This window comes from Triticum urartu, chromosome 4A (genome assembly GCF_056163025.1).
Source record: "Triticum urartu cultivar PI428250 chromosome 4A, HENAU_Tu73, whole genome shotgun sequence".
Classification (NCBI taxonomy): Eukaryota; Viridiplantae; Streptophyta; class Magnoliopsida; order Poales; family Poaceae; genus Triticum; species Triticum urartu.
In genome coordinates, this window is record NC_141876.1 from 47,834,412 (window position 1) to 47,906,500 (window position 72,089).

Here is a 72,089-nt window from a genome sequence, read left to right on the forward strand (position 1 = left end):
AACTGGATGTGGGTTTTCATAAACTATTATTGTTGACATTACCCTTGAGGTTAAAGGTTGGGAGGCAAAACTATAAGCAACAATCATTCTCTGTGTCCGACTAAAGCTTCATACTCATAAGTATTGCGTGAGTGTTAGCAATTGTGAAAGACTAAATGATAGTTGAGTATGTGAACTTGCTGAAAAGCTCTTATATTGACTCTTCCCGATGTTCTGATAAATTTCAATTGCTTCAATGACTGAGAATATAGTTTGTTAGTTTTCAATGAAGTTTCTGATTCATACTTGAAATTGTGAATGAATTTTTACTTTAGCATAAAAATCATATGACAATATATATATATATGTTGCTGTTATAAGAATGATCATGATGCCCTCATGTCCGTATTTTATTTTATCGACACATCTATCTCGAAACATGTGGACATATTTTTCGTTATCGGCTTCCGCTTGAGGACAAGCGAGGTCTAAGCTTGGGGGAGCTGATACGCCCATTTCGCATCATGCTTTTATATCGATATTTATTGCATTATGGGCTATTATTACACATTATTTCACAATACTTATGCCTATTCTCTCTTATTTTACAAGGTTTGCACGAAGAGGGAGAATGCCGGCAGCTCGAATTCTAGGCTGGAAAAGGAGCAAATACTAGAGACCAATTCTGCACAACTCCAAAAGTCCTGAAACTCCACGGAAGTCAGTTTTGGAATATATAAAAAATATTGGGCAAGGAAAGCACCAGAGGGAGGCCACCCACCATCCACGAGGGTGGGGGCGCACCCTACCCCCTGGGTGTGCCCCCCTGTCTCGTGGGCCCCCTGGCACGCCACCGGTGCTCATCTTTGCCTATATGAAGTCTTTCGCCCTGAAAAAAATCATAAGCAAGTTCTCGGAACGAAACTCCGCCGCCACGAGGCGGAACCTTGGCGGAACCAATCTAGGGCTCCGACGGAGCTGTTCTGCCGAGGAAACATCCCTCTGGGAGGGGGGAATCATCACCATCGTCATCACCATCGATCCGCTCAATGGGAGGGGGTCAATATCCATCAACATCTTCACCAGCACCATCTCATCTCGAACCCTAGTTCATCTCTTGTATCTGATCTTTGTCTCAAAACCTCATATTGGTACCTGTGGTTGCTAGTAGTGTTGATTACTCCTTATAGTTGATGCTAGTTGGTTTATTTGGTGGAAGATCATATGTCCAGATCCTTTATGCATATTAATACCCCTCTGATTATGAACATGAATATGCTTTATGTGTAGTTACGTTTGTTCCTGAGGACATGGGAGAAGTCTTGCTATAGGTACTCATGTGAATTTGATATTCATTCGATATTTTGATGAGATGTATCTTGTCTTTCCTCCAGTGGTGTCATGTGAATGTCGACTACATGACACTTCACCACTGTTTGGGCCTAGGGGAAGGCATTGGGAAGTAATAAGTAGATAATGGGTTGCTAGAGTGACAGAAGCTTAAACCCTAGTTTATGCGTTGCTTCGTAAGGGGCTGATTTGGATCCATATGTTTCATGCTATGGTTAGGTTTACCTTAATATTTATTTTGTACTTGCAGATGCTTGCAAGAGGAGTTAATCATAAGTGGGATGCTTGTCCAAGTAAGGGAAGTACCCAAGCACCGGTCCGCCCACATATCAAATTATCAAAGTATCGAACGCGAATCATATGAACATGATGAAAACTAGCTTGACGATAATTCACATGTGTCCTCCGAAGCGCTCTCCTTTATATAAGAGTTTGTCCAGGCTTGTCCTTTGCTACAAAAAGGATTGGGCCATCTTGCTGCACCTTATTTACTTTTATTACTTTTTACCTGTTACAAATTACCTTATCACAAAACTATCTGTTACCGATAATTTCGGTGCTTGCAGAGAATACCTTATTGAAAATTGCTTATCATTTCCTTCTACTCCTCATTGGGTTCGACGCTCTTACTTATCGAAAGGACTACGATAGATCCCCTATACTTGTGGGTCATCACATTCCTCTCATGAACAAAAATCAATTTTGCTCCCCCAGAGAAGACATTCAGAGGAGTGAGTGTTACTGGTCAGGTCAATACCCACTCTTCTTCAGAGCGAGCGCCTCTTCAATTATTGCCTTCCTTTGGATCAACCAAAGTGTTTAAGAGACTCAGCCGTGCATGGGGTTATGTTCTAGATCCAATCCAAGGTCTTATGTAAATCTCGAGGAGAAATAAATGTCGACATAATTTAGTCTTTATTTCTATTATATGATTCTCCTGAATCAATATACATAGTGGAGTTTTCATCAATACCATTTGATGCTTTGTGATTTCCCACAACAGTTGAGTCAAGATCTTTTGATGTCCCAGCATAAAAAATTGTGTGCACACTCGTGTTGGGTCCTAGATGTGTCCAACATCCTTCAGGTGTCCTTCTACTACAAAAAAAGACACATCCGTGTAATTTTGGGCCGAATGATTTTTTTTCATGCTCATGACACTTCTATGACGATAATAGTGACAAAACCCGGTATCATCATAGATGTGGTGGGCTCCTACTTCTATGACAAAAAATCATGACAGAAAATGGGCTTTTCGTCCTGGGCAGGCCAGACACGCAGCTGCATGACATTCTTTGGGCCATCCATGATGGAAAAAACTGTGGTAGAAGTGATGACGAGGAAAATATTAGGGAGTTCCCGGTTACGATGGGTGGTCGGAGTCGCCGACATGCTAGGAGTCGACCACCCAGTCTACGCCACTCCACTCGAGAACCTGCGTGCCGCCCAGGCGGCCGTAGACGAGCTAGACGGATTGGGGGCCGAAGAACTCCCCCACATGACCAAACACATCCAGCAGCTAATCGATGCGGCCGCACAGCGGCACGAAGCCGACACCCGCGCGGAAAGCCCTCCCCCGCGCCGAGATCACGGCACGACATCCCGGACGTCGACTGCGGGTAAAACCCGCGCGCAGCGCGAGAAAGAGCCGGCTGCCAGCCGAAGCCGAACCCGAATCTCCATCGAGCGAGACGCAGAAGGCCACCCCCGGGCCGTGGAGTGGCGGGGCAACCCGCCTCCGCCTCGGCCCCATGGGGAGAGATATCCCACCCCACCGCCTGTTGCGCATCCGACTCTCAGCGGCCGACTAGGTCGCCGCAAAGGAGTCGGCGAGAATGACGCCCGCCATCGCATCGACCGCCTAGCGCGATCCTTGGCGCTGGAAGAAGAAGATGATGTTGGTCCGCCTTGCTTCAGCCCCCGCATCCGCGACGAGCCTTTCCCCAAAGGGTTCTCGCTCCCAAGAGACACGCCCAAGTACAACAGCTCCGTGAAGCCGGAAGATTGGTTGATCGACTTCTCCATGGTGGTTAGCATAGCAAACGGCAACATGCGCGTTGCCGTGAAGTACGTGCCCCTCATGCTGCAAGGCATGGCGCGGACCTGGCTCAACAGCCTCAAGTCGTACAGCATCAACAGCTGGCTAGACTTCACAGAAGCCTTCGTCCACAACTTCACCAGCACCTACAAGCGGGCTCCCAAGCCCAGACAGCTCTCCTTGTGTGTACAAGGCCCCGCCGAGTCCACTTGCGACTACCTCACGCGTTGGGCCAAGCTCCGCAACTCTTGCGAAGGGGTGCACGAGGTGCAAGCCATAGAATACTTCACTGCCGGGTGCCGAGAAGGCACCCTCCTCAAGCACAAGCTTCTCTGCGATGAGCCGACTACCCTCGACGAGCTTCTGGACATAGCGGATAAGTACGCCACCGCCGACTCCTCAATGAAGACCGAGCTCCGGGTAGACGCGTCCGGGAAAGTACTCAACCCGGCGCCCAAGACGCGGGCTGGGGATTCCGGCCGACGCCCACACCAGAACGACCACAAGCGCAAAGGCCCCGTGCCGCCCTCCACCAGTCGGCAGGTGGCCACAGTCGAAGACGAGCAGCCCGAAGGGCAGCCCGCACCCAAGTAGAGGGGCGGCAAGCCTGCTTGGCAGCCGGCCTTCTCCTACGAGCAAACTCTCGACGCCCCATGCAAGTTCCACAGCGGCGCGAAGCCGTCGAACCACACAACCCGGAAGTGCCACTGGCTCACCCAAATCTCCAAAGGCGAAGGGCTCGCGCTGCCGCCGCCTCTGGCTCCGCAGCCGCCGACCGCTCGGCCTGCAGTCAGAACCGTGCACGATGAGTCCCCGACGAGCATGCCGCCTAGGTCGTCTTTACAAGCCAGCCCGAAGACCGGCGTGGCAGACGCCGAGAGCACCAGGAGGTTAGCATGGTCACTGCCAACCCTGCCGAGCATATGCACTGGTCAAAAAAACCTATCAGCTGGAGCCGGGCCGACCACCCAGAGGTGATGGAATCTCCCGGCTCTTATGCGTTGGTTCTGGATGCCACCCTTGCAACGGACAGACACGCCGCCCGTTTCTCCCGCGTGCTGATAGACGGCGGGAGCAGCATCAACATCCTGTACCGTGACACCCTGGAGAAGCTGAACGTCAAGACGAAGCAACTCATGCCTACTCGGACTGTGTTCCATGGCATCGTACCCGGCCTGTCCTGCGCCCCCATTGGCAAGATCAAGATTGATGTACTCTTCGGGGACAAGGAGCATTTCCGCCGGGAGGCGATCTGGTTTGAAGTGGTGGACCTGGAGAGCCCCTACCATGCATTGCTTGGCCGACCTGCCTTGGCCAGGTTCATGGCTGTTCCCCACTATGCTTACCTCAAGATGAAGATGCCGAGCACCAAAGGCATCATCACCATAGCCGGCGATTACAAGAAATCTTCTGAGTGCGCAGCAGCCAGCAGCCGGCTGGCCGAGTCCCTTGTGATTGCCGAAGAAAAGAAGATGTTGGACCAAGTCGTGGCCATGGCCGGCAAACAGTCGGCCTTGTCCCCCGATCCCAAGGAGTATGATGCCCAAGGATCCTTCCAGCCAGCCAAGGAGACAAAGAAGATACCTCTTGACCCTGAGCACCAAGAGAGGTTTGCCGTCATCGGGGCAAACCTAAACAGCAAATAGGAAAGCAAGCTCGCCGATTTCCTCCGTGAGAATCGGGACATCTTTGCATGGTCCCCCAAGGACATGCCAGGTGTTCCGAAGGAATTCGCCGAGCACAAGCTACACGTCCGAGAAGATGCAAAACCAGTCAAACAACCCCTTCGCCGACTGTCGGAGGAGAAAAGGAGGATTGTAGGAGAAGAGATAGCCCGGCATCTGGCAGCCGGCTTCATTATGGAAGTTTTCTTTCCAGAATGGCTCGCCAACCCGGTCCTCGTGCTAAAGAAGAACAACAAGTGGCGCATGTGCATAGACTACACGAGCCTCAACAAGGCCTGCCCCAAAGATCCCTTTGCCCTGCCAAGGATTGATCAAGTGATAGACTCCACGGCCGGATGCGAGCTGTTGAGTTTCTTGGATGCGTACTCAGGATACCACCAGATAAAGTTAGATCCGGCAGACCGCCTAAAGACCGCCTTCATCACGCCATTCGGAGCCTTCTGCTACCTGACTATGACATTCGGCTTGAGAAATGCCGGTGCCACTTTTCAGCGTTGCATGCAGAAGTGCCTCCTCAAGCAGCTCGGCAGAAATGCCCACATCTACGTAGACGACATTGTGGTGAAGACGGAGAAGCGCAGCACCTTGCTAGAAAACCTCAAGGAAACATTTGAGAACCTACGCCGGTTCCAAATCAAGCTCAACCCCGAGAAATGCGTGTTCGGAGTGCCAGCCGGCCAACTCCTAGGCTTCCTGGTTTCCGAACGCGACATCGAATGCAACCCAGTAAAGATCAAGGCCATTGAGAGAATGGCGATTCCCACCAAACTTCGAGACATCCAGAAGTTCACCGGATGCTTGGCCTCCCTGAACCACTTCATCAGCCGGCTCGGAGAGAAAGCTCTCCCCCTCTACCGCCTCATGAAGAAGACCACTCACTTCGAGTGGAATGACCAAGCCGACCAAGCTTTTCACGAGCTCAAGAAGATGCTGGCCACACCGCCTGTCCTAGCGGCGCCGACTGAGAAAGAGCCCATGCTCCTCTGCATTGCCGCAACCAGCCGGGTGGTCAGCACCGTCATCATAGTCCAACGCCCAGAAGAGGGCCGAGCCCAGCCGGTCCAGAGGCTAGTGTACTATTTGAGCGAGGTGCTATCTACCTCAAAACAGAACTACCCTCACTACCAGAAGATGTGCTACGGCGTGTACTTCGCTGCCACGAAGCTGAAGCCCTACTTCCAAGAGCATCCCATGACGGTCGTATGCACGGCCCCGCTGGCCGAGATCATAGGCAGCCGGGATGCATCCGGCCGGGTGGAGAAATGGGCCATCGAGCTGGCCCCTTACACGATCTTCTACCAGCCTCGCACCGCCATCAAGTCCCAAGCATTGGCCGACTTCCTCGTCGACTGGGCCGAGACCCAGTACCTGCCGCCAGCTCCCGACTCCACTCATTGGCGCATGCACTTCGATGGGTCCAAGATGCGCACCGGCTTGGGAGCCCGCGTCATCCTCACCTCTCCCAAAGGCGACAAGCTCAGATACACGCTGCAAATTCACTTTGCCGCCTCCAACAACGTGGCCGAGTACGAGGCGCTCATACACGGGCTTCGGCTTGCCAAAGAGCTCGGCATTTGCCGGATCCTATGTTATGGCGACTCGGACTTGGTGGTCCAGCAATCATCTGGCGACTGGGATGCCAAGGACGCAAATATGGCAAGCTACCGCTTCCTCGTTCAGCAGATCAGTGGGTATTTTGAAGGACGCGAGTTCCTCCACGTACCGCGAGCCAACAAAGAGCCAGCTGATGCCCTGGCTCGAATAGGCTCCACTCAGCAAGCAATACCAACCGGTGTCTCTCTACAACGCCTCCTCAAGCCATCTATCAAGCCGTCTCCAGAGTCCGATTCCATCTTCGTGCCGCCTGACCCCGATACAGCCAGGAACGGCTCGAAGTACCAAGAGGGTGACCCGGGGACTTCGATAGTCAGCCAAGGGACATCAGCAGGCGGCTTGGGGACTTCCGTAGTTACGCCCGACCCGGGGACTGCCACACCCGGCTCGGGGACTGCGGTAGTCGGCCCGGAGACTGCACCAACACAGCAGGCGACGGCCGACTCCAGCATTTCACCACCCAGTCCGCCCGCACTGGTCGCAGTAGCCGTGTTGGCAATAGAAGAAGTCGCAGCTCCATCATGGGCTCAGTCCATCCTCAACTTCCTAATAAACCAAGATCTGCCAGCTGATGAAACAGAGGCAAGACAAGTCCAACGCCGAGCCGGAGCATACACTATCGTCAACAGAGAGCTCGTCAAGTGCAGTGTCACTAGAGTCCTCCCGCGATGCGTCGAGCAAGAGAAGGGCATTGCAATCCTCAGAGATATCCACCAAGGAGAATGCGGCCACCATGCGGCCTCAAGATCACTCGTCGCCAAAGCTTTCCGCCATGGTTTCTTCTGGCCGACTGCTTTGGATGACGCCAAGGAGTTAGTTAAACATTGCAAAGGGTGCCAACTCTTCAGCTCCAAGCAACACATGCCGGCTTCAGCACTCAAGACCATTCCCCTCACTTGGCCCTTCGCCGTTTGGGGACTGGACATGGTAGGCCCATTCAAGACGGCGCGTGGCGGCATGACACATCTGCTTGTCACTGTAGACAAATTCACCAAATGGATTGAGGCAAAGCCGATCAAGAAGCTGAATGGGCCGACTGCCGTGACATTTATCGCAGAAATAACAACTCGGTACGGCGTGCCACACAGCATCATCACCGACAATGGCACGAATTTCGCCAAGGGAGCCTTGGCATGTTTCTGCGCGACGCAAGGCATCCGGTTGGACTTGGCGTCCGTTGCCCACCCGCAGTCAAACGGCCAGGTCGAGCGAGCCAACGGCCTCATCCTTTCCGGCATCAAACCCTGATTGGTCGTACCACTGGAGCGTTCGGCCGGCTGTTGGCTCGATGAGCTGCCGGCCGTCCTCTGGAGTCTGCGCACTACCCCAAACAAGTCAACCGGCTTCACTCCTTTCTTCCCCATGTATGGTGCCGAGGCGGTCATCCCAACTGACATCGAGTTCGACTCGCCTCGGGTAACCATGTACACGGAGGCGGAGGCCAAGGAAGCACGAGAAGACGGCGTCGACCTACTGGAAGAAGGCCGGCTGTTAGCCCTCAGCCGGTCCGCCATCGATCAGCAGGGCCTGCGCCGCTACCACAGCCGGAAGGTCAAGCCAAGATCCTTCCAAGAGGGTGATCTTGTGCTCCGGCTGATCCAGCGAACAGCCGGCTAGCACAAGCTCTCGGCCCCTTGGGAGGGCCCCTTCATCATCAGCAGAGCTTTAGGCAACGACTCCTACTACCTGATCAACGCGCAAAAGCCGAAGGCACGAAAGAGAGACGACTCCGGCAAGGAGTCGGAACGACCATGGAACGCCAACCTCCTCCAAAGATTTTACAGTTGAAATGCAATATGTATCATGCTAACTTTTGTACTAAGTACGAGACAATAGGCCCCCCGAGGAGAGCTCGGGGACTGCCATCTTTTATCTATGAATGAAGAATATCATGCTTATGACCTTGTCATCACATTTACTTTTTTCGTCCGGCACCGGGTTCGACTAGTCGGCCCAGGGACTGGCCGCCTAGAGTTATATTAGAAGTCCTACCCGCGGCCAGACAAGTAGTGTGCCGGCACCCAAGCCTTCTCTTGCCAAAAGTCGCAGTTCGACGAACCGGCTGTCCGGCTGGCAAGAGTTAAAGGCAGGAAAGGACGCCCACACGAAAAACGGCGAGGGACTAACGGACTAATATAACAAAAGACGGTTTTTCTCCCACCACTGACCGACTACCAGAGTAGCCGGCCGGCCGGCTTCCATTCACCTCGCTTCAATCTAAGAAAGCTCGAGTACTTGCCTTCCCAAAAGGGGAAGGCGGCAAAGGAAACAGCCTAAGGATAAAAAGCATACACGAATGGAAACCAAACACGCACACAATCATATTTACACAAAAGACCTTCAAAAGGTCAGAATTCAACATAGTTCGAATACACCCCCAGTGGGTGGAACTACGCAAGTTTAATAAAAATTGTTCAAAGGATAACAAGCAGGAAAAACAAGGACGGCAGATTAAGCCAGGGGAGCGACTGGCGAGTCGGGCAGGTCGGTGGAGACGGCAGTGCCGGCTGGAGGAGTGGCCGGCTGACGAACCTCGACATGATCACTGCCTCCCGCAGAGGGCGCGCTAGCACGCGCCTCGTTGCTGGAAGCACGGTCAGGCTGAGGCTGGCTGGCCGCTTCACCGGCCGGCTCAACGTCTTCGCCTTCCTCTCCTTCGTCGTCTTCGCCTTCATCGCTGGAGGCGATCTCCTCTGCCGAGTCCTCACCCGCTGCCGGGTCCAGCCCGAACCACTCCTCCGGCTGGGCAACGCCGTCGTCATTAATTTCAGGAGCGAGGACGCTGATGTCAGTGCACTCGGCGATCGTTGAAGCGCGCTGAGCAATAGCCGGATGCACCTCCTCCATCTCCTTGTCGGCCTCCAGCCGCCAGGTGCGCAGCTGGTCCAGGTTCAGCCCTGGATACCAGGCCCGGACGAACTCCAGCGCCCGACCAGCACCAAGCCGGGCTGCCGATGCCTTCCAGGCCTCGAAGCGGCCAACCACAACCTCCAGCCAGTCGGCAGTTCGACTCGGGGTGCGGGGAATCGTCTCACCTGGCCAGAGGGCGGCCAACACCTGCACCCCGGCGCGCTGGAGGTGGCGGAGCATACGGTGAGCCGGCTGCAGCCGGGCTTGGACCACCAAGAGTTGCTCCTCAAGCGTCCGGCTCGCGTCCGGCGCGATTTCAGCCCCCTCCTGCCGGCGCGCCTCGCGATGGGCCTTGATGGTTTGGGTGGCGAAGATGGAGTAGCCAGGAAAGTAGTCTGCATAGAGAACAAAAAGCAGCATAAGTCAGAACACAAATCAGGGATCAAGGGGAAATCAAGGAGTGAAGAAGGCGGCTTACCATCGATCAGATCCTCGATACGACCGAAGCCCTCGCTCAGCGCCTCCTTCGCCTCAGCCCAGCCCGCCGCTTCGGTCTCGAACTCGGCCTTCAGGGCGTCCTCGCTGTCCTGCGCCTTCTTCAGGGCCGCGTTGTGGATCTCCTCCTGGTCGGCCAACTTCTTGGCTAGGCGGTCACGCTCCAGGACCAAGGCGTTGTACTCTGCTTCCTTGGCGCGAAGGGCGGCCTAGGCCCCGCTGAGCTGCCCCCTCAAGTCGGCATTGGCTCCTACAAGCATGAAGACAAAGGAAAAACCAATAAGGAAGAAATCGTCAAGAAAGATCCGACCCGGCTGCTCAGCAGTCGGCCCGAATCTCGGGGACTACACCCAGTGGGTGTGCTGATGCGCCCCCACAGGAGATGAACGAAACCAAGCACACACTCCGGCTGCTGGTCAGGACTTCGGTTCTCCGGCCCAGCTCCTGAGCCTAGGAGTTGAAGGCAGCAGCGCGGAGGTTATGATACTCTTGGAAGATCAAACAGGAGGCAAGAATAAGACAGTTGTCAGGACCTAGTAAGTTCCAAGTAGCCCGCGCAGCAGCCGACTCGGAACTCGGGGACTACACCCAGTGGGTGCGCTGACGCGCCCCCACGAAAGAAATCAAAAAGAGCAAAACAACCAAGGCCAGAAGACTCACCCGGATGACGGCCCGCGTCGCGAGGAACTCTTGGGTGTATCGCTGCAGCGAGGCGGCCTGGGCTTGAAGCCGGTTCCGGACCTCCTGGGCCGCCACATTCAGCTCGCCCGTCCCCCCGCTGGGAGTCCACTTGGACGTGCTGGCGCTGCCCGCCTCCAGGGCCTCCGCCGTCTGGCTGGCGCCCGCAGCTCGGTGCGGCCCCGGTGCGGAGGTGCCTCCCCCTGCGCGCTGGCGCATTGCCGGCTGCACCTCGAGGCCGGCCGCTGCCTCCGGCTCGCCCCCGACCGGCTGCTCTGGCGCCGCGGCTGATTGGCCGCTTTGGCCCGCTCCAGTCGGCGCCGCCTGCGGTGCCCCCTCCACGAAGATCACGTGGTCCTCCCTCCTCTCCATCACTGGCGGGTCTTGGTCGACCTCCTCCGACGGGGGCACGGGGATGTCGGGGGCCACGACGCGGAGGGGAACGACGAGCAGCGGAGGCTGGTTGTGCGAGGGCTCCGCCTCCGTCTTCGCGGCCGCCGCCTCTGCCCAGGCCTTGGCCGCCGCGTCGGCCTGCTCCTTCGCCGCCTGGGCGGTCCTTCGCTCCGCCGCCTCCCGCTCCTCCCGCGCCTCCCGTGCATTCCGCTCCGTGGCCTCCCTAAGGTCGGCGCGGGGATCCACGCGGCCGGAGCCTGAAGACCCTCCAGTCGGCCCGACTACGGAGCCGCCAGGACCCCGCTCAAGGGAAAGCGGTGCCCTGTCTGGCGAGCAAAGAAAGGTTTAGAAGAGCTTCAATTGAAAAGGACAACAAAAAATATATATACACAAGATGTTCGACGACTTACGCCGAGATCGCCTGCGGCTGTTTCACCGCCTTGCGGAAGCGGGCGCCTTCACGGCCGCCTCATCCCGCTTGGTCGCCGTCGTAGAAGCCTTGGATTTCTTCGGCCGGCTGCCGAAGAAGGTCGACGTGGCCCGGCGCTTCTGCGCGCCGCCACGGGCAGCCGGCGCGGCAGACGGGCCCGTGCCTTGATGATCAAGCGCCGGCTGGCGGTGCGGGGCGGCTTCGACCTCGTCGTCGTCCGGCGAGTCCTCGAAGCCGGCCCCGAGCCCCGCGCCTCCGGCCCCGTCGCCTTCCCCCACGATGGCGTCTTCCATGGCGGCCGCTCCCAGGTCCGGATCGTCAGCGTCGTCCACCTTGCGGTCGGGGAGGAGTTGGCGCTCTACCCCTGCAGCCCCGGCTGTCGGCGGAAGAAGAGGGTTCTGCTAAAGGCAAACCAACTGATCAAAGGTCGGCTATCATGAGGCCGGCTACAAAAAGGAAGAAAAGAAGAAAAACTTACGGCAGGCGGAGGGTTGGCGCGAGAATACGGCTCCTTGCCGTACTGCCAGTCCTCGGCGAGCTTGCAGTTGGAGATGTAGTTCACCATGTAAGACACCTCTGCATGAGGCATCTCCCTGGTGCTCAGCCGGCATGGGTCGAAGCGGCCGCTCATCTAGCAAATCAAGTGAGGCCAGCCTTGGAGCGGAAGTACCCGGCGCTCCATGAAGGCGGCCACCAAGTCGGCTCCAGTCAGGCCCTCCGACTGGATCATCACCCGGAGCCGGGAGACGGCTGCGTTCCCGGCCTGAGACAGCGACCTGGCTCGGTAGCTCCACGAAGGTTGCCTCCCAGCCGGCGGGCCGGCTACGTAAGCCGGCAGGTTGACGTAGTCGCCTTGCGGGGCGACATTCCTCACATAAAAGTAGGACTTCTGCCAGAGCTTCACCGACTGGATCAGCGGGATGGGCGGGAACGGATTGTTCTCGCCCGCCCGCCTCATGGCAATGAAGGCGCCACAGGGGGCGGGCACGCCCGCGACAACGGTGCCGAGCTCGAGCGTGGGGAGAACCCCAAGAAAGCCCTCGCACAGGGTGACGAAAGCCGACAGCAGCATCACCGAGGTGGTAGAATTCAAGGAAGGCTCGAAGGAATCCGCTCGCCGGGAGGCCGAAGCCGCGCAGGCAGTGCGAGCGGAAGATCACCCACTCGCCCTCCTCCGGTGCTGGCGAAATCTCCCTCGCCGGCGCTTGACGAACCCGCATGAAGTTCTCGCCCGGCAGGCGCCGCGTCCGGCAGAGGAACTCGACGTGGTCCTCGTGGACGTTGGAGCCATCCCACGAGCTCGACAGTGCCATTGGAGCGACGCGGCGAGGAGCAAGATGATGCGACGGCGGAGACGTGCACGACCCCACTACGGCGGGACCGAGGGAGCCGAGAGGTCCGGCGGCGGAACGGCGCGGCAATGGGTTGCTGCGGTGGCGGAAGGAAGAAGAAGGAAGGCGAGAAGGGGCGTAGCGAGGGAGAGCGTGCGAGCCTCTGCCGCTCCCCCTCCTCCCCCTACTTATAGACCCGCGCGGCGGAGCCGAGGAGGCGTGGCGTGGGGGAACGTGGGGATCAACTGCGCCCACTCCCCCACGTCCCGCGATTACTGCGCCCTGATGGCGTAATAAAACCACCGCGGGAAGGCGAGCGGTCCGTGTGGGCCACAGAAGATCCGTGCTCGGGCCGATGCCTGGGAGTGGCGGGCCCGGGCCTGCGGCGGCGTCCCGTCGCACGCGTGCGTTGGCAGGATTTCCTTGCCACGTGGCCCGCATGATGGCGCGCGGTCAGCTCGTAGGCCGACCCGTGTTCCCGCCTACGAGGAACGGGGCTTTCCGAAGGCGGCGCGCACAAGCAAAGCCGGCCCCTCAGGATAGGAAGCTGACCAAGCTTCTCGTCCCTTTGTCAGCCTCGAAGCTCAACCAGCTTCGGGGACTACTGTCGGAGTAAATGGCCACGGGTAGCCTAGCCGGCTCCCCCTAGCCCTTCTGAAAAAATTACGAGCCGATCCGGCCCTCAAGAATCCAAGATGTGGGGCCGCCTTCCCCTTGCCGGCTGTCTCCCAGGCCGGCTATCGGAAGGCGACCCGACTTTAGCCCTCATGAAGAAAGCTGCGGGAGGGCCGGCTCCGAGGAGCCGGCCGCGAGAAGGCCGACTCCAAGAAGCCGGCTCCCACAAAGCGGTCAAGATCGTACCCTCGAAGTCTGCATCTACATAACGGCGATGTGACGGGGCGTGGCTACAGTAAAGCGTGTCACCCCCGAATCCCGGAGCACGCCTGGCACAGTGCGCCGTACGGGTGACCATGACCCGTCCGGCGCGGCACTGTTGCCACGTTGACCCTGATGTCATCCATGACGGGCTGCCAGTGTGGCCCACGGGCGGTGGGCCCCTTCAGGCAGAGAGACACCCGAAGGCGGCCAGGCCTCCCCTAGTCGGCCCACGACAGAGCCGGCTCTCCACAGCCGGCTTGCCACCTCCCTTGAAGGAGACGCCCCATTAAGGAGACAAGACGCGGTGAGGCTACGGCGATTACCCGCGGGACGGCGGCACTGTAGCCACGCCCACCTCGGCGAAGCCCTCGTCACCAGGATTGAGCAACAGTAACCAGCCGCCGACAAGGCCCTGGACGGTGGGGCCTGCCTGTCGACCAAGGAGCCGGCAGCCGGCGGGACCCACCAGCCGGCGCAGAAGCCGGCGAGTGTAGACACAGACAGTTGGGCCCCACGCCCAGCCGGATTACCATTGTACCCCCGGGGGGTAGGCCTATATAAACCCCCCGGGACACCCATGCAAAGGGTTGATCCAAGCTAGTTCTAGACACCACATAGAGAGAGGAGGAGGGCTAGCCGTGCTCTACTTCTTCTCCTCACAAAACAGCTCAAGGAGCATCGTGTAGCTACTTGTTCATCTAGCAATCATGCGGAGACCCCGCAGAGCAGCAGTAGGGGTGTAATCTCCACGGAGAGCCCCGAAGCTGGGTAAGATTCGCCGGCGTGCATGTCTTCACCTCATCCCGCTTCCAGGCACCGGCGACGTCGTACTGGCTCCCACAATGATAAGCCACCCGTTGGCATATGTCGCACCTACCACCCGACACATCCACATTTTAGTAGGGGTACACCTGACTAAAAAAATTTAGTCTCAAGACTAGTTTTAGCCCTACTTTAGTCAGGGGTGCTTGGAACTTTAGCCTCTTTAAGAGACTATTTTTAGTCAGACTAAAATAAGTCCCTTGGATCCAAGCACCCTCTAAGCATCCTGGAATTCTTTGACAAAACTAAGTACCCTGAAATTCTTTGACAACTAAACTGCTGGCTATATGATATTGGCCATATATATTGTACGTATATAATGTGAAGAAACGAGTGGTGGTACTATACCAACTAATAGATGAAATGTAAGAAGTACTAGTATGTACATACTAAAGAGTTAAAGTAACGAGAAGAAACATAACATAGTTCTGCTGGGGGCTCAGCACAACACACCCCTCAAATTAAATTAAGCCCACCTAAAATTAAACTTTGCAACTGTTCCGGTAGACACTACATTAGAACCACCATGAGCAACGACACTGCCACCTTACTCGGAGTCCTCGTCCACGTCCTCGACTTCGTCCTTGTCCCTCTTCCTCTTGGACGATACTTCTTTGCTTGAACCGCACACTTGGCTGTTGCTCTCCATCCAACCCTTGTAGATATGGAAGCAAAGGTAGCCATCCATTGCAGCGTACTAGATGTGGTCTATATCTAGTACATTCCACTGCCATGCATGACGATGAAACGTGTATGGAGGTTTCACCAGTTTACCGTACGAAGGATGAACCATGGCTCCTGCCAGGGTCAGCATTGAAGGCTGACGAGAGGGCACCAGCCGATTCTTCTGGAGGTCGAAGGGGTTGCCTACAACGAGGCCTATCCGACCCAGGATTTCTTTGTCGTTACCAAAGTCTACAGTAATGAATTTGACTAGGTTGCTCCCGAGGAAGTCCTTAAAATCCTAGCACTCAACGTCGGCATGGCATATGTGGTAGACCAAGCATAAGTCATGCACGCAAACCTGGATCACGGCGTGCTTCTTCCTCTCTTCGTCCTTTAGATCCTTCTCTCGTCCCAGGACTGTGGTGTACTCAACATCTAGCCCAGCGACCCACTCATCATCTGAGTTTTCAAACATGCACCTGAAGCAAGAAAGGCATCCTTTCACCGTCGCGGAAGAACGAGTGTAGATGACGTCGAACTCATCGTCGGTGATGGTTCTAACCTTGTACTCACCGCCGATCATGGAGATTTGGGATGCCATGGATTTGGTAGGAGGGTTAGGATTAGTGGAACTACCGTAATGTGAATGGACCGGACGACTAGGAGCGAACCTCCGTAGTATTGAACGACGTGCGGGGACGAGTAGGAGCGAACTGCCAGCGTGCGAACGGCAGGGTAGTGGCTTTCCATTCTCCCATGATACGGGCTTCCGAGAGCCCTTGGATCTGAGATCGAACGGTTGCATGGCGTGATTCTAGACCTATGGGTGAATATCCTATCCTGGAGGGTTATTCTGCAAATTTTCAGCAACTTAGCATGCGACCGTTTGATCTCAGATCCAAGGGCTGCCAGCAGCCCGTATCATGGTCGCGCCTACCACGACCATCGCGTCGCTCGCGCGATCGTGCCCTTGTAGATTTAACACGATGCGTTAGGCTATCTGATGTTGGCATGTCATACATAGTCATCACTTAGTCACTCATACTACAACAAGGTTGGCTATAAGTGTATTTTTTGTTACTCCTCTCTATCTCTTTCTTCGTACTCAAGGAAGAAATGGTGCTAGTAAGGGCGTGTATTTATTGCATTTGCCAAGGAGTGACCTCTTCCAATGAAATGGTGTTGCTAAGTTTGCTTCATTTAATTAGCTATAGACTCAAAATTGTCTTTTCACCTAGGTACACGCGCTTAGCACCGTTTCTTCCTTGGGTCACCAAACTAGTCTCTCTCTTCTTGATTAACTTGCCACATCAGACTTTATGCCTATGTGGCAAGCTTAAGCACCTGCAGGAGCAAGTAAAAGTAAGTACAATAGTGCGCTTTACATGGCATTTTTGCATATGTGGAGGAAAGAGAGGCAAGGAAAAAGTGGAGAAGTGGGATCTCATGCAAGAGCCAGCCTCTACTACATGGTGGAGCATTGGGAGAGGCACCTGTATGGAGGTGGTCAGGAATCTGGGAGACTCACGCTGGCCGTAGCGCCGCAGTTAAAATGATAATGGCAAGTCAAATCACGGGGCCCCACCTGGCCAGCAGTAACTGGCTGTCAAATCACACAGCCCTACATTTGCAGCAGCCTACTCCCTCATCTTCTCGCGTCTCTGTCGAACCGACTAGGCAGAGCTGCCCCGCCGCCTACCGCGCAGGAAAAGCCCCGCCCTCGACTTTTAAATAGTATATAGTATACTAATTTTGTATCCATGGATTGCGCCCGCGCCATGCAGCAAAGCGTCTAGAAAACGGAGGAGACACGGTGGTCTTGCAATAGAGAAGTGGGAGAGGCGGGACGGTGGTTTTGGAATGGAGATGATGGAGAGGAGAGGAGGTGGTTTTCCAATGGATAAGAGGGAGAGGAGCGTGCGGCAGCGATTTAGGATTGGACGAGAGGGCCGGCGCGCTCTGACTGGATCAAAATAAAAATCAATTTACCCTTCAATTAAGAAAGCGACCCCACATTAACTAGTCTCCCAATCTAAATGCAGCGCCGCTCCTCTCCTCTTCCATTTCAAAACCACCGCCCCTCCTCTCCTGTTCCAGTCCAAAACCAGCGTCGCTCCTCTCCCGTTCTAATCCAAAACTAGTACTGCTCCTCTCCTCTTCCATTCAAAAACCACCGCCGGCAAGTGAAGGTGCTGTGGAGAAGTAGATCGATGGAGGAGTACAACCGATACATGAGGATCGCAGACGACGACCCTGTAAAGCTAGCTAGGATGTTGGAGATACATTCTTGGTTTGACAACAAGGACCAACTAGCAGCGACGGCGACATCCATGGCCAAATATCTGCAACAGAGCGAAAAGGCGGCGATACTCCTGGAGGGAGTCGCGCTGGAGTACATAGAGCTGCTACTCTGGGCCATGGATCAAACAGATTCACCGAATCCGATCGTGAGGGAGCGGTGGTGGGAGTATCGATCCCAGATGCAGCATCCACCAGAGATTCAAGGATCGAGCATCTACAGGGTGCCGTTTGTGAGGGTGTCCTGCCAGAGCGAGCTGGTGGAGTCTTCGTCGACCGAACCCAACTGCAAGAGGAGAAAAGCAGTTGGCCCGACGATGCTTCCCCGCCATCATCTCCCTCGCCGTTCACATCGTCTCACGGGGCGGCTATCTACCACCGAGGAATAGGAGGGGGCTGCCCCCTCCCCCCCAGCCCAATAGTCGGGCAGGTTGTGAATTGTAAGGAGGAGCTTAGGGTTGTTAGTATTTGCAGGTTGTGAATTGTGTTTTGTGTTGTGTATTTTGAGAGTACTTTCAGATATGAATGTCTTTTGAATTTCAGATTTGCAGTATTGAGCATATGAAGTATTTTATGAATTGTAGAGATCTATTTTTAGCACTTAAAATGTAGTTTCATAGGAGTATAAAAGTGCAGACAATGTGATTCTCAGAGAAGAAACTACAAGTTTCAGCTTCAGATTAGAAACTGCAAGTTCAGTTTCAGATAAGGAACTGCAACTTTCAGAGGCAGAACATTTATATCAACACGGCCTTTTCAAACAGGGTTAACATCATGTTGGAAGTTTTATTCATGGTCGAAAATGGAAATACCAGCCAGTTAACATCATGCTGATCAACATTCATGCATAGCACATCTTCATATGATGCACAGTCAAAATGCCCACACAATGTCGAGTGTGCGAAACACAGAGAAAACGAGGGACGGAGTTTTGGCAAGTGTTGAACGTGGTTTTGGGCTGCCCTGTCTAGGCTTTCATTTTTAACATGTGCAGCCCACGACCTTGGATGGGAGATCCATAGGCCTATTTGTATTTTCTTAGGGCCGTCATGTATCGACCGGCCTATGGACCTCCCATCCGGGGTTTTACTTTTGGCAGCCCAATTTATGTATTTTTTTGAAGAAAATGCAGAGGTATGTTCTATTTTTCTATATAAGAATAGGAACGCCAGGTCCAACTTATGTTTCCCTTCTAACTATATTATATATATTTAAATTATTTTATATGTTGACTGTTTAGTTCACATACTCCCTCCTTTTTGGTTTATAGGGCTTATCTCAAAATTTTAGTTTTTCAATTTTATAAGGCTCAATTTGGTTGTTTTCCATCACATGTTCAGATTCCAAGGTGCATTAAATCATTGCATGCAAGTATTAAGAGAAAATTGACCAATGCATGTACTTTATGCATGCATGCATTGCAATTTATGCATTGATAAACATAATTTTTGAGGAAAACAAGTGCATTAATTAGGTGCTTTTGCAAACTAAAAAAAGTATTCCACCATTCATCATCTACCTTGGTTGGTGAGATTTTTGAATTGAGCCCTATAAACCGAAAAGGAGGGAGTAATTGGCAAATAGATCTTGCCGCCACCCCCCGCCTCCTGACTCCAGACGCGCCTGCCCCCCTCAGCAAGTCCGCTCGCGTGCCCCATGGAGTCGCTGGCCATATCCACGGGGGAATGGCTGGAAGACAGGCAGATGTACAAGATGCATCTCCCACATGTCTACAAAGTCTTCCCGCGGATGCTCCAGCCGCTCGACTCCGTCGCGCCGGCGGTGCTACGGGAGACTCGAGGGAGGAGATGGAGGGAGCGGGCGATGCGGATCCGCGACGACGCTCTCTCCTGGACCCAGTGCAAGCGCGAATGGAGGGAAGCAGAGGAGGAAGCTGCGAGGGAGGAAGCCGAGGAGGGACCGAATCCGTTCTCTCACTCGCGTAGGTATGCTCGGATGTGCAAGGATCATGTGGATTGGGAGCTGCTGAATCTAGCCCTGCGGATCTACTTCGAAGGAGATTTCTCGGAGAAGCACAGGATGCCCCACCCCAGTGAGCCGCCGATTGCGTTCGTTCGATGGGCGAAAGGAGAAGTGAATTCAGGAGATCCACGCCGTGCTGCGAGATGGGAATGCTTGACTGGACTCCTGCCCACCAGCACGCCACCGGAGCCGGAGCAGGTGGATCCCCTACCTTACCTCTCCCCCAAACCTGCAGAAGATTGAAATTAGGCTTGCAATCTGCTTCAATTGAGCTGTCTGGTGGTTATTTCTGCTTCCTGAGAGACAACATCTGGCTGGAGGATGAGCAGGAACCAGGAACTCCGATGAATTTCCCCTATCACAATGGGGGGAGCGCCGGTTGGGCAGTGGTACAGCCCACCTCCTCCCCAAATGGGGGCACAATCTGGGCATGCTCCTTTAATTGCCCAAGATCAATCTGCTGGTGGTTCTGACTCTTAGATCAGTGGGAAATCTCAAGGCAAGAATCAGCAAAAGAAGAGATAGGACATCCAGAAAACTGCTCCTGCCCCTGCTTCGGGCCTTATGGCATACTCTGAGGTGATCTGCTACAACTGTGGGGAGCCTGGGCATCATTTGGATAAATGTGTCAAGCCCAAGAGTTGTTTTATCTGCAAAATGGTTACCCATAAAGTTGAGAATTGCCCTGTCATAAGGAAAACCCACAGTTCTGCTAGATATGTTGGAAGTGATAGAAATACTGCTTACTTCCATGCAGTAGCTAACCAGAGGAGGAGGAAAACCCTCATTCACTCCCTTGATGGCCCTAATGGCCCTGTTACTGAGGTAGATGAGATGCTGGATGTGGCTAGTGACTTCTACAAAGACCTGTTTAAGAAAGAAAACCCTTCTGGGTTCTCTCTACAAAACAATTTTTTCTCTGCTTCTTAAAAAGTATCTCCTGCTGAAAATGAGCTGCTAGAAGCCCCCTTTTCAGAGACAGAGATGAAGGAAGCCATTTTTAGCTCTTATCCTGATGGGGCTCCTGGTCCTGATGTGATTCCCTTCTTGTTTTACCAGCATTTTTGGGACTTGGTGAAAAATTATCTCTTAGATCTTTTCCAAGCCTTTCATAGAGGAGAGTTGGATCCAGCAACTTACTCATGGGGGTCTGTTGGGGTCAAGTTAAATAACTGTGAAACTAATTTTTTCCTTGCTGCTAAAGGCCTTAGGCAAGGTGACCCCATCTCCCCGCTTTTGTTTAATTTAGTAGTGGACGTTCTTACTAAAATGTTGAGCAAAGTTGCTGATCATAGTCTGATTGCAAGGCTCTGTCCTGAGGTCTGCCCTGGTGGCATCACCTGCCTTCAATATGCAGATGATACCATCCTTTTCTTAGACAATGACTCCACACATGCTAGCGATCTGAAAACTGTTCTAACCTGGTTTTAACAAGTCTCAGGCATGAGTAAAAGTGAACTCATCCCTATCAACATGGATGATCAGGAGTTAGCTGACTTCCTCTCTATTCTAGTCTGTAATAAACGTAACTTCCCCATTAAGTACCTAGGTATCCCTCTCCACTATGATAAACTGAGGAGAGAGGATATCCAACCCCTTCTGGATAAAATCATTAAAAGGATTGCTGGGTGGAGGGGCAAACTTCTCTCTTACTGAGGTAGATTGATCCTCATACAAGCTTGTTTGGCTAGCATTCCAGTGTATCTCCTCTTCTTCTTCAAGTTCCTAGAATGGGCAGTGAACCTCATCAATTCTCAGATGTCTCATTGCTTGTGGAATGATTTTGAGGGAAATAGGAAGCTACACCTTGCTAATTGGGCCCTAGTCTCTATGAAAAAAGATTTTGGAGGCCAAGGCATACCTAACCTCCAAGAAATTAACATCTGTCTTCTAGGGTCTTGGATTAAAAGATTCTATGAGGAAGACCTGAAACCCTGGAAGCTTCTTATTGCCCATAAATACCTAGGAAATAAACCTAATATTTTTGTCCCTTCCTCCAACCCTAAGACATCTAGATTCTGGAAAGGATTAAAATCTATTATGCATGCTGTGAAATTTGGCTACAGATGGAACATAGGGGATGGGAGCAGAACCAGGTTCTGGGAAGATAGTTGGTTTGGCACATCCCCCCTAGCAGTCCAATTTTGGCCTATTTACTCTGTCCGCAATGAGCTTAACAAAAGTCTCAATGAAGTTTGGGACGGTCAATGCCTAAAACTCTCTTTAACAAAAGCATTACCTTTACTGCCGAGCCGGATGCCCTGATATGGCAGCTGGACAATAAGGGGAAGTATTCCTCCAGCTCCCTCTATCATGTTATCAACTTTAGAGGGGTTCAACCCGTGTTTATCCCTGCTGTCTGGAAATTGAGAGTTCCCCCTAAAATTCATGTATTTCTCTGGCTTAGGAAGAGACACATCATCAAACCCCTTGATTGTGTTTACTGCTTGGAACAAGAGTCCTGTTCTCACCTATTTTTTGAATGTATAGTTGCTAAACATCTCTGGGCCCACATTAGGGAATATTTCTCTAGTCAGATTGGCTCATCATTCGAATCTGTCGCCAGTTTCTGGTTTGCTACCAAAAAGTGCTCAGTTTTAAACACTGTTAGCTCAGCTGTCCTTTGGTGCCTCTGGAAATATAGAAATGCTATGATTTTCAGTAACACCTCCTGGATTTCCATTCCGCAGGTCTTGAGGTTGATCAGGAACATGGTGAGGAACTGGGCGATTCTCTCCTCCGGATCGGACAAGGACAAGTTGATGAGCTTCGTGGAAACCCTAACAAGATCTCTCCAGAAACCGTTGGCGATCACTTGTAGCTGAACAAGGCTTGACCTGCTCTGGGCTGGACCCGTGGGCTCATCTCAAGATCTCTGATGAAGATGATGGGCACCTGGCACCAAAAAAGAGGGACATCAACCATGCTACGCCTTCCAGTCCGGTCTCTCTGCTTGCTTACTGGTCGCTGCAGGCTGACACGACCCCTCGGCTGAAGACCATGAAGGCTTTGCTGGACCCTCCTTGTGTCATTTGAGTGCTCTATCCGCTCTGCCTTTGGCACCGCTCGGGTGATTTGTGTTATTCAGAGAACTTGTTCATCCACCCCCTAGTTTGTAGCTTTTCTACCTTTGCTTTCGAACTGCTCTTTGAGCTGCTGTATCAGAATATGTTATGGTTTCATTCTCAGCAATGGAACCGGGGAGATGCTCCCTGTTTTTCTAAAAAAAATTATTTCATATGTTATTATATATTATTTTTATTGTCATCATATATTTAACAGATACTTACATATGTAAGAAAACAATATCCCACATCTTATTAACTTATAAAAATAATTTCTTAACAAATAAAATCCTGGATTGTTTTGGCATGAAAATCCTAGTGATTGTGTACAAAAGCTTGGTAAGATTTAAGGACGAATGTAATAATATCACTTATTAATTAAATATATTTATAACAAAATGCTCAACCCCTTTTTATTTTTTGATAACATTGATGGCCCAACCCAACATTATAATTAGAATCAGCCCAGCAAAATCGTGTATTTCGAGAAAGTGCAAATGGCCTGTAATTTTTTAGGAAATAAAATAATCGGGCCGCATGGACGCTACATTATTTGTTCACCCAGCCCAGCTAATGGCTGTAATTCAAAAAAAGATCAAATTGACTGTAAATTCTACCATGCAAAAAAAGACTATAAATTCTGAAAAATGGGTTGAATACGTGCCACATTTTTGGAGGCTGAAATGTGGGCCAATAGGTCGAAGCCAATGCAAGTCGTTGTCAGTTTAGTCAACAAATGATTCTGACATGTTAGCCGTTGGATTTACATCCAACGACACGCATCCATCTTCAATCTCTCGTCTTCTTCCTCCAGCGCCGTTGGGACCACCTCCCGCCTCCTCCTGCTAGCAGCTCTGCTTAGCACGCTTCGCTATGAAGCGCTACTCCACCGTTGGCCAGGCCATCCCTCCACCCCTCCACACCTCCTGTTCTTCTCCACCGACTGCCGAACCACACCGTACTAGAACCAGTAAACCCTCGTACACCTCTCCGTCTGCGACTCTACTCCCGCGTCATCCCATCTTCGACTCGTTGCTGTCCGGGGCCTCGCCGTCGTCCACCACCTTGGATGCGCTTGGCGCGGCATGGTCAACGTGGTCAACGAACGACACCATTGGAAGTAGACTGTGCGTGGAGAGGCTGACAGCTGGGTCCACGACCGCACACAAGGAAATGCCTCCTTATTACGCGCAAAATAATGATTCCTCCACCTGACATCTGGGACCCACCGGAAGGGCCTCTGTATTTCGCGAAATAAAGTGCCCCCTGCTGACATGTCGGACCCACCAGCTATCTTCGCACGCAAGGAAGTGCCTCCTTATTAGGCACAAAAAATGAATATTCCCCCTGCCAGCTGGAACCCAGCATAGTGGGAGGCTGACTTGTGGGCCTACCAAGTTGACGGGGACGGAGGGCTTTGTCAACTTAGTCAATATGAACGATTCTAGCTCCTATTACCATACGATGTTCATCCAACGGCCGTAACGCTTCTTCAACCTCTGGTCTTCTTGCTCCAGCCGCCCAAACCAGCCGGTTGTGCTGCGTGCTCCTGCCTCCCATGGCCGGCTGTGATGCCGCGGAGGCCTCACCGCCCCCTACTACTCCCACCGCTGGCCAGGCCATCCCTCTACTCACCCACACCCCCTGTTAATCTGCGGCGACAGCAGCCACACCGCAGCAGAACCAGTGAACCCTCGTACTCCTCTTCGTGTGGGCATCCACTGCTGCGTCTTCCCCGGCTCCGAGTCGTCCCCTTCCTAGTCCTCGCCGTCGTCCACTGCCCTGGTGCTCTCGACGCGGCGTGGTCAATGTGGTCAACGACCGACTTCCATCGGAAGAGTATTGTATGTGCAGAGGCTGACAGGTGGGTCCACGGCAGCCGCAAGGAAGTGTCTCCTTATTACACGGAAAATAATTATTCCTCTAGCTGACAGCAGGGATCCACCGGACAAGCCACCAGTATTTTGCTAAAAAAATCGTTTCCCCCTGACTGCTGGGACCCACCGGACGGGCCACCGTATTTCATGATAAAAACGTTCCCCCCACTGTCAGCTCGGACCCACCGGAAGTGCCTCCTTATTACGCACAAAAAAATGAATACTCCCCCGGCTAGCTGGGACCCACCTTCCTGGGAGGCTGACTTGTGGGCCTACTAAGTTGACGGGGACGAAGGGCTTTGTCAACTTAGTCAATATGAACGATTCTAGCTCCAGTGACCGTACGATGTCCATCCAACGGCTGTAGTGCTTCTTCAACCTCTGGTCTTCTTGCTCGAGCCGCCCAAAGCAGTGCTGGTCGTGCCGCATGCTCCTGCCTCCCCTGGTCGGCTGTGCTGCCGCAGAGGCCTCACCGCCCCCTACTATTCCCACCGCTGGCCAGGCCCTGTGGCGACGGCAGCCTCACACCGCAGCCGAACCAGTGAACCCTCGTAGTCCTCTCCGCGCGGGCTTCCACTGCCACGACGTCCCCTTCCTAGGCCTCGCCATCGTCCACCGCCGTGGTGCTCTCCGTGTGGCATGGTCAACATGGTCAAGAAACGACTTCCATCAGAAGAGTATTGTACATGGAGAGGCTGACAGCTGGGTCCACGGCCACAGCCCAGTTTTTTTTTGTGATTTGCCAAGTAAGTCGCTTTGTCAGGCCTGTTGGGCTGCAAATCTTTCAAGACGAGGAGAGCTTTCATTCGGCTGGCCGAGAAAATGGCCCATCAGTAATGAGAAATGGGTTGTACATTTTTAAAACACATCAAACCGGCAATTAGTTTCAAATATCTTTTTTTTTCATTTCAAGATTTTAAATTACATTGATTTTTATGCATGGAGAATTTGTTGGATTTTATATTGATATACATTTATTTTTAAAATCAGTTTGAATGTGAGTCGAAATTTCGGGATTAAAAAGAGTTCGGACCGCACCGAAATATGCAAAATTTCATATAATTTTTTAACCGTTGCCACAATATGGGCTGCAATGCTAACAAAAAGAATATGGGCTCCAAAAAAACCTTCAGAGTTAGCAAATGGGCTGTAAATTATTAGAAATAATGGTAGATAGGCTGTATGCTGGTTTCCACAAATTTGAGGCTTTCCTAGAAAAAGGTTGACGCACAAGCACTAACTGTTGGATGTCCATCCAACGACCGTCGTGCTTCTTCAATCTCTGCTCTTCCTGCTCCAGCTGCTCAAACAAGCGCCGGCGGGACTGCCTGCTCCCTCCTCCTCGCCGCCGGCTGTGCTGCCGCGCAGGCCTCACCGCCCGACTGTACTCCCATCGCTGGCCCAGCCATCCCTCTGCTCACCCACACCTGCTGTTATTCTCCGGCGACGGCAGACGAACCAGTAAACCCTCGTACAGTCGTACTCCCCTCCGCGTGGGAAACAACTGCCGAGTCTTCCCTGCCTCCGTGTTGTCCCCTTCCTAGGCCTCGCCGTCGTCCACTGCCCTGGTGCTCTCGGCGCGGCGTGGTCAACATGGTCAAGGAACGACTTCCATCGGACGTGGACTGTACGTGGAGAGGCTAACAACTGGGTCCATGGCGGCAGCAAGGAAGTGCCTCCTTATTACGCGGAAAATAATGATTCCTCCACCTGACAGCAGGGACCCACCGGACGGGCCACCGTATTTCGCGAAAAAAACGTTTCCCCCTGACTGCTGGGACCCACCAGCTACACCTTCGCATGCAAGGAAGTGCGTCCGGGCAAAAAAAACGATTCGCCCCCCTGACTGCTGGGACCCACCAGCTACATCTTCGCACGCAAGGAAGTGCGTCCGGGCAAAAAAACCAAAATAATTCACCCCCCTGACTGCTTGGACCCACCAGCCCCCCGACTGCTTGGACCCACCAGCTACATCTTCGCACGCAAGGAAGTGCGTCCGAAAAAAAACGATTCGCCCCCTGACTGCTGGGACCCACCAGCTACATCTTCGCAGGCAAGGAAGTGCCTGACAGTCGGGACCCACCTGGTCGAAGCGTACGTGGCATTGTCATTCTGGTCGCGAACGTGTATGTACATATATACTGGTGGATGTAGAGGCGCGCACGTGTCGTAGTAGAGGCGGCCAGGGTGCAAGAAAGAAAATACGGCCACGTATGTGTACATACGGGCAGGGTTTCGAACGCCTACTCGCGCATACGTACGGTGAGGGCTCGTGTACATGGCTGGGTCGGAACAGAGAAACAGCGTCGTCATCGTGTTCATGGGGAAGCAACGGAATGCGTGGTCATGTTCATCGGGAGGGCTTAGATGGAAGAGGCGATGGAAACGAGGCCTGGTGTACCGCACAACGGAGGAAACGGACCTCCTACGGTCGAAACAGGGGTCCTGTTGATCGGGAGGGGTGTGGCGTACCGCAAAACGGAGGAAACGGACCTCCTACGGTCGAAACGGGGGTCCTGTTGATTGGGAGGGGTGTGGCGTACCGCAAAACGGAGGAAACGGACTTGTGTTGGAGCGCTACGGTCGAAACAGGGGTCCTGTTCATCGGGAGGGGTGTGGCGTACCGCAAAACGGGACTCCACAGGATACTGTTCATCTCCACCATCGACCCCTCCAGCCTCCACGAGCTACTGTTCATCCACCGTCGACCTCCTCCAGCCTCCACGGGCTCCTGTTCATCCAGTCTCCACCGCGCGCTACTCCACCGGCTACTGTTCAACCACCCCTCCACCGTCTACTATTCATCCAGCCCTCCACACCACGGGGTCCTGTTCAACCACCCCTCCACGGCACCCCTCCACCGTCTACTGTTCATCCTGCGCTCCACACCACGGGGTCCTGTTCATCCACCCCTCCATGGGCACCCCTCCATCGTCTACTGTTCATCCAGCCCTCCACCACACCACAGGGTCCTGTTCATCTAGAGGCAACGCCACCGCTCACTGTTCATCCAAACCCCCCCGCAAAGCTCACTGTTCATCCCATCGATCGGCTTCAGTTAGCAGCAGTAGCCAAGGAATCGCTCGATCGGGTTCAATTAACAGTCATTGATCGATCGCTCGGGTTCAGTAACGCGTAGCCTACAGTGCAATCGCTCGGGTTCAGTTAGAGCCCAACGCCTCGCTCGGGTTTAGTTAGAGCCAACGCCTCGCACACACACGCGTACGTGTATGAGAGGAACACGCATCGCTCGGCCCCCGACCTCCCACCGTAACCGGGAATTCCCCGAAATTTTCCTCCCCCTCGCTTCTACCACGGTTTTTTCCGTCATGGACGGCCCAAAGAATGTCATGCAGCTGCGTCTCCAGCCCGCCCAGGACAAAAAGCCCATTTTCTGTGATGATTTTTTGTCATAGAACTAGGAGCCCACCACATCTATGATGATACCGGGTTTTTGTCACAATTATCGTCATAGAAGTGTCATATGTATGACAGGAAAAAAATTCATTCGGCCCAAAATGTCATGGATGTGTCTTTTTTTTGTAGTGATACCAGCAAAAGAAAAAGGTTTTCTATGATTTAAGAAATTACTTCTGGGATGACCCACACCTTTATAAAGAAGGAGTAGATGGTGTTATTAGACGTTGTTTACCTGAGCATGAACAGGAACAAATCCTACGCAAGTGTCACTCCGAGGCTTACGGAGGACACCATGATGGAGATAGAACTGCACATAAGGTATTGCAATCAGGTTTTTATTGGCCTACTCTCATCAAGGATGCCCGTAACTTTGTCTTGTCTTGTGATGAATGTCAAAGAATTGGTAATATTAGTAGACGTCAAGAAATGCCTATGAACTATTCACTTGTTATTGAACCATTTGATGTTTGGGGCTTTGATTATATGGGACCGTTTCCTTCCTCTAATGGGTATACACATATTTTAGTTACTATTGATTACGTTACTAAGTGGGTAGAAGCTATTCCAACTAGTAGTGCTGATCATGACACCTCCATATCATCCACAGTCTATTGGTCAAGTAGAACTGAGTAATAGAGAGCTTAAATTAATTTTGCAAAAGACTGTTAATAGATCCAGAAAGAATTGGCCCAAGAAACTTGATGATGCATTATGGGCCTATAGAACTGCATATAAAAATCCTATGGGTATGTCTCCATATAAAATGGTTCATGGAAAGGCATGTCACTTACCTCTCGAACTAGAACATAAGGCATATTGGGCCATTAAAGACAACAACTTCGAAGGCACAAATCAACAACTTCGAAGGCACAAATCAACAACTTCTGGTGCCATAAAAATCAACAACTTCGAAGGCACAAATCCGAGGGTGGTGAACGGTCAAAGAATCAAACATTATATCTCAGGTAACCCTATAAATGTTGAAACTCATGTTATCGAAACCGTAACTCCGGAGGAGTATATAAGGGGCACCTTCCAGAATGTTTCAGCCTCTGAAAAGGAAGAGGTATGTGGTACGGTAAGTAAACCGACTCCAAAACAGTTCTAATAGCAATTTTTCTATGTTTTGGAATATTTAAGAAAATAGGAAAATAAGAAGTATTCCGAGAAGGACATGAAGCATCCATGAGGGTGGAGGGTGTCGGTGTCAAAACCTGCGGATCTCGGGTAGGGGTTCCCGAACTGTGCATCTAGGATCGATGGTAACAGGAGACGGGATTTTACCCAGCTTCGGGCTCTCTCGAAGAGAGAATACCCTACTGCTGCTCTTGTTTATATTCATATGGGTGTAGTACAGAGTTGATCTACCTCGAGATCATATGTTGTGGTCTAAACCCTAGAGGTATGATGAGTCATATCACAATAATCTATCGACTAGCCTGACCTCGGCTTATATAACATACCAGAGGCCTAGGATAACAAGAGTCCTAGTCGAATACACCGGTGGGGAGGAGTCCTTGTCTTGATCACCAAGTCTTGAGGAATCTTCCTTGTATATGCCATCGGCTGTCCGAACTGGCCCATGAGTATTCGGTCCTGGGGGTCCTCGGCCCAATCTAACTGATCGGGAGACGACGTGGTGAGTAACCCCTAGTCCAGGACACCGTCAGTAGCCCCCTGAACCGGTCTTCAAGTTGGGGATGCTCCTCGATTCTTTCGAACTGTTCTTCATCTTCGGTCGTCGGTCTTGAAAACTGGTTCAACAAATCTTCTCATCTTTGATCTTGAGGATCACCGAAGTAAATCCGAAAAGTTTACACGTCGGGTATCCGAGGAGCCCTTTTAAGTTTTCGACGTTTATCAATGCCTTGTTATATTTTATGCCACACCTCGGGTTCGAAGTGTTTCCCGTGCGGTGGTGTCTTCTCACGTCTGAGCTCAAACGCCGGACTGCATTCGAGGTATCTTTCATAGCCGAGCACAAACGTCGGACCGCTTCCGAGCTCCAACACCGGATTGTATCCAAGCTCCAACACCGGACTATGTCCAAGCTCCAACGCCGGACCGTATCCGAGGTGTCATAGAACACCTCGGTTCAAAAAAGTTGAAGGCGTTTAGCCGAGCTTAATGCCGGAAATGCCCTCTATGCAGCCAGCCATTCGAATCCGAGCTTTATGCCGAACTGCCTCCGAGGTGATGCACCACCTCGGGCTTGGGCTGATTGTTTATGGATTTTATTTTCTATGCGTGTAAATTTATGCGCTGTCAATATGTATAACTAGTAGCCCTCAAGGTGTGTGTCGGTGTAAAACCCGAGATGCACCTGAAGGAAAACATGAAACCGCTGATCCTAGTAGCCCCTGAGACTCAGGCCGATGCGCAAAATCGGCCTGAGGATCAACTCCTAGCTCGCTAGCACACGTAGGAATAGAAACACAGTTTTATATATTAGAGATAATAGTGATTGGCGAACGGGCCCTTGAAAGAGGGTCTTGAGAAGTTGCCGCAATATATTAGCTTGATGCTAGATAGGTCCAGATGGTACCTATTGTTGTCCGAAGACACGTTTGCCATAGTTCGGCCAAGCCGAACACTAAGCACTTTGAATTTTCTGCATTGAACAGGCAACGTAGTAGCCCCCGAGACACTGGTCGGGTGGCAACACCAAATCAGGGGATCGATGTGCCCCTTTATTATTTGTAAATAATAAGCCCGAATCCCAATAGCCCCCGAGCCTTAATGCGGGCACGGGTGGCCGAATTAAGGATCTATATCCATTTGATAGAGAGAAAAAAAATTGTGTTTCACACAAACTTCTCAGAAAGAGAATAAAGATCTCATAAAGGAGTTGGAGCTAACGAAAACTGAGCTCGCCAAGGTAGGCCTCAAGGGGCTCAATAGATAGGGAATTAATGCCAATAAGGATCTTCGAGAGCATTATGTCAGCTGCTCGGGTGTCTCGAAGAGACTGTGCCATTGACTCTTTAAAAGATTGGCTGAGAAAAAAATTGATTTTTGCTCACAATTTATGTGTAATGATTCTATGTACCCAAGTACTTTACATCATTAATACTCTGATCCGCATTGTAAAAAACTTTGTTGACTGACCATCGGCTTCAACCTCTTCGGTCAGTAGCCGAGGAGTGTTTTCCTACTTTATATCGCTGTGATAAGGGCAAAGATTTATGAAAAATAAGGCAATCCGGCCATACAGTTTTATAAACAAAGGTACGCATAGAGATATGTTATATTTTTTTAACGTAAGAAACGTCTTCCAAAGAAAATAGTCCAGCTATTAGTTCCTTTCTTTGGGTTGTCATGCCGACCATGATCATGAAACCTCACCTCCGATCAATGCAGGAGAAAAATATTGAGGATTTAGTTCGGGGAAAGTTCCCGAACTCTATGGTATTAATAAACCAAAATTTTCACTTCCGTCGTTGCTGACAATGTGATCCTTTAAGATTGCTAGCTTTCGGCTTCACCCAGTCTGAGGTACTTACTCGGATGACCCGGTAGTAACAATCACAGGGGTGCTCCCTTTACCACCTAGCCGAACAATCGGGAACGTTTGGGTAAGCACAAGAGCCAGGCAACCTAGCTTGGCCAAAATCTTAGGTCAAATTGATGCATATTTATGGCTTTATAACGATAATTACAGAAGGCAGCGCTTGCATACTGAATACAAATACCGGTGATACATGTTTATTTTATGTATAATGATTGTACGTACCAAAGTACTTATATCATATCTGTGTTCACCCGAACTTTGAACGCGTCTTAACCGACCGTCAGCTTCTCCCTCTTCGGTTAAGGGCCAAAAAGTGTTATGTACTCCACCTGTCGAGAATATCGATGGTGTTTCTGATAATCAGGCAACCAGGCCATAAGGCTATAACAGACAAAGCACGCTTAGGGAACTTATGCTATATTACTGACGAAGTGTATGAAGCATCTTCGAAGAAAATAGTACCTCCACCGATACCTTTCTTCGGTGATCATTATTACCATGAGACTTGTGCAATTGATTTTTTGTACTCATTAGTTACGTTGTGTGCCGACCATGATTGAAAACAATAAGAGCGCTAGCTTTCGGCTTCACCTAGTCTGAGGTCGGAGCTCGGATGACCCAGTCGTGACAATCGCAGAGGTGCTCTCTTTACTCCCTAGCCGAACAATCGGGAACGTAGGGGTAAGCACAGGAGCCAGGCAACCCAGCTTGCGGAACACTTAGGTCAATATGGTGCATATTGTGGCGTAATACAGGAACAAGGAACGAAGCCGTACAAGTATAATCATATGCAAAAGGAAAGGCTTTATAAAGGAAGCCCCCAAGTGAACGGGATATTCGAATTTGTGTGTCACAAACAAAGTTTTGACAAGGAAGTATAATGCTTGGTCGAACCGAAGAAAAAATTAAAACCGAAAGCTTTTGAGCTTGAAAGCAACTTAGCTTGTTAATGTGCTCGGCATTGATGACGTGGTCCAAGCTTGATGCGGGACAAAGTTCCATCCCCCAAGCCGGCCCCAAGGTGGCGGAGCGAAGAGCTCGGCAATCTGAAGTGGTGGCATAGCACGGCCAATGCAGGCTGGCAGAGTGACGCCGAAGCCCCTGGTGTGGGTTAATGAAGTGTTGACGAAGCCTCCCGTCCAGCCGAGGAGACAGCACTGCCCCACCCGAATCATTTATCTGTGGATAAAAATAGTGCAAACCGGAGATAATAATAATAATGATGAATCAAATTGTTCCATAATAAATAATTAATGCAAAGGGAGTAATAAAAGAAGTATGGCCTGTGCGCCGAACACTCGGTGAGGTAGAGATCTTTCGGCGATGCCGAAGTCCCCGAGGCAACCGAACACGTCGGTATGGCAACATGACAAACAAGGTGATCACGCAAGCCGATTTATGCCAATTTGAGACAGCGGCGTTGGCTTGCCGAAGCGACCGCGTAACACAGTCGAAGTCGATCACCTACACGCATAGTGCGGTCCAAAAAGAATAATATAAATATATATATAATCCTTGCATAATAGCTTTTCGCAAAAAAAATTATTTAAAGTCAGTGTCGTCGGCGTGATGCGGTAAAGGCGTGGTAAAGCCCGAAGTCACGGGTCGGTCCGAGTTCCGGATGCGGTGTTCGCCGAACTATGTACGGAAACTGACCGAACCACCACGCGACCATCATTAATGCGGCCACCATTTGATAGACCTGTGTTCAGATGATGGAACAAACCGGAGTAATAATTTTTGGAGAAAAATAAACCTAGACAAGCAAAAATTGCTAGTATTAATAGCACCTAGTTTATTTGTGGTAGCAGTCCGAAGAAAGGTTACTCCCAAAATTGGGACTCAATCCGCACACCCATTGCCTGATGGGTGATGAAGCGATGGCATGGCGATGCCGACAAAGATTGTCTCGCTGAGGCAAAGCCCCCCGGTCCAGCTAACGTAACGAAGCTAGTCGGCTGGTGATGCCGAAGTCTTCGGAGTAGGTTGATGAAGAGGACGGTATGGGGTTGCTAACACAGGGCGGCACGCCAAGGCGACGACACAATTGTGTCGACGAAGGTGGGACTGCCGAGGTGACAGCGCGTCCTGGTCTGAACCAATCGCCTACACACACAAGATAGTGCAAGCCAGAAATAATAATAATAATATGCTTTAAAAAATTCTTCTACTTAATTAATTTAAGTGAAGTAAATAATTAAAGAAATATGGCCTGAATGCCGAGGTGACAGAGCAGGTCGGTAAGGTGATGTTGCAGCCGTAATGCCAGCCGATGTGTCAAAGCTGATCGGCCGGTGACGCAGGAGTCGCCGGAGCATGTTGATGAAGAGATAGCGGAGGCCCCGGTCCAGCCGAGGTGTCGAAGCCTCCATGTCAGCCGATGTGTCGAAGCTGATCGGCTGGTGACGCCGGAGTCACCGGAGCATGTTGATGAAGAGATAGCGGAGGCCCCGGTCCAGCCGAGGTGTCGAAGCCTCCATGTGAGCCGATGAGTCGAAGTAGGTCGGCATGATGGACACCGTCTTGAAGAAGCAACAACGCGGCCATACCAATGCAGGTCGTGGCTCGTGACGTAGTCAATGCCGTCTTGCTGAAGTGACCGTGCGGTGATGCCGGTGTGCCCTCTCCGTGTAATCCGTGGGGCAGCGATGTTGGTGATGATTTATATTTCGCGATGCTAAACTCTTGTTCGGCTCGCAGAGATGATGATCCGAAGAAGTTGAGCTCGACTCAACAAAGCGACGACGTGTCTAGCACAAGTCGGCAGCCGCACAACAATATTGCCGGACTGGTTTGACACCAGCTTGATGGTGAAAAGTACCTCATAGAAGGATTAAAATTTTATGGGCACATGTTTAAGAACAACGCGCAATACCATAGAAGGAAATTCCTTTCAAAAGGTTGTCCAATACCTCGTTCATGAAGAAAGATGAATTCGGGCCAGATTCTTATTCGCGCAGAAAACAGATCCGAAAAGTGATGCACTAATCGATAGGTTCCTGAAGTTTGGACGGTCGGATCGAGTTGAAATTTTGAGGGGTGGAAGATATGAGAATTGTGTCGTCAATCAACGGTTGGATCATCCAAAGGATGTCCGAGCTAGTCTTTGGAGACCGCGCCATAAACTCATCCAGATTCCCGTCCAGACTTCGACAGGCCTCCAGTATATCATAGATCACCGAAGATTTCTCCATCGGAACGGGATGAAATTTTACAAGGTTGCTATATACCCAATTCCGCACTATTCCCCTAAAGCAATCGTCCAACCGACGCTCAAGGAGGCGGTGACGGTGAATACGAGTTCGCTTGTCCAGAAAAACTACACGGTCGCACGAGGGCAATGTTGACGTTGAGCCCCCGGGCTCCATGGATGAGTCCTCCATGATCTTGATAGAGATCAGAGTTGATGATGATGAGGACATATGTCCGATCTTGACGATCCAAAGAGGAGCCTGGCCATCGGACCAGCTGAGGTGACTAGGCGAGTCGGTGATGAAGATGCCGGCGTCGCAGTTAATCTGCAGACGAGCCATCGATCCTTTGCCGATCACATAGCGGAACTCTCAATGAAAGCACCAATGTCGGTGTCAAAACCGGGGGATCTCGGGTAGGGGGTCCCGAACTGTGCATCTAGATTCGATGGTAACAGGAGACGGGATTTTACCCAGCTTCGGGCTCTCTCGAAGAGATAATACCCTACTGCTGCTCTTGTTTATATTCATATGGGTGTAGTACAGAGTTGATCTACCTCGAGATCATATGTTGTGGTCTAAACCCTAGAGGTATGATGAGTCATATCACAATAATCTATCGACAAGCCTGGCCTCAGCTTATATAACATACCAGAGGACTAGGATAACAAGAGTCCTAGTTGAATACGCCGGTGGGGAGGAGTCCTTGTCTTGATCACCAAGTCTTGAGGAATTTTCCTTGTATATGTCATCGGATGTCCAAACTAGCCTATGAGTATTCGGCCCTGGGGGTCCTCCGCCCAATCCAACTGATCAGGAGACGACGTGGTGAGTACCCCCTAATCCAACTGATCGGCAAAAACAGTTATAATAGCAATTTTTCTCCGTTTTAGAATATTTAAGAAAATATGAAAATGAGAAGTAGTCCGAGAAGGAAACGAGGCATCCACGATGGTGGAGGGCGCGCCCTCCTGCCTCGTGGACACCTCGTGTGCCCTCCAGACTCTATTTTCTTGCACAATACTTCTTTCGGTCGGCAAAAATTCATTATATAATCTCCCGGAGGTTTTGACCACTGTACCACGCAATTATCTCATGTATTTGTTTCGAGCTGTTTTCTGCCAGAGTTGTCAAGGTCGGGCATCATGTCATCCCCCTTCTCCAATAATGAGGGCGACGATGCTTGGCTAATGAAGATAGAGCTGAAGAGAGAAGAGCCCGGAGAGATCAACAAGGATGATGGGATCAAGAAGGCCATGGAGGATCAAGTTCCAGCAGCACCAGGAGAAGACTGAAGGAAATATGCCCTAGAGGCAATAATAAAGTTATTATTTATTTCCTTATATCATGATAAATGTTTATTATTCATGCTAGAATTGTATTAACCGGAAACATAATACATGTGTGAATACATAGACAAACAGTATGTCACTAGTATGCCTCTACTTGACTAGCTCATTGATCAGAGATGGTTAAGTTTCCTAACCATAGACAAAGATTTGTCATTTGATTAATGAGATCACATCATTAGGAGAATGATGTGATTGACTTGACCCATTCTGTTAGCATAGCACTTGATCGTTTAGTTTGTTGCTATGGCTTTCTTCATGACTTATACATGTTCCTATGACTATGAGATTATGCAACTCCCGTTTACCGGAGGAACACTTTTTGTGCTACCAAACGTCACAACGTAACTGGGTGATTATAAAGGTGCTCTATAGGTGTCTCCGAAGGTACTTGTTGGGTTGGCGTATTTCGAGATTAGGATTTGTCACTCCGATTGTCGGAGAGGTATCTCTGGGCCCTCTCGGTAATGCACATCTCTTAAGCCTGGCAAGCATTGCAACTAATAAGTTAGTGCGGGATGATGTATTATGGAACGAGTAAAGAGACTTGCCGGTAACAAGATTGAACTAGGTATTGAGATACCGACGATCGAATCTCGGGCAACTAACATACCGATGACAAAGGGAACAACGTATGTTGTTATGCGGTCTGACCGATAAAGATCTTCGTAGAATATGTGGGAGCCAATATGAGCATCCAGGTTCCGCTATTGGTTATTGACTGGAGACATGTCTCGGTCATGTCTACATAGTTCTCGAACCCGTAGGGTCCGCACGCTTAAAGTTTCGGTGACGATTGTATTATGAGTTTATGTGATTTGATGTACCGAAGGTAGTTTAGAGTCCCGGATGAGATCGGGGAAATGACAAGGAGTCTCGAAATGGTCGAGACGTAAAGATCGATATATTGGACGACTATATTCGGACATCGGAAAGGTTCCGAGTGATTCGGGTATTTTCGGGGGTACCGGGGAGTTACAGGAATACGAGGAAGAAGTAATGGGCCTCATGGGCCAAGTGGTGGAAGAGAGGAGGCAGGGCGCGCGGCCCCCCTAGCCCAAACCGAATTGGACTAGGGGGCCGGCCCCCCTTTCCTCTTTTTTCCTCCTTCTCCTTCCTTCTCCTTCTCCTCCTTCCTTTCCTCCTCCTAGTAGGAGTAGGAAAGGGGAGTCCTACTCCTACTAGGAGGAGGACTCTTCCTCCTGGCGCGCCCATAGAGGGCCTGCCGGCCTTCCCCATTGCTCCTTTATATACAGGGGCAGGGGGCACCTCTAGACACACAAGTTGATCAGTTGATCTCTCCCAGCCATGTGCGGTGCCCCCTCCACCATATTCCACCTCGGTCATATCGTAGCGGTGCTTAGGCGAAGCCCTGCGTCGGTAGCAACATCATCACCATCACCATGCCATCGTGCTGATGGAACTCTCCTGTGAAGCTCTGCTGGATCGGAGTTCACGGGACGTCATCGAGCTGAACGTGTGCTGAACTCGGAGGTGCCGTGCCTTCGGTACTTGGATCGGTCGGATCGTGAAGACGTACGACTACATCAACCGCGTTGTGCTAACGCTTCTGCTTTCGGTCTATGACGGTACGTGGACAACACTCTCCCCTCTCGTTTCTATGCATCACCATGATCTTGCATGTGCGTAGGAAATTTTTGAAATTACTACGTTCCCCAACAGTGGCATCCGAGCCTAGGTTTTATGCGTTGATGTAATATGCACGAGTAGAACACAAGTGAGTTGTGGGCGATATAAGTCATACTACTTACCAGCATGTCACACTTTGGTTCGGCGGTATTGTTGGATGAAGCGGCCCGGACCGACATTACGCGTACGCTTACGCGAGACTGGTTTTACCGCCGTGCTATGCACACAGGTGACTAGCGGGTGTCAGTTTCTCCAACTTTAGTTGAACCGAGTGTGGCTACGCCCGGTCCTAGCGAAGGTTAAAACAACACCAACTTGACAAACTATCGTTGTGGTTTTGATGCGTAAGTAAGAACGGTTCTTGATAAGCCCGTAGCAGCCACGTAAAACTTGCAACAACAAAATAGAGGACGTCTAACTTGTTTTTGCAGGTCATGTTGTGATGTGATATGGTCAAGACGTGATGAGATATAAGTTGTTGTATAAGATGATCATGTTTTGTTGAAGTTATCGGCAACTAGCAGAAGCCTTATGGTTGTCTCTTTATTGCATAAGATACAAGCGCCAAATAATTGCTTTACTTTATCGCTATGCGATAGCAATAGTTGCAAGAGCAATAGTTGGCGAGACGACCATGTGACGACACATTGATAGAGATCAAGATGATGGAGATCATGGTGTCATGCCGGTGATGATGGAAATCATGACGATATTTTGGAGATGGAGATCAAAGGCACAAGATGATGATGACCATATCATGTCACATATTTTGATTGCATGTGATGTTTATCTTTTATGCATATTATCTTGCTTTAATTAACGGTAGCATTGTAAGATGATCTCTCACTAAATTTCAAGATAAAAGTGTTCTCCCTGAGTATGCACCGTTGCCAAAGTTCGTCGTGCCCAGACACCACATGATGATCGGGTGTGATAAGCTCTACATCCATCTACAACGGGTGCAAGCCAGTTTTGCACACGTAGAATACTCAGGTTAAACTTGACGAGCCTAGCATATGCAGATATGGCCTCGGAACACGGAGACCGAAAGGTCGAGCGTGAATCATATAGTAGATATGATCAACATAGTGATGTTCACCATTGAAAACTACTCCATTTCACGTGATGATCGGTTATGGTTTAGTTAATTTGGATCACGTGATCACTTAGAAGATTAGAGGGATGTCTTTCTAAGTGGGAGTTCTTAAGTAATATGATTAATTGAACTTAAATTTATCATGAACTTAGTCTTGGTAGTATTAGCATATCTATGTTATAGATCAATAGCTTGCGTTTAGCTCCCCTGTTTTATTTTTTGATATGTTCCTAGAGAAAACTAAGTTGAAAGATGTTAGTAGCAATGATGCGGATTGGATCCATGATCTGAGGTTTATCCTCATTGCTGCACAGAAGAATTATGTCCTTGATGCACCACTAGGTGACAGGCCTATTGCAGGAGCAGATGCAGACATTATGAACATTTGGCTAGCTCAATATGATGACTACTTGATAGTTTAGTGCACCATGCTTAACGGCTTAGAATCGGGACTTCAAAGACGTTTTGAACGTCATGGAACATATGAGATGTTCCAGGAGTTTAAGTTAATATTTCAAGCAAATACCCGAGTTGAGAGATATGAAGTCTCCAACAAGTTCTATAGCTAAAAGATGGAGGAGAATAGCTCAAGCAGTGAGCATGTGCTCAGATTGTCTGGGTACTACAATCGCTTGAATCAAGTGGGAGTTAATCTTCCAGATAAAATAGTGATTGACAGAATTCTCTAGTCACCACCATCAAGTTAGTAGAACTTCGTGATGAACTATAGTATGAAAGGGATGATGAAAACGATTCCCGAGCTTTTCATGATGATGAAATCGATGAAGGTAGAAATCAAGAAAGAGCATCAAGTGTTGATGATTAACAAGACCACTAGTTTCAAGAAAAGGGCAAAGGGAAAGAAAGGGAACTTTAAGAAGAATGGCAAGCAAGTTGCTGCTCAAGTGAAGAAGCTCAAGTCTGGTCCTAAGCCTGAGACTAAGTGCTTCTACTGCAAAGGGACTGGTCACTGGAAGCAGAACTGCCCCAAGTATTTGGCGGATAAGAAGGATGGCAAAGTGAACAAAGGTATATTTGATATACAGATTATTGATGTGTATTTTACTAGTGTTCGTAGCAACCCCTTGGTATTTGATACTGGTTCAGTTGCTAAGAGTAGAAACTCGAAACGGGAGTTGCAGAATGAACAGAGACTAGTTAAGGGTGAAGTGACGATGTGTGTTGGAAGTGGTTCCAAGATTGATATGATCATCATCGCACACTCCCTATACTTTCGGGATTAGTGTTGAACCTAAATAAGTGTTATTTGGTGTTTGCATTGAGCATGAATATGATTTGATCATGTTTATTGCAATACGGTTATTCATTTAAGTAAGAGAATAAATTGTTGTTCTGTTTACATATATGGTTACACACCCAATGAAAATGGTTCGTTGGATCTCAATCGTAGTGATACACATATTCATAATATTGAAACCAAAAGATGCAAAGTTAATAATGATAGTGCAACTTATTTGTGGCACTGCAGTTTAGGTCATACTGGTGTAAAGCGCATGAAGAAAATCCATGCTGATGGGCTTTTGGAATCACTTGATTATGAATCAGTTGATGCTTGCGAACCATGCCTCATGGGCAAGATGACTAAGACTCCGTTCTCCGAAACAATGCAGCAAGCAACAGATTTGTTGGAAATCATGCATACTGATGTATGTGGTCCGATGAATATTGAAGCTCGCGGCAGGTATCATTATTGTCTGATCTTCACAGATGATTTGAGCATATGTGAGTATATCTACTTGATGAAACACAAGTCTGAAACATTTGAAAAGTTCAAAGAATTTTAGAGTGAAGTGGAGAATCATCGTAACAAAATAAAAGTTTCTACCATATGATCACAGAAGTAAAATATTTGAGTTACGAGTTTTGCCTTTAGTTAAAACAATGTGAAATAGTTTCACTACTCACGCCACCTGGAACACCACAGTGTAATGGTGTGCCCGAACGTCGCAACCGTGCTTTATTAGATATGGTGGGATCTATGACGTCTCTTACTTAGTTACCGCTATCGTTTTGGGGTTATGCATTAGAGACAGCTACATTCACGTTAAATAGGGCACCATCTAAATCCGTTGAGACGACACCGTATGAACTATGGTTTGGCAAGAAACCTAAGCTGTCGTTTCTTAAAGTTTGAGGTTGCAATGCTTATGTGAAAAAGTTTCAACCTGATAAGCTCAAACCCAAATCGGAGAAGTGTGTCTTCATAGGATACCCAAAAGAAAATGTTGGGTACACTTTCTATCACAGATCCGAAGGAAAGATATTTGTTGTTGAGAATGGATCCTTTCTAGAGAAGGAGTTTCTCTCGAAAGAAGTGAGTGGGAGGAAAGTAGAACTTGATGAGGTAACTGTACCTGCTCCTTTATTGGAAAGTAGTTCACCACAGAAATCTGTTCCTGTGACTACTACACCAATTAGTGAGGAAGCTAATGATGATGATCATGTAACTTCAGATCAAGTTACTACCGAACCTCGTAGGTAAACCAGAGTGAGATCCGCACCAGAGTGGTACGGTAATCCTGTTCTGGAGGTCATGTTACTTGACCATGACGAGCCTACGAAATATGAGGAAGCGATGATGAGCCTAGATTCCGCGAAATGGCTTGAGGCCATGAAATCTGAGATGAGATCCATGTATGATAACAAAGTATGGACTTTGATTGACTTGCCCAATGATCGGCGAGCCATTGAGATTAAATGGATCTTAAAGAGGAATACGGACGCTGATAGTAGTGTTACTATCTAAAAAGCTAGAAATGTCGCAAAAAGGTTTTCGACAAGTTCAAGGTGTTGACTACGATGAGAGTTTCTCACTCGTATCTATGCTTACGTCTGTCCGAATCATGTTAGCAATTGCCGAATTTTATGAAATCTGGCAAATGGATAAACAAAACTGCATTCCTTAATGGATTTATTAAAGAAGAGTTGTATATGATGCAACCAGAAGGTTTTGTCAATCCTAAAGGTGCTAACAAAATATGCAAGCTCCAGCAATCCATCTATGGACTGGTGCAAGCATCTCGGAGTTGGAATATACGCTTTGATAAGTTGATCAAAGCATATAGTTTTATATAGACTTGCGGTGAAGCCTGTATTTACAAGAAAGTGAGTGGGAGCACTACAACCTTTCTGATAAATATATGTGTATGACATATTGTTGATCGGAGATAATGTAGAATTATTCCACAAAGCATAAAGGAGTTTTTGAAAGGAGTTTTTCAAAGAAAGGCCTCGGTGAAGCTGCTTACATATTGAGCATCAAGATCTATAGAGATAGATCAAGACGCTTGATAAGTTTTTCAATAAGTACATACCTTGACAAGATTTTGAAGTAGTTCAAAATGGAACAGTCAAAGAAAGAGGTCTTGCCTATGTTACAAGGTGTGAAACTGAGTAAGACTCAAAGCCCGACCACGACAGAAGATAGAAAGAGAATGAAAGTCATTCCCTATGCCTTGGCCATAGGTTCTATAAAATATGCCATGTTGTGTACCAGATCTATTGTATACCCTACACTGTTCTTGGCAAGGGAGTACAATAGTGATCTAGGAGTAGAACACTGGACAGCGGTCAAAATTATCCTTAGTGGAATAAGGATATGTTTCTCGATTATGGAGGTGACAAAAAGGTTCGTCGTAAAGGGTTACGTCGATGCAAATTTTGACACTGATCCAGATGACTCTAAATCTCAATCTGGATGCATATTGAAAGTGGGAGCAATTAGCTAGAGTAGCTCCGTGCAGAGCATAGTTGACATAGAAATTTGCAAAATACTTACGGATCTGAATGTGGCAGACCCGTTGACTAAACTTCTCTCACAAGCAAACCATGATCACACCTTAGTACTCTATGGGTGTTAATCACATAGCGATGTGAACTAGATTATTGACTCTAGTAAACCCTTTGGGTGTTGGTCACATGTCGATGTGAACTATGGGTGTTAATCGCATTTTGATGTGAACTATTGGTATTAAATCACATGGCGATGTGAACTAGATTATTGACTCTAGTGCAAGTGGGAGATTGAAGGAAATATGCCCTAGAGGCAATAATAAAGTTATTATTTATTTCCTTATATCATGATAAATGTTTATTATTCATGCTATAATTGTATTAACCGGAAACATAATACATGTGTGAATACATAGACAAACAGTATGTCACTAGTATGCCTCTACTTGACTAGCTCATTGATCAGAGATGGTTAGGTTTCCTAACCATAGACAAAGAGTTGTCATTTGATTAATGAGATCACATCATTAGGCGAATGATGTGATTGACTTGACACATTCCGTTACATAGCACTTGATCGTTTAGTTTGTTGCTATTGCTTTCTTCATGACTTATACATGTTCCTATGACTATGAGATTATGCAACTCCCGTTTACCGGAGGAACACTTTGTGTGCTACCAAACGTCACAACGTAACTGGGTAATTATAAAGGTGCTCTATAGGTGTCTCCGAAGGTACTTGTTGGGTAGGCGTATTTCGAGATTAGGATTTGTCACTCCGATTGTCGGAGAGGTATCTCTGGGCCCTCTCGGTCATGCACATCACTTAAGCCTTGCAAGCATTGCAACTAATAAGTTACTTGCGAGATGATGTATTACAGAACGGGTAAAGAGACTTGCCGGTAATGAGATTGAACTAGGTATCGAGATACCGACGATCGAATCTCGGGAAAGTAACATACCGATGACAAGGGAACAACGTATGTTGTTATGCGGTCTGGCCGATAAAGATCTTCGTAGAATATGTGGGAGCCAATATGAGCATCCAGGTTCCGCTATTGGTTATTGACCGGAGACATGTCTCGGTCATGTCTACATAGTTCTCGAACCCGTAGGGTCCGCACGCTTAAAGTTTCGGTGACGATTATATTATGAGTTTATGTGATTTGATGTACCGAAGGTAGTTCGGAGTCTCGGATGAGATCGGGGACATGAAGAGGAGTCTCGAAATGGTCGAGACGTAAAGATCGATATATTGGACGACTATATTCGGACATCGGAAAGGTTCTGAGTGATTCGGGTATTTTCGGGGGTACCGGGGAGTTACGGGAATACGAGGAAGAAGTAATGGGCCTCATGCGCCAAGTGGTGGAAGAGAGGAGGTAGGGCGCGTGGCCCCCCTAGCCCAAACCGAATTGGTCTAGGGGGCCGTCCCCCCTTTCCTCTTTTTCCTCCTTCTCCTTCCTTCTCCTTCTCCTCCTTCCTTTCCTCCTCCAAGTAGGAGTAGGAAAGGGGAGTCCTACTCCTACTAGGAGGAGGACTCCTCCTCCTGGCGCGCCCATAGAGGGCCGGCCGGCCTCCCCCTTGCTCCTTTATATACAGGGGCAGGGGGCACCTCTAGACACACAAGTTGACCAGTTGATCTCTCCCAGCCGTGTGCGGTGCCCCCTCCGCCATATTCCACCTCAGTCATATCGTAGCGGTGCTTAGGCGAAGCCCTGCGTCGGTAGCAACATCATCACCGTCACCATGCCGTCATGCTGACGGAACTCTCCCGTGAAGCTCTGCTGGATCGGACTTCGCGGGACGTCATCGAGCTGAACGTGTGCTGAACTCAGAGGTGCCATGCGTTCGGTACTTGGATCAGTCAGATCGTGAAGACATACGACTACATCAACCGCGTTGTGCTAACGCTTCCGCTTTCGGTCTACGAGGGTACGTGGACAACACTCTCCCCTCTCGTTGCTATGCATCACCATGATCTTGCAAGTGCCTAGGAAATTTTTGAAATTACTACGTTCCCCAACAAAGACATCCTTCAACCTCATTACAATCTTCTTACCCCTACTGAAATTGAAGCTTTCAAGATGATTGAAATAGTTCGGGTGTAGAACAAGTATCTAACTCGAGAAAATATTTTGTTGCAAGAGCATATCATCGCACTCAAGGGCATTATTCGTAAGTTCGAGCACCTCCTACGCTCGATGTTGGAAGACAAGCATACATCATCAACAACTCCATCATCACTACCACCAAAGGAGAATTGAGTATTGGGTATGGGCACTCCCCTTGGCAACTGCCAAGCTTGGGGGAGTACCCCGGTATAGTATCACCATCACACTTTTATCTTTACCGTTTTTTAGTTCGATCCTTTTGGTAATATCTTGATCTAGTAGAATAAAGTTTTAGTATGATCTAGTTTTGAGTTTTGCTTTATGATCCTTCTATGTAATCGAGTCCGTGAGCTATATAATAAAGATTAGTTTTGAGTCAAGGGCTTGGTTATCTTGCTATGATCTTGAGAGAAAAAAGAGAAAGAATAAAAAGAAATAAAGAGATCATATTGATCTTATGGAGAGTAATGACTTCACATATAAAGAGTATGATGAATAAAAGTTGTTGAGAGTTGACAAACATAATTTTGGTCATCGTTGCAATTAATAGGAAGTAATAAAGAAAGAGAGGTTTTCACATAGAAATATACTATCATGGACATTTTTTATGATTGTGAGCACTCATTAAAATATGACATGCTAAAAGTTGATGTTGGACAAGGAAGACAACGTAATGGGTTATGTTTTCTTACATCCGAAATAAATTATATTGTCATGGATCATCCAACATGTTGACCTGGCCTTCCCCCTCATGCTAGCCAAATTCTTTGCACCAAGTAGAGATACTACTTGTGCTTCCAAATATCCTTAAACCCAGTTTTGCCATGAGAGTCCACCATATCTACCTATGGATTGAGTTAGATCCTTCAAGTAAGTTGTCATTGTTTCAAGCAATAAAAATTGCTCTCTAAATATGTATGATCTATTAGTGTGGATAAAATAAGCTTTATACGATCTTGTGATGTGGAAGAAATAAAAGAAACGGATTGCATAATAAAGGTCCATATCACAAGTGGCAATATAAAGTGACATTCTTTTGCATTAAGATTTCGTGTATCCAACCATAAAAACACATGAAAACCTCCGCTTCCCTCTGCGAAGGGCCTATCTTTTATTTTTGTCCTATACTTTACACAAGAGTCATGGTGATCTTCACCTTTCCTTTTTACATTTTATCCTTTGGCAAACATTGTGTGTTGGAAAGAGCCTAATATATATATAGCTAATTGGATGTGGGTTTTCATAAACTATTATTGTTGACATTACCCTTGAGGTTAAAGGTTGGGAGGCAAAACTATAAGCAACAATCATTCTCTGTGTCCGACTAAAGCTTCATACTCATAAGTATTGCGTGAGTGTTAGCAATTGTGCAAGACTAAACGATAGTTGAGTATGTGGACTTGCTGAAAAGCTCTTATATTGACTCTTTCCGATGTTATGATAAATTTCAATTGCTTCAATGACTGAGCATATAGTTTGTTAGTTTTCAATGAAGTTTCTGATTCATACTTGAAATTGTGAATGAATTGTTACTTTAGCATAGAAATCATATGACAATATATATATATATATATATATATGTTGCTGTTATAAGAATGATCATGATGCCCTCATGTCCGTATTATCGACACATCTATCTCTAAACATGTGGACATATTTTTCGTTATTGGCTTCCTCTTGAGGACAAGAAAGGTCTAAGCTTGGGGGAGTTGATACACCCAATTCGCATCATGCTTTTATATTGATATTTATTGCATTATGGGCTATTATTACACATTATGTCACAATACTTATGCCTATTCTCTCTTATTTTACAAGGTTTGCACGAAGAGGGAGAATGCCGGCAGCTGGAATTCTAGGCTGGAAAAGGAGCAAATATTAGAGACCAATTCTGCACAACTCCAAAAGTCCTGAAACTCCATGGAAGTCACTTTTGGAATATATAAAAAATATTGGGCAAAGAAAGCACCAGAGAGGGGCCACCCACCATCCACGAGGGTGGGGGCGCACCCTACCCCCTAGGTGTGCCCCCTTGTCTCATGGGCCCCCTGGCACGCCACCGGTGCCCATCTTTGGCTATATGAAGTCTTTCGCCCTGAAAAAAATCATAAGCAAGCTCTCGGAACGAAACTCCGCCGCCACGAGGCGGAACCTTGGCGGAACCAATCTAGGGCTCCGGCGGAGCTGTTCTGCCGAGGAAACATCCCTTCGGGAGGGGGAAATCATCACCATCGTCATCACCATCGATCCTCTCAATGGGAGGGGGTCAATCTCCATCAACATCTTCACCAGCACCATCTCATCTCGAACCCTAGTTCATCTTTTGTATCCGATCTTTGTCTCAAAACCTCATATTGGTACCTGTGGTTGCTAGTAGTGTTGATTACTCCTTATAGTTGATGCTAGTTGGTTTATTTGGTGGAAGATCATATGTCCAGATCCTTTATGCATATTAATACCCCTCTGATTATGAACATGAATATGCTTTGTGTGTAGTTACGTTTGTTCCTGAGGACATGGGAGAAGTCTTGCTATAGGTACTCATGTGAATTTGGTATTCATTCGATATTTTGATGAGATGTATGTTGTCTTTCCTCCAGTGGTGTCATGTGAATGTCGACTACATGACACTTCACCATTGTTTGGGCCTAGGGGAAGGCATTGGGAAGTAATAAGTAGATAATGGGTTGCTAGAGTAACAGAAGCTTAAACCCTAGTTTATGTGTTGCTTCGTAAGGGGCTGATTTGGATCCATATGTTTCATGCTATGGTTAGGTTTACCTTAATATTTCGTTTGTAGTTGAAGATGCTTGAAAGAGGAGTTAATCATAAGTGGGATGCTTGTCCAAGTAAGAGCAGTACCCAAGCACCGGTCCGCCCACATATCAAATTATCAAAGTACCGAACGCGAATCATATGAACATGATGAAAACTAGCTTGACGATAATTCACATGTGTCCTCCGAAGCGCTCTCCTTTATATAAGAGTTTGTCCAGGCTTGTCCTTTGCTACAAAAAGGATTGGGCCATCTTGCTGCACCTTATTTACTTTTATTACTTTTTACCTGTTACAAATTACCTTATCACAAAACTATCTGTTACCGATAATTTCGGTGCTTGCAGAGAATACCTTACTGAAAACTGCTTATCATTTCCTTCTACTCCTCGTTGGGTTCGACACTCTTACTTATCGAAAGGACTACGATAGATCTCCTATACTTGTGGGTCATCACATTCCTCTCATGAACAAAAATCATTTTTTCTCCCCCAGAGAAGACATTCAGAGGAGTGAGTGTTACTGGTCAGGTCAATACCCACTCTTCTTCAGAGCGAGCGCCTCTTCAATTGTTGCCTTCCTTTGGATCAACCAGAGTGTTTAAGAGACTCAGCTGTGCATGGGGTTATGTTCTAGATCCAATCCAAGGTCTTATGTAAATCTTGAGGAGAAATAAATGTTGACATAATTTAGTCTTTATTTCTATTATATGATTCTCCTGAATCAATATACATAGTGGAGTTTTCATCAATACCATTTGATGCTTTGTGATTTCCCACAACAGTTGAGTCAAGATCTTTTGATGTCCCAGCACAAAAAATTGTGTGCACACTCGTGTTGGGTCCTAGATGTGTCCAACATCCTTCAGGTGTCCTTCTACTACAAAAAAAGACACATCCGTGTAATTTTGGGCCGAATGATTTTTTTTCATGCTCATGACACTTCTATGATGATAATTGTGACAAAACCCGGTATCATCATAGATGTGGTGGGCTCCTACTTCTATGACAAAAAATCATGACAGAAAATGGGCTTTTCGTCCTGGGCAGGCCGGACACGTAGCTGCATGACATTCTTTGGGCCATCCATGATGGAAAAAACTGTGGTAGAAGCGATGAAGAGGAAAATATTAGGGAGTTCCCGGTTACGATGGGTGGTCGGGGCCGAGCGATGCATGGAGGTTTGCGCATTTCTCTCGTACACATATGCGCGTGTGTGCGAGGCGTTGCGCTCTAACTGAACCCGAGCGAGGCGTTGGGCTCTAACTCAACACGAGCGATTGCACTAGCTATGTTATTGAACCCCGATCAATCCCCTGCTGTTAACTAAACCAGATTGAGCGATTCCTTCGCTACTGCTGCTAACTGAAGCCGATTGATGCTGCCTTTGGATGAACAGTGAGCGTTGTTGGGGGGTTGGATGAACAGTTCCCGGTGGGGGGTTGGATGAACAGGACCCCATGGTAGTAGAGGCCGTTGCCGCTGGATGAACAGGACCCTGATCGAGCCGGTTGGGGGTGGATGAACAGGACCCCGTGGAGGGCTGGTTGAACAGTAGCCGGTGGAGGGCTGGATGAACAGTAGCCCATGGAGGGGTGGTTGAACAGGACCCCGTGGAGAGGGCTGGTTGAACAGTAGCCGGTGGAGGAGCGATGGAGGCTGGATGAACAGGAGCCCGTGGATGAACAATCGCAGGTGGAGGCTGGAGGAGGTCAACGGTGGATGAACAGTAGCCCGTGGAGGAAATCGACGGTGGAGATGAACAGTGTCCCGTGGAGCCCCTTTTTGCGGTACGCCACATCCCACCCGATGAACAGGAGCCCCGTTTCGACCGTAGCGCGCCAACACAAGTCCGTTTCCTTCATTTTGCGGTATGCCACACCCCTCCCGATCAACAGGACCCCGTTTCGACCGTCAGGGGGGAAATGTTTTTTTCACGAAATACAGAGGCCCTTCCGGTAGGTCCGAGGTGTCAGGTGGAGGAATCTTTATTTTGTGCGTAATAAGGAGGCACTTCCTTGCGTGCGGCCATGGACCCAGCTGTCAGCCTCTCCACTTACAGTCCTCTTCTGATGGATGTCGTTTGTTGACCGCATTGACAACGCCGTACCGCCCGAGAACTCCAAGGTGGTGGACGACGGCGCGACCTAGGAAGGGAACGACCCGGAGTCGAGGAATACGTAGCAGTGGATGCCCACACGGAGGGGAGTATGAGGGTTGACTGCTTCGGTTGCGGTTTGAGGTTGCCGTCTCCGAAGAATAGTAGGGGGTTTGGGTGAGTAGAGGGAAGGCCTAGCCAGTAGTAGTATGGTCGGGCGGTGAGGCCTATGCGATAGCACAGCCATCCACGGGAGGTTGGAGCAGGCGGTACGGCGGGCACATGTTTGGGCAGCTGGAGCAACAAGACCAGAGGTTGAAGATGCAGCTTGGCCGTTGGATTAACATCGAACGGTCAGTGCAGCAAGAATCGTTTATTGACTAAGTTGACAAAGCTCTACGTACGCGTTAACTTAGTAGGCCCACAAGTCAGCCTACAAATCTGGTGGGTCCTAGCTAACAGGGTGTATCAATTTTTTTCACATAATAAGGTGGCACTTCCTTGCGTGCGAAGATGTTTTCTTTTTTTTCGAGTTAGAATAAAAGGAAAACAATTTAGGATCTTTGGTACAATCTATATTTTCACAAAAAGGATCATAATAAAGCTGGTGCGCCCCAGCTGTCACGGAGAGGAAACTTTTTATTTCCATGTAATAAAGGAAGCACTTTGTAGCGACCAGACCTCAAACAGTCTAATCTCTCTGCATCAGTGTCATCCCTGGATCGGTAATGCTAACACGCACAATACTTGAAGGATTTATAATAGAGTAGAAATCACACAGTTATTACATTGAAAGCCTCAAAAGAGAAACTTATTACAATAAATATGGCTTAAGGCCATCTAATACGATAACAACGGAAGGCTTGGAAGATAAAGTGAGTCCATCAACTCCAACGGCATCACTGAGTGAAAGACCACGACCTAAGGCTCCTAACTCATCATCTGAAAAGTCTTTAACATGATACGTTGCAGCCTAAAAATAGGTCAGCACATGGAATATGCAGGCAATGTAACACAAGAGAGTAATGAATAGAACAATGCTATCACTACATGGATATATGGTTGGTGGAGGCTGTACGGTTAATATGTTTTGCGAAAAGCCAATTTTTTCCTACAACAAAGGAATATATTTTATTTAACTATCATGGTGGTTGTTAAACATTGAGAATGGTAAACCCCATCTCAATACCAAATGAAAGTAATTAACAAAAACCCAATCAAATTTTATAATTAAGAGTGTTGAGATCCACATGATAATCCATGAACTAGATACTCAAGATGTCCATAACCGGAGACACGGCTAACCATGATTAGTTTGTACACTCTGCAGAGGTTTGCGCACTTTCCCCACAAGACTCGATCTCCTCCGTTGGATTTCTCGCACTACAAGGTGTTTGAAAAACGGATGACCGAGACACAGTCTTTCAGAAGCGTTAGCACCTTATGATGGGTAGACAGTACCACCTACATCCCCTACTTCTGCTAGTCTACCACTGTAAGAGTTCACATGACTTAATCAACTATGCCAGAGCCCATAGTGGCTTGTGGCTGCACACGGAAGTTTCCAGCATGAATAATCTCATGATCCCTTTGAGCCTGGGTGGCAGTCCATAGGAGAATCACACGGTACCCCGGGATTTCCAAAAATACAGGCAATCACTGGATTTCCTCAGGTGCCTCAATCCACCCAGATGTGTATTTAAGTTGCCACCTTAAGTTAACCATTAATTAAGAATACTCATATCTGTCATGAAAATGCTCAAACCCAATCCACGTCTATGAGCATAGCATAGCAATATAAGCAACGTAGAAGTAACTCCCAGGGTTTGATAATAATCAGGTGAATAGGTACTACCTCATCTACTTCCCAAACCCACAATTTAATTCTGATCCTAACCATGCAATTGTTTGAGGAGTGATCTAACGCAATAAAACTAGGTAGTAAAGAGGTATGATCAAAGTGTTACTTGCCTTGCTGATGATCCGCGAAACCTAGAGACTCGCAGTAGCACGCTTCGCACTCCGGGTACTCTATTGCAAACAAACAAGCACTCAATAAACAATCAAGCAAGGGCACGAGTAAAACTCAAAGAAGAGATCTAACCAGAAATTTCAACTTAAGAACTCCGGTTTGCAAAAAAGAATCAAATCAAACAAAGCAAAAAAACTCAAACGGCGAAAGAAACAAGCATCGTTTACTAATCTGGTCTAAATCAAATTTTATAGCAGCAAAAACTTGTTTAAGTTGGTTAAAGAGAAAGAGGGCTTCGAGACGAAACTCTAGGCGCTTGAATCGCCTGATTCCGATAAACGAGCGAAAAGATAAACTAAAACGAAAATTGGATCAGAAATCGCGATTGAAAATAATCGTGGAAAATCCGAGAAAAAGAAAAACAAACGAACAGGCTAACAAACGAACGTTCGCTGTCTATGGCTAAACAGTGAAAACCATTCGTTAAAACGAACATACGAACGGGCGTTCGCTAAATAACTAAACCAAAAAATAAACTGAACCAGATCTAAAAAAATAGATCTAGGGTTTTAAAAAACCGTTCGGTTTTCTTGCGAAAACCAAGGCGGCGGCGGCTACCTCCGGCGAATCCGGCGAGACGGCGGCGGCGGCGGTGCGGCTTCGGTGTGGCGGCGCGGCGGCGGCGGGTGGCGGCGCGGTAGCAGGGCGGCGGGGCGGCGGCTAGGGTTCGACGGCAGTGGGCTGGGTCTTGGGGCTCGGGCGGCGCGGCTTATAAAGCCCCCCCCCCCCCGGCGGAGTCCCGCTCGGGTACGGCCCGGAGTCGGTTTCCCTTTTAAAAAAATAATTTCAACGTGCAGAAAAAGAAAGAAAAAGAGTACTAAACGGACTCCAAAAAACCTGAAATAAATTTTCCCTGTCCTCTAAAAATAGGCCAGACAAGGTGAACATTTATTTGGGCCTAAAATGCAATCTTGAAAAACACATATTTTTTTCCTAATTCAAATAAAATAGCGATACAACTCCGAATAAAATTCTTATTTGATTTTAACATTAAATCTCCGATATTTATTTATTTTTGAGGAAGTCATTTTATCCTCTCTCTTTTATTTTTATAAAAGAAATATTCAAGAGAAAATAATTAAAATCAAATGATCCCTTTTTTCAAAATTCGAGAAAAACTCGAATATGAAAATAATGAAATCCCCAATTCTCTCCGTCGGTCCTTGAGTTGCGTAGAATTTCAAGGATCAAACCAAAATGCAATAAAATATGATATGCTATTATGATCTAAGGTATAACATTCCAAATTGAAAATTTGGGATGTTACAAACCTACCCCTCTTAAGATGAATCTCGCCCTCGAGATTCGGGTTGGCTAGAAAATAGGTGAGAGTGATCCTTCCGTAGGTCTTCCTCTCGTTCCCAGGTGGCTTCATCCTCGGTATGGTGGCTCCACTGAACCTTGCAAACTTTGATAACCTTGCTATGTGTAACTCGGCTGGCAAACTCGAGAATTCTGACTGGCTTCTCCTCATAGGTCAAATCACTATCCAACTGTATCGCTTCCAGTGGCACTGTATCTCTCAGAGGAATATCAGCCATCTCTGCGTGGCACTTCTTCAACTGAGAAATGTGGAACACATCGTGAACTCCTAACAATCCTTCAGGTCATTCCATACGTTCCAAAACTTTGTATAGTCCCACAAAACGTGGTGCTAACTTTCCCCTAAATCCAAAGCGCTTCACTCCTCGAAGTGGGGATACACGAAGATACACTCTGTCTCCAACTTCGTAAACTGTCTCCTTGCGTTTTGAATCCGCATAACTCTTCTGCCTGAATTGGGCTACCTTTTGTCTATCGTGAATCAACTTAACCTTCTCTTCAGACTCTTCAATCAAATCTGGTCCAAACAATTGTCGGACTCCAACTTCGTCCCACAACAACGATGTTCTGCACCTCCTTCCGTACAATGCTTCGAAAGGGGCCATTTTCAAACTGGCTTGATAGCTATTGTTGTATGAGAACTCTGCGTAAGGTAAATTTTCGTCCCAACTAGATCCATAATCTCGTGCACAAGCTCTCAACATGTCCTCCAGAATCTAATTGACTCTCTTAGTCTGGCCATCTGTTTGCGGGTGAAAAGTTGTACTGAACTCTAGCCTGGTTCCCAAAGTTTCATGTAACTGATTCCAAAACCTTGAGGTAAACTGGGTTCCTCTATCTGATACAATGATCCTCGGAACTCCATGTAGACATACAATCTTGGTCATGTATATATTTGCCAACTTAGCACTGGTGTAAGTGGTCTTCATTGGAATGAAATGAGCTACTTCCGTCAAACGATCGACTACTACCCATATTGAGTCATAGCCTGAACGAGTCATGGGTAATCCCGTGATAAAGTCCATGCCTAGTTTATTCCAGTTCCATTCAGGTATCGGCAATGGTTGTAGAAATCCCGCTAGCTTCTGATGTTCTGCCTTCACTCTCTGACATACATCACAAACTGCTACATACTCTGCAATATCCTTCTTCATTCCGGTCCACCAGAAACTATCCTTCAAATCCATATACATCTTGGTATTTGCTGGGTGAATCGAATATGGAGAATCATGGGCCTCTTGCAGAATTAACTTCCTGATCTCCTGATCATTTGGCACATATACGCGGTCCTCAAACCATAAGGTATCGTGATCATCCTCACGAAATCCTTTAGCCTTTCCTTTGCTCATTCTTTCCTTTATTTCGGCAATATCCTTGTCCATCTTTTGAGCTTCTCTGATCTTATCCATCAAAGTAGACTGAATCTCCAAAGCTGCTACATAACCTCTTGGAACTATCTCCAAACATAGCTCGTGAAGGTCATCTGCCAACTCCTTGGGTAATTCTCCTCTCATGATTGTATTGACATGACTTTTGCAGCTCAACGCATCGGCTACTACGTTAGCCTTTCCAGGATGATATTGCAACCTCATATCATAATCCTTAATGAGCTCCCACCATCTCCTCTGCCTGAGATTCAACTCCTTCGGCGTGAAGATATACTTCAAACTCTTGTGATCCGTGTATACTTCACAATGATTTCCAATGAGAAAATGTCTCCAAGTTTTCAACGCATGTACTACGGCTGCTAACTCCAAATCATGTGTGGCATAATTTAACTCATGGGGTTTAAGCTGTCGTGAGGCATATGAAACAACTCTTCCCTCCTGCATAAGTATAGCTCCAAGTTCTCGACGAGAAGCGTCGCAATACACTTCGTAATCCTTGCGTTGATCTGGCAGAATCAACACTAGTGATGTAACCAAGCGTCTTTTCAACTCCTGAAAGATGGCCTCACATTCCTTAGTCCTTTTGAACTTAGTGTCCTTCTTTAACAACTCTGTCATAGGCTTTGCAATCTTTGAGAAATTCTCAATGAACCTCCGGTAGTATCTTGCGAGTCCAAGAAAACTCCGGATCTCTCCAACTGTCATGGATGACTCCCAATTTGTCATAGTGACAACTTTGGTGGGGTCTACCGCTATTCCTTCTCCGGATATAACATGTCCAAGAAATCCAACTTCCTTCAACCAAAACTCACACTTGCTGAACTTGGCGTATAGCTAATGTTCTTTGAGTTTCCCAAGTACTAAATGCAAATGCTCTTTATGTTCTTCATCATTCTTCGAGTAGACCAGAATATCATCAATGAACACCATGACGAACTTATCCAAAAACTCCATAAACACCTTGTTCATCATGTTCATAAAATAGGCAGGTGCGTTAGTCAGGCCAATTGACATAATGGTATACTCATATAGCCTGTACCTCGTGGTAAAAGTTGTCTTAGGTATATCATGTTCTTGGATCTTCAGCTGGTGGTACCCTGATCACAGATCGATCTTGGAAAACACCTTAGCTCCTTGCGGCTGGTCAAACAAATCATTGATCATCGGCAGTGGGTACTTGTTCTTGATTGTCACTTCATTCAATCCTCGATAATCAACAACCATCCTTAAGATCCATCCTTCTTCTCCACTAGAAGTACTGGGGATCCCCAAGGTGACGAACTTGGGCGAATATATCCTTTATCCAGTAACTCCTTAATCTGCTTCTTAATTTCCTCCAAATCATTTGCGGGCATTCTGTACGATTTCTTAGATATGGGCCCTGTGCCTGGCAAAAGCTCAATCAAAAACTCAATGTCTCTATCCGGTGGCATTCCTGGCAACTCTTCTGGAAATACATCTGGAAAATCCTTCACCACTAGTACTTCCTCCTATACAACTCCTGATAAGGAATTTACTTGAGTCCTATTCGAGACACGCTGGGATACATACTTTATCCTTCTTCCTTCTGGGGTGGTGAGCAAAATCGAATTACTGGCGCAGTCAATGTTCCCTCCATACTTCGATAACCAATCCATGCCTAATATTACATCCAATCCTTGTGACTCCAATACTATTAGGTCTGAGGGGAACAGGTAGTTACCAATCCTTAATGGTAACCGATCACACCATAGGTGAGCCATATACTCTGCTCCTGGTGACGTTACTAACATGGGTGACCTAAGGGCTTGGGTTGGCAGTTTAAACTTATCCATGAATCCCCTTGATATGTATGAATGCGATGCACCAGTATCAAAAAGTACGACTGCAGTAAATGACTTAACTAAAAACTTACCTATTACTGCATCTGGCTGGGCTTCAACCTCCTCCACATTAACGTGGTTCACTTGTCCCCTGTTGAAAGGGTTGGGCATCTTCCCAGAGCTTCCATTGCCATTTCCATTCTTAGCTTCAGGACACTCATTGGCGTAATGTCCGGTCTTCTAGCACTTGTAGCAAGTAACGTGGCTTAGATCTTTCTTGGCGGGTGTTGCCGGGTTGGAACGGTTCTATCCGCTACTTCCTCCATTACCATTCCCGTTCTTGGAGCCACTATGGTTGTGCGAACTTCCTCCATTATGAGTGTGGCCTCCATGGTTATGGACAAGTCCTCCCGAGTTCGGGGTAAAACGAGGTCTCTGCTAAGCTCCAGAATTATACTTCCCTTGTCCATACTTCCTCTTGCGGCTGTCAATCTGCTGCTGCTTCCCTTCAATCATGAGAGATCTATCCACCAACTCCTGGTAGTTATTAAAATTTGCCACCATCAACTGCATGCTCAGCTCATCATTCAGTCCTTCTAGGAACTTCTCCTGCTTAGCTGCATCTATAGCGACGTCATCTGGGGCATAACGTGCTAGCTTACTAAAGGCATCCACATGCTGGCCAACTGTGCGTCCTCCTTGGTGTAAGTTGCGAAACTCACGCTTCTTCATGGCCATAGCTCATGTTGATACATGGGCAGTGCGAAAGGCCTGCTGGAACTGGTCCCATGTAACAGTGGCTATAGGATAGGTGACAGTGTAATTCTCCCACCATGAGGCTGCTGGTCCATCCAATTGGTGCGCGGCAAAACACACCTTCTCAGCATCTGTGCATCCTACAGTGGTTAACTCCCTTCCAATCCTGCAGAGCCAATCATCTGTAACTATTGGCTCGGTGCTACTGGAAAACACCGGCGGCTGCAACCTCAGAAAATGGGCTAAGTTGTCAACTGGGGGTGGTGGCGGTGGGTTGTTGTTGTTGTTGTTGCCTTGGTTCTAAACTAACAACTGCATCAAGGTATTCTGCTGCTGGATCAACTGAGTGAGCTCCGGTGGAAAAGTAAATCTGGGGTCACGTCTCGGAGGCATCTGAGGGTTTAGAGGGAAGAGAATAGAATAGAATGAGGTCTAGTGAGAAAACACTACCCATATGCACATGAGACAAATACAATCATATCACACAATCAATCAAGCAAGGGCATACAATTGGTCTAGAACTATCGTTACAAAAGTGCTCAGACTATACTATATACATGGTGGAATACTACTACTGATATGGTGGTCTACTAGAAATATTGATCGGTCGAAGACTCCATGATATCTGCTCCAGCTTCATCAACATAGTCATCATCGCTATCGGCGGGGTCCGAGTCGGTGTCGTCGATGATGATGTAGTCTTCAGAACGAATCTCCTTGGGTTCATCATCTTCTCCTCCTGGCGCGGGGTCTCCCATGAAAACTCCTAGCTTCCTTGTCAGGTCGTCATTCTTCTCCACTAGTACGATGATTTCCTCCTCATAATCTTCGTGAGTAGCCTAGATTTCTTCCTCCAGCTCTGTGATCCTTGTCATTGCCTTCTTCAGGTCTATCATGCCTGCGCACATCTGATTCTCCTAGCGGCGAATATGCTGGTTTAACTCCTAGACGAAAGATGCAATCGATCTATCCCTCCTGGTGCCGATCATTTCCCATTGCTCATCTCGACGCCCACAAATCTGATAGATAGTATCCTTGAGATCCTTGTGGTAAACTTCTCCAATGCATCCCATGGTGATGTGGGCTGCCATACTCTTTCCTAGACTCCAGGTTGGTGCATCAAAGGAAAACTCTATGGGCTTAGTGACTGGCGTAAATGTCCTTCCTAGAACTTGAACCTGAATCGTCCAGCGCTCCTCTTCTGGTAATGTGGCGTTGTAAGTCCCGGTGAAGCATGGTATTCTTATGCTCAAGTACTTAGTGACTTCCTTCAAGTGTCGTCCAAAAGGTTCTTCTTCATCTAGTTGTGCAAACTTGTTCCCTGCGTCCGCCATCCTAAAGAGTAGAAAATGGGGAGGAGTTAGAAATGAGAAGAGAGTAGTGATCTAGGGCTTTAGCTTATTGGTCGTGTCCTACAGTCAGCGTGTGCTCTGATACCATCTTGTAGCGACCAGACCTCAAACAGTCTGATCTCTGTGCATCAGTGTCATCCCTGGATCAGTAATGCTGACACGCACAGTACTTGAAGGATTTATTACAGAGTAGCAATCACACACTTATTACATCGAATGTCTCAAAAGAGAAACTTATTACAATAAATATGGCTTAAGTCCATCTAATATGATAACAGCGGAAGGCTTGGAAGTTAAAGTGAATCCATCAACTCCAACGGCATCACTGAGTGAAAGACCACGACCTAAGGCTCCTTACTCGTCGTCTGAAAAGTCTGCAACATGATACGTTGCAGCCCAAAACGGGTCAGCACATGGAATATGCTGGCAATGTAACACAAGAGAGTAATGAATAGAATAATGCTATCACTACATGCATATATGGCTGGTGGAGGCTGTATGGTTAATATGTTTTGCGAAAAGCCAATTTTTCCCTCAAACAAAGGAATATATTTTATTTAACAATCATGGTGGTTGTTAAACATTGAGAATGGTAAACCCCATCTCAATCCCAAATGAAAGTAATTAACAAAAACCCAATCAAATTTTATAATTAAGAGTGTTGAGATCCACATGATAATCCACGAACTAGATACTCAAGATGTCCATAACCGGAGACACGGCTAACCATGATTAGTTTGTACACTCTGCAGAGGTTTGCGCACTTTCCCCACAAGACTCGATCTCCTCCGTTGGATTTCTCGCACTACAAGGTGTTTGAGAAACGGATGACCGAGACACAGTCTTTTAGAAGCGTTAGCACCTTATGATGGGTAGACAGTACCACCTACATCCCCTACTTCTGCTAGTCTACCACTGTAAGAGTTCACACGACTTAATCAACTGTGCTAGAGCCCATAGTGGCTTGTGGCTGCACACGGAAGTTTCCAGCATGAATAATCTCATGATCCCTTTGAGCCTGGGTGGCAGTCCATAGGAGAATCACACGGTACCTCGGGATTTCCAAAAATAAAGGCAATCACTGGATTTCCCCAGGTGCCTTAATCCACCCAGATGTGTATTTAAGTTACCACCTTAAGTTAACCATTAATTAAGAATACTCATATCTTTCATGAAAACGCTCAAACCCAATCCACATCTATGAGCATAGCATAGCAATATAAGCAACGTAGAAGTAACTCCCAGGGTTTGATAATAATCAGGTGAATAGGTACTACCTCATCTACTTACCAAAACCACAATTTAATTCTGATCCTAACCATGCAATTGTTTGAGTGATCTAATGCAATAAAACTGGGTAGTAAAGAGGTATGATCAAAGTGTTACTTGCCTTGCTGATGATCCGCAAAACCTACAGACTCGTAGTAGCACGCTTCGCACTCCGGGTACTCTATCGAAAACAAACAAGCACTCAATAAACAATCAAGCAAGGGCACGGGTAAAACTCAAATAAGAGATCTAACCAGAAATTTCAACTTAAGAACTTCGGTTTGCAAAAAGAATCAAATGAAATGAAGCAACAAAACTCAAACGGCAAAAGAAACAAGCTTCGTTTACTAATCTGGCCTAAAGTCAAATTTTACAGTAGCAAAAACTTGTTTAAGTTGGTTAAATAGAAAGAGGGCTTCGAGAAGAAACTCTAGGCGCTTGAATCGCCTGATTCCGATAAACGAGCGAAAAGATAAACTAAAACGAAAATTGGATCAGAAATTACGATCGGAAATAATCGAAGAAAATCTGAGAAAAAGAAAAACGGATGAACAGGCTAACGAACGAACGTTCACTGCCTACGGCTAAACGGTGAAAACCGTTTGTTAAAACAAACATACAATGGGCGTTCACTAAATAAATAAACCGAAAAAATTAACCGAACCGGATCTAAAAAAGAGATCTAGGGTTTAAGAAAACGTTCGGTTTTCTCATGAAAACCGAGGCGGCGGCGGCTACCTCCGGCCAATCCGGCGAGACGGCGGCGGCGGTGCGGGTCTGGTGCGGCGGCGCGGTGGCGGCGGGTGGCGGCGCAGCAGCGGGGCGGCGCGGCAGCGGGCGGCGTCGGCGTCGGCGGCGCGCGGCGCAAGCTGCGGCGGCGGGCTGGCGCGGTGGCGGGTAGGGTTCGGCGGCGGTGGGCTGGGTCTTGGGGCTCGGGTGGTGCGGCTTATAAAGCCCCCCCCCCCCCGGTGGAGTCCCGCTTGGGTACGGCCCGGAGTCGGTTTCCCTTTTTTTAAATAATTTCGACGTGCAGAAAAAGAAAGAAAAAGAGTACTAAACGGACTCCAAAAATCCTGAAATAAATTTTCCCCGTCCTCTAAAAATGGGCCGAACAAGGTGAAAATTTAATTGGTCCTAAAATGCAATTTTGAAAAATGCATATTTTTCGTAATTCAAATAAAATAGCGATAAAACTCTGAATAAAATTCTTATTTGATTTTAACATTAAATCTCTGACATTTCTTTATTTTTGAGGAAGTCATTTTATCCTCTCTCTCTTTTATTTTTATAAAAGAAATATTCAAGAGAAAATAATTAAAATCAAACGATCCCTTTTTTCAAAATTCGAGAAAAACTCGAATATGAAAATAATGAAATCCCCAACTCTCTCTGTGGGTCCTTCAGTTGCGTAGAATTTCAAGGATCAAACCAAAATGCAATAAAATATGATATGCAATGATGATCTAATGTATAACATTCCAAATTGAAAATTTGGGATGTTACACACTTCCTTGCGTGCGAGGATGTAGCTGGTGGGTCAAACCTGTCAGGGGGAGAAATTATTTGTTTTCGCATAATACAGGGGCACTTGCAGCGTGAGGCCATGGGCCATGTGCGTCCCTACTGTCAGCCAATCCATGTACATGCCTCATCTGAGCCCCCCCCCCCCCGATCCAACGGCTGGCTGGCCGCCAGTTACGTCATGCCTTGTTGTGGGCAAGGCACTAGAGCTCTGTCCCCGATGGTTGTCGTTTGTTGACAAAGTTGACCACGTCGTGCCGAGAGAACCAACAAAGTGAACGATGGAGGGGACTATGAAGGAAACGACCCGGAGCCGGCAATTACTATGAAGGAAACGACCCGGAGCCGGCAAAGACACAACAGTGGATGCACACATGGAGGGGACTACGAGGGTTCACTGGTTCGGCTGCGGGGTAAGGCTACCATCACCAGTGAAGAACATGAAGTGTTGGTGAGTAGAGGAATGGTCTGGATGGCATTCGGGACTAGAGTGGGCCGGTGAAGCCTGCGCGGCAGCACAGCCGGCCACGGGAGGCGGTAGCAGGCGGTACCGCCAGAGGTGGTTTGGGAGGCTGAAGCAAGAATATCCAAGATTGAAGAAGCACTACAGCCGTTGGATGGACATCCAATGGCCACTGCTGCTAGAATCGTGTCTTGACTATAAGTTTACAAAGCCTTCCATACATCTTAGTAGACCCACAAGCCTTCCGTGCGCGTCACTGACAATAATTCTCAAAAAATAGTAGGCCCACAAGTGAGCATCACATCTGTGGCAGAGAACATATAGCCCATCCGCGATTTGTAATACTGTACAGCCCATTTTTGAATTCTAATGGAATTTACTACAACCAATTTACAGTCTGTTAAATTTACAACCCATTTTCTAGCCATGACAACGATTAATAATTTAAACCAACCTCTCAAAACAGAATTCAACCAAAAATCCCACATTTTTATGGGATCCGAAAAAAAATATCCTGAAATTTTGAGTCAGATTAAATATAACTTCAAAATGAATTTGTATTAGGTAAAAATCTAAAAAAATACCGCGCGCTGATGACCCACAAGTATAGGGGATCTATCATAGTCCTTTTGATAAGTAAGAGTGTCGAACCCAACGAGGAACAGAAGGAACTGATAAACAGTTTTCAGTAAGGTATTCTCTGCAAGCACTGAAATTATCGGTAACAGATAGTTTTGTAATAAGGTAATTTGTAACGGGTAACAAGTAATAAAAGTAAATGAGGTGCAGAAAGATGGCCCAATCCTTTTTGTAGCGAAGGACAAGCCTGGACAAACCCTTATATAAAGGAAAGCGCTCCCGTGGACACACGGGAATTATCGTCAAGCTAGTTTCCATCACGTTCATATGATTCGCGTTCGGTACTTTGATAATCTGATATGTGGGTGGATCAGTGCTTGGGTACTGGCCTTACTTGGACAAGCATCCCACTTATGGTTAACCCCTCTTGCAACCATCCGCGACTACAAAAGAAGTATTAAGGTAAACCTAACCATAGCATGAAACATATGGATCCAAATCAACCCCTTACGAAGCAACGCATAAACTAGGGTTTAAGCTTCTGTCACTCTAGCAACCCATCATCTACTTATTACTTCACAATGCCTTCCCCTAGGCCCGAACAATGGTGAAGTGTCATGTAGTCGATGTTCACATGACACCACTAGAGGAAAGACAACATACATCTCATCAAAATATCAAACGAATACCAAATTCACATGACTACTTATAGCAAGACTTATCTCATGTCCTCAGGAACAAACGTAACTACTCACAAAGCATATTCATGTTCATAATCAAGAGGGGTATTAATATGCCTAAAGGATTTGAACATATGATCTTCCACCAAATAAACCAACTATCATCAACTACAAGGAGTAATCAACACTACTAGCAACCCACATGTACCAATCTAAGGTTTTGAGACAAAGATCAGATACAAGAGATGAACTAGGGTTTGAGATGAGATGGTGTTGGTGAAGATGTTGATGGAGATTGACCCCCTCCCGATGAGAGGAACGATGGTGATGATAATGGTGATGATTTCCACCTCCCGAGGGGATGTTTCCCTGGCAGAACAGCTCCACCGGAGCCCTAGATTGGTTCCGCCAAGGTTCCGCCTCATGGCAGCGGAGGTTTCGTCCCGAGAGCTTGCTTATGATTTTTTCAAGGGCGAAAGACTTCAAATAGCCAAAGATGGGCACCGGAGGCCTGCCAGGGAGCCCACAAGACAGGGGGCGTGCCCAGGGGGGTAGTGCACGCCCCCACTTGTTTGAATTTGGAAATTTTCATTTAAATCTTATTGCGCGCGTGATACGTCCATTTTGCATCATGTTTTTATATCGATATTTATTGCACTATGGGCTGTTATTACACATTATGTCACAATATGTATGCCTATTCTCTCTTATTTTACAAGGTTTGCACGAAGAGGGAGAATGCCGACAGCTGGAATTCTGGGCTGGAAAAGGAGAAAATATTAGAGACCTATTCTGCACAACTCCAAAAGTCATGAAACTCCACGGAAGTCAGTTTTGGATTATATAAAAAATATTGGGTGAAGAAAGCACCGGAGGGGGGCCACCCACCGTCCACAAGGGTGGGGGCGCACCCTACCCCCTTGGGAGCGCCCCCATGTCTCATGGGCCCTCTGACAGGCCTCCGGTGCCCATCTTTGTCTATATGAAGTCTTTCACCCTGGAAAAATCATAAGCAAGCTCTCGGGACGAAACTTCGTCGCCACGAGGCGGAACCTTGGTGGAACCAATCTAGGGCTCCGACGGAGCTGTTCTGCCGAGGAAACATCCCTCTGGGAGGGGGAAATCATCACCATCGTCATCATCGTCGGTCCTCTCATCGGGAGGGGGTCAATCTCCATCAACATCTTCACCAGCACCATCTCATCTCAAACCCTAGTTCATCTCTTGTATCCGATCTTTGTCTCAAAACCTCAGATTGGTACCTATGGGTTGCTAGTAGTGTTGATTACTCCTTGTAGTTGATGCTAGTTGGTTTATTTGGTGGAAGATCATATGTTCAGATCCTTTATGCATATTAATACCCCTCTGATTATGAGCATGAATATGCTTTGTGAGTAGTTACGTTTGTTCCTGAGGACATGGGAGAAGTCTTGCTATAAGTAGTCATGTGAATTTGGTATTCGTTCAATATTTTGATGAGATGTATGTTGTCTTTCCTCTAGTGGTGTCATGTGAACATTGACTACATGACACTTCACCATTGTTTGGGCCTAGGGGAAGGCATTGGGAAGTAATAAGTAGATGATGGGTTGCTAGAGTGACAGAAGCTTAAACCCTAGTTTATGCGTTGCTTCGTAAGGGGCTGATTTGGATCCATATGTTTCATGCTATGGTTAGGTTTACCTTAATACTTCTTTTGTAGTTGCGAATGCCTGCAAGAGGGGTTAATCATAAGTGGGATGCTTGTCCAAGTAAGGGCAGTACCCAAGCACCGGTCCACCCACATATCAAATTATCAAAGTACTGAACGCGAATCATATGAACATGATGAAAACTAGCTTGACAATAATTCCCATGTGTCCTCGGGAGCGCTTTCCTTTATATAAGAGTTTGTCCAGGCTTGTAGTTTGCTACAAAAAGGATTGGACCATCTTTCTGCACCTTATTTACTTTTATCACTTGTTACCCGTTACAAATTACCATATCATAAAACTACTTGTTACCGATAATTTCAGTGCTTGCACAGAATACCTTACTGAAAACTACTTATCATTTCCTTCTGCTCCTCGTTGGGTTTGACACTCTTACTTATCGAAAGGACTACGATAGATCCCCTATACTTGTGGGTCATCAAGACTCTTTCTGGCACCGTTGCCGGGGAGTGAAGCGCCTTTGGTAGGTGGAATTTGGTAAGGAAAAATTTATATAATGTGCTGAAAGTTACTATCACTCATTACTATGCAAAGTAATACTTTGAGGGGCTTGTTCGGGGTATCTTCACCGCGACCAGTAGAGAAAAGAGTTGCTCCTCAACCTACTGAACCTACTGAAAATGTTTATTTTGAAATTCCTTCATGTATGATAGAGAAACTGCTAGCTAATCCTTTTACAGGAGATGGAACATTACATCCCGACTTGCACCTAATCTATGTGGATGAAGTTTGTGGATTATTTAAGCTTGCAGGTATGCCCGAGGATGTTATCAAGAAGAAGGTCTTACCTTTATCTTTGAAGGGAAAGGCATTGACATGGTTTAGGCTATGTGATGATATTGGATCATGGAACTACAACCGATTGAAATTGGAATTTCATCAGAAGTTTTATCCTATGCATCTGGTTCATTGTGATCGTAATTATATATATATATATATATAATTTTTGGCCTCGCAAAGGAGAAAGCATCGCTCAAGCTTGGGGGAGGCTTAAGTCAATGTTATATTCATGCCCCAATCATGATCTCTCAAGAGAAATTGGTATTCAAAAATTTTATGCTCGGCTTTCTCTCAATAATTGCTCCATGATCGATACTTCTTGTAATGGTTCTTTTATGATGAAGACTATTGAATTCAAATGGGATTTATTGGAAAGAATTAAACACAACTCTGAAGGTTGGGAACTCGAAGAAGGTAAGGAGTGAGGTATAACACCTAAGTTTGATTGTGTTAAATCTTTTATGGATACCGATGCTTTTCGTGAATTTAGCACTAAATATGGACTTGACTCTGAGATAGTAGCTTCTTTCTGTGAATCATTTTCTACTCATGTTGATCTCCCTAAGGAGAAGTGGATTACATATCATCCTCCCAATGAAGTAAAAGAAGTTGAACCTATTAAAGTTGAAGAAAAGACTATCACTTATTGTAACACCCCCAGTGTCATGCTACAGTAACCCTCTATGATTAAGCTAATCATTTTACTAAACAGTGCTTGATCACCTTTGATTCAAATATCCTTTGAAATTCCACTTTAAAAACATATTCTATTTGTAAGTGAAATATGGAGTTGCACAAAAGTTGCTGCAAAATAGTTCATCTTTTAGCCAAAATTTCATAACAAATTGATTGTTAAGGAACACAACATCACCTCCAAGCCAAGATGGACTATGGCAATTAAAACAGTTCCATTTCAGCATTTTAAAATGCTATTTTATTTGTGCAAAATCCAAATGGGTTCAGTTGCCCCTCAAACTTTTTGTGGCAGTGCCAAATACTACAAAGAACTTATGTGGCCTAGTCCCGCATTTTTTTGGTATTTTGGTAGCCCAAACCTTTCCCTAGTTGTCTCTGTTTTAAATAAAAAGAAAAAAAACAGAAAAAAAGTAAAGGCTCTACTGGGCACTTGTAGCCCAAATGAATAGTGTGAGGCCAAGCCCACCAGGCGCCCCAGTCTCCTCCTACCTCTGTTCACAGAGGCGCGCTGGACGCACATGCGGCGTCCATGCCGTGGGGGAGCCACGGGTCGGCCATCCACCGGTGCCCCGAGGGGATAAGAACGACGCCGAGCCTCCTGAATCAAACCCTATCTCCTTCTTCCCCTTCCATTCGCTCCCCCGCTCCAACCCAAAGCCTCCCGATGCCTCGCCGCCTTGTTGCCCTCATCGCCGTGGCCGATGGCCTCCCCACGGCTAGCCAAGGCGCCCAGGAGGACCGCCGTTGTCATCCTCTTCGACTACGGTGACGCATTCGAGCTCGGAGCACCACATCGACTGGATCGAGACGCCTTCGACCTCAGGACCCGACTCCGTTCAACACTTTGGCTTCTTTAGAGATGTCAACTGAATTCATGGCTAGAAATACCATCCTTACCTCTCGATGACTTGTGTCAGCATCAATAACATTCTTCAGAGATGTCAACTAAATTAATGGCTAGAAATACCATCCTTGCCTCTCGATGACTTGTGTCAGCATCAACAACATTCTTGTCTCCCCCCCAACACAAACTTTATCATATTAATTTTGGGAATACATCCTTTTTGACATGTCGATGGATTGCTACTGAGCTCGTCGGCCACACCCTCATCTTTTCCCTGCTAAAGTTGTATGACTTATTTTCTAAGTTGTTTCCGATGGATCCTTGGTGTATCCAAAGTCCGACCTTCGCTTGAAACCATGTCAATGTTATCCCGAAGCATGTCTGTGGTAATCTGATCTACAATAAGAACATTTGAAGCACAATACTAAATTTTCTTTATCAATTATCCAAAGACCGTTGTATGGGTAATGTCATGAAATTTCTTTCACTTTACCTAATTGGTTTTCTACTTACTATCCTGTCATGGATATCATCCTCTGCTTGTCCTTGGGAAGGATATACTCCTGATAATTGTGTTTGAACACATTTTCCTTTCCATTATTCTGATATATATACTAATCATAGTTTCCTTTCCATTCTTTTGTTTAACCTTTCCGGTAAACTAACTTATCTCAGCAGGGATAATTTCTTGCTTAGGTAAGCACCTCAATGTAGAACTCTGTCAGTAAAGACCCTGTTACTATTGTTTATGACATTCCGGTAGCCATCGATGGACGAGAACTTTCCTAATGGCCCGCCTCGTTCAACGAGCAGGAAAATAGTTCTCTTCGTCCCCCGCCCTTGGTACCAACGTTGTTGGCAACATACCTGGCAGTCTATCATCTGACATGCCTTGCTATCGGCCCCCTTTCTACTTTTAACCCACACGATGGGCCCATAACCCACAGTTCCCCAGGATAGGAACCTGACTCTCTTGTATATCCTTTAATCCGAAGTATCATTTGCTCTTGGCTTCGTATGTAAATCATGAGCCACCTTCCTAGTGATCTATTCTGGTTTGTGCGGCAATATTTTTCGTTGCTCTGAAGCCCCTTTACCCTTCCGCTTAGGCATTGAATGATTGCCCGCCCACTTGAAACTTCTCATGGTAATTTCTTACTTAACTCTTGATATTTTCTTAGGATTCAATTCGAGAGTTACTTTCCGCCACCTTCCCTGATATTATCTTCCAGATACTCAACCTTGTAAAGGTCTATTCTTCCGAAGTTGTCCCTTTACATTTTCGTACGAACGATGAAGACTCCGAAGAAAGGATGACAACTTCATCATGAGGAACTGAAGTGGAGAAATGAAGACACCAACGAAAGTGATGGACCTCTTCGAGAAGAGCAATCAAGTATGAGAAGACCCGTTAGACTTCCGTAACCAAAACATTCCCCCTTACTCAACATCTTAAATCTCAGGACGGGATTTCTTGTAGTGCAGGAGATATGTAACACCCCAGTGTCATGCTACAGTAACCCTCTGTGATTAAGCTAATCATTTTATTAAACAGTGCTTGATCACCTTTGATTCAAATATCCTTTGAAATTCCACTTTCAAATCATATTCTACTTGTAAGTGAAATATGGAGTTGCATAAAAGTTGATGCAAAATAGTTCATCTTTTAGCCAAAATTCCATAACAAATTGATTGTTAAGGAACACAACATCACCTCCAAGCCAAGATGGACTATGGCAATTAAAACAGTGCCATTTCAGCATTTTAAAATGCTGTTTTATTTGTGCAAAATCCAAATAGGTTCAGTTGCCCCTCAAACTTTTTGTGGCAGTGCCAAATACTACAAAGAACTTATGTGGCCTAGTCCCACATTTTTTTGGGTCTTTTGGTAGCCCAAACCTTTCCCTAGTTGTCTCTGTTTTAAATAAAAAGAAAAAAACAGAAAAAAGGAAAGGCGCTACTGGGCACTTGTAGCCCAAATGAATAGTGTGAGGCCAAGCCCACCAGGCGCCCCAGTCTCCTCCTACCTCTCTTCACAGAGGCGCGCTGGACGCACACGCGGCGTCCATGCCGCAGGGGAGCCACGGGTCGGCCAACCACCGGTGCCCCGAGGGGATAAGAACGACGCCGAGCCTCCTGAATATAACCATATCTCCTTCTTCCCCTTCCATTCCCTCCCCCGCTCGAACCCAAAGCCTCCAGATGCCTCGCCGCCGTGTTGCCCTCATCGCCATGGCCGATGGCCTCCCCACGGCCAGCCAAGGCGCCCAGGAGGACCGCCGTCGTTGTCCTCTTCGACTACGGGGACGCGTTCGAGCTCGGAGCACCACATCGACTGGATCGAGACGCCTTTAACCTCAGGACCCGACTCCGTTCATCGCCACCGCGTCGCTCCTCCGGTGCACCTCAACTCCCTGCGGCTTCCTCGACCACACCACGAGCTCCGGGTTAGCTTCTCCCCCGATTCCCCCTTTTCCCCTTTCGATCTGTTGCCTTAAGTTACCGCCCGCAACCTCTCGTGGCCGGACCAACCTCTTCTCCCTTGCGCGCCCAGCCCCGTGCCTCGGTTGCGCCTTGCGCGTGCGCATGCGCTCGCGGGCCCCTGCTGCCCAGGGCCGCGCCTTGCCCCTGCCTCCCCCACACGTCCAAGCCGCCCCACGACCGCGCCCCAGCCTCAGGCTCCGTCGTGCCGGGCCGTGTCGGCGCCGCCCCTTGCCGCTGCGGTCCCGCTATCACACAGCCACGTGTAGGCCACCCCGGCCCCGTCCCTGCCTCGCACCCGACCAATCCCGTCGCCACTTGCCCCGCTGCCGCCGCTTCTTCCTACTACTACTGCAGCTGCTCCCTCCGCTGCCCGCTGCAACTGCTCTACGGCCGCCACCGCTCGCCGGCGTCACCCCCCGCTCCCTGCGCGCCCGCCTCGCCCCCTGCGCCCCGCCACTGCGTGGCCTCGCCCTCCATTCGTCCCGCCTCGTAGCCGCGTCGCCTACTGCCGCCGCGCTCCGCCCACGCCGCTGCTGTGCGCTGTTGCTGAGCCACCGACCGCCGCCTGGCTATGCCCACCCGGGGCCATGCCCTGCCGTGCGCCGCTGCCGTGGCTTCCTGGCCGTGGCCATGGCCGGCCGGTGCTAACGCACGGCTGTGCGTGTGGCCAATAAGGCCACTGCCACATGGGGCCAGGCCCTTGTCAAATTAGGGCCATTAGATTAGTACTAACACCCACATCCTAACAGTCACAGACAGGCGGCCCCCACTTTTGAATTACTCCTTTTAGTTAAATTCTAGCCAATGACATGTGGGCCCCATTGACTCTGTTGACCAGTCAATATTCAACTGTTGACTACTGATTGGGCAGTCAACAGGGCCCCACTGTCAGCCCCACAGCGCCCACTACTGGGTATACTTCTGGGTGTGTCTAGCCCTTTTCTTTCTATATTATTTGAATTAAATATATTCCAGAAAACCTTTTAATCTTTGGAAAATCATAGAAATTAAACGTAGCTCGGATGAAAATGTTTTCTACATGAAAGTTGCTCAGAACGACGAGACGAATTCGACTGCGCGATCCGTTTACCTGTCAGATGCCTCTAACTATCTGAACATGGAACTTTTCCCCTCTGGTCATCTGTCTGACACAGGTCCGGACCGGGAAAACATTCCCGGCTGCTTCCCTCTTCACCTTTATCGTGTAGCCATACGTTAGGTCACACCCGGCACATCTTATTGCCATGTTATGCCTTGTGATGCATTGTTTTCTCTATATTTACTGTTTCTTCCCCCTCTTCTCTCCGGTAGACCCCGAGACCGATGTTGCCCCTGTGATCGACTACGTCGACGACGACCCCTCCTTGCCAAAGCAACCAGGCAAGAAAACCCCCCTTGAGCATTCCGATATCGCCCATTTCTTTCCCTCTCATGCTTGCATTAGAACTGCTACTGCTTTATGTATGATCCTACTCTGATGCATAGCCTGTTTTTGTTACCTGCTTTCATACCTTACCTGCTTAATCTAAACTGCTTAGTATAGGTTGATTAGAGATTCATCAGTGACCCCCACCTTGTCCCAGTTGCTTCGCTTTATGTTCGATGACTCGATCGACGTCCAGGCCCTCACACCGCACCTCACCCCACTAGTTGTAAGACTCCGCAGAGTTACCATCGAGTGCCGAGGGTGGAACCTCTTACATCACTTCTGATGAGATCTTCGTAGTGTAGCTATACGGTCGAGGTCATCGAGGGTGATTTCCTCCTTAACCACTTCCGATAGGGCTCTGTCGTGCAACCCATGAAATGTGAACCTCGAGGGTGGATCCTCTTATGTTCAACTTGATGACAAGATCGAGTGGAATTCACTGGGGGTGATTCCTCGGGTTTTCTCCTTGGTGTTAGACACACTGTTACTATGGTTACTATGACTTTGCACTAAGCCATGTTACTAAAGACGGGTCGACCCTGAGGGTTACCCGCGCGAGCTTAATAGCGAGTGATGTGGAGTCGGGTTGACCTGGAAGGTGCCCGCGAGATACTTACGAGGCGTGGCCGGCCATTCTTAGCCCTTGCCGCAAGTACTCGAGACGGGGCGACGGGGTCACATCGATCGTGAGTCTCTGCTCGTTACCGCGCATTCCTAATCCACTACGATTTGGATATTTGATCCGAGGGGCCTCTGGCCTGATAGCACTAACCATCACGTGGGCATAGTATGGGCGTTCTGCGTCGTATACATCAGCCGAAGCTTAATAGACGTCAGCGACTGAGCGGCGCGCGCCGGGTTGGACTAGTAAGCATCTACCTTGTTGAAGGAGGTAGCTAGGTCTGCTCACCGGCCGCGTACGCAACGTGCAGGAGTTCCCGGGGAGATGGCCCATGACCCCTGGGGGCATAGGTTTAGTCCGGTGTGCTGGCCTCTCTATTAAGCCTAGGTCGGGTTGCGGCGTATTGTTTGGCCGAGGCCGGGCATGACCCAGGAAAGTGTGTCCGGCCAGAGTTAATCGAGCATGGTGGGTAAGTTGGTGCACCCCTGCAGGGAAGAAAACATCTATCGATAGCCTGTCCTACGGTAACGGACACTTGGAGTTGTATCCCGATCGATACAACTAGAACTGGATACTTGAGATGAGGAATGGATATGAGAAATGGATGGTGATGAGGAATTGATTGTGATGAGAAATGTATAGTATGGATCTAGGATTGCTTTCTCGTAGGGAGTCGAGAAAGGATCTCTGGCCGAGGTTGATAACATTACTGCTACTTTACTTTATGCTACTCTACTCCCTCCTGTTGCTGCAAGATGGTGGTTTCCAGAAGATGCTAGTCTTCGATAGGCTAGGCTTTCCCCTTCCCTTCTGGCATTCCGCAGTTTAGTCCACAGATACAACCCATTCCTTTGATACAGATGCATACTTAGTATAGATCTGATGTAAGTCTTGCGAGTACTTTGGATGAGTACTCACGGTTGCTTTGCTACTTCTTTCCCCCATACCCGATTTGTTGCGACTAGATG